The 66685-nt window shown below is 41.6% G+C and overlaps 1 protein-coding gene across 3 annotated transcripts; it reads left to right on the top strand.

Annotated features, from left to right (window-relative positions):
* The first annotated feature begins 5999 nt into the window (after nucleotides 1–5999).
* SS18 (SS18 subunit of BAF chromatin remodeling complex) lies at nucleotides 6000–29254 on the top strand. Of its 3 annotated transcripts, XM_079982749.1 has the most exons (11): nucleotides 6000–6203; nucleotides 8802–8878; nucleotides 10191–10275; nucleotides 15528–15681; nucleotides 17006–17227; nucleotides 18139–18306; nucleotides 19129–19233; nucleotides 21476–21568; nucleotides 22275–22391; nucleotides 26404–26537; nucleotides 27624–29254. In XM_079982749.1, the coding sequence occupies exons 1-11, from the start codon at nucleotides 6135–6137 to the stop codon at nucleotides 27648–27650; spliced, it is 1251 nt and encodes a 416-aa protein (XP_079838875.1). In that variant the 5' UTR covers nucleotides 6000–6134; the 3' UTR covers nucleotides 27651–29254. The 3 variants fall into 3 exon arrangements, with proteins under 3 accessions (XP_079838875.1, XP_079838873.1, XP_079838874.1); XM_079982747.1 differs by lacking the exon at nucleotides 21476–21568 and having other exon boundaries at nucleotides 6014–6203; XM_079982748.1 differs by lacking the exons at nucleotides 19129–19233; nucleotides 21476–21568 and having other exon boundaries at nucleotides 6014–6203.
* The last annotated feature ends 37431 nt before the right edge of the window (nucleotides 29255–66685 follow it).

Below are 66685 nucleotides of genomic sequence, written 5' to 3'. Positions count from 1 at the left end.
AAGTTTCCCTCTCATGAAAGCAAGCAAGTGTAGCGTAGCAGTCTGGGAAGTGGATTCACGTACCTTTTCAACCATAAAACTCAATGACCTGGTTTGAACACCATGGTAAGCCACAGTGTCTTACTGACACCACCACCTCCATCTCACTAACCTGGGGGGCCTGTGAGTCTGTGGTTTGCCTCGGGTGCCAAAATGTGTTGGGCTGGCTGTGGACACCACATACACCACCACAAGCCCTTTGGAGAAAAGAAGGCATACAAATGTGATTAAGAACGTAGAGCCTGCTGGATCAAGCGATGTCACAGCATCCCACCCTGACAGCCAGATGCCTGCAGAAAACCTGCAAGCAGCATTCAAGCACAAGAGCACTCTACCCTTGATTGATACATAGAATTGATTGATACATGAATTGTAGAAAAGAAGAGAAAAGAAAGAAAACCTAGGTAGATTTTAAGACTTAGGGGAAGTTAGGCACAACACTGCTGTATTTTTTATTTTATTTATGTATGCATTCTTATGAGTAGGAGACTCCCTTTCAAAAAATAAAGTCAGGCCTTTGGAAGATTTTGTCACTAGGACTGTGCCACTTGTTCCCATTAGTGCTGACTGGTGAACGTGGCATGTATTTTTTATTCTAAAATATTTATATTTGCAAACTAACATGTCACAGAACAGAATCAAAATTTAGCATTGCCGTGACTGTCTCTTGTTTCATTATTATCTCTCTGGAAGAGATCTCAGACACTGATGCCCTTGCAAATGTGCTGTGTTGCTTGGTAAGTTCATTTTTATATCGAGACACAGGGGCTCATATTTCAAGTGTTGCTCTCTGAATATTCCACCCAATAACAAATGCAAATCATAAATGTCAGCGCTGGAAAAGCTGGGCAAGACAAAAGAAACCAATAAATGGAATAAACTCAGGGCATATTTCCCTGTTCAGAAAATCCCTCCAATGCAGTAAAACAGCATCATAAGGAAAGTACATCATCTCACCCTACAAAGTTGCTCTGGTGAGCCAAGCTATGGCACCTCATTATCTGTTAAGCCAGTGACTATGGGCACAACCCAGAGAAAGTCAGGAATGCTAAATCGTAAGGAGATCAAGTAGTCTTGAGCAAAGACTAATTGCCAAAGGCTGCAACCCTAAGGTTATTTGGAAGTAAGCTGTACTGAAACTGGCGGAACTGCATAAACATGGTAGGACTTATTTTCAACAGGGTGATAAGTTTATCTGACTTTGTATTGCACTCAGTTTGAAAAAGAGATCTTAGTTTAAAAATAAAAAATAAAATCATGCATAGCCACCCAAACCCCCACCCAGGGAACACCACAGCCAGCAAGCTAGTGTAGCTGAGGGATCCAAGGATCAGCCCCCCCCCCCGATCTGAAGTCGCTGGTTCCGTTGCCCTACAGCATCCTGTTCTGGGCCATTCTGCTTCCTGCTGCTGGCAGGAACCTTCCCTTGAGCACAATGTTTCTCAGACACTGTGCCTTGGGTCACTTTCAGGAGGTTCTCAGTGCCACAACCTATCCAGGGCTTCCTCAGTTGCCTGTTCCATCCCCCAGCTGTGACTTGGGGCTGGATCAATGGGCTCCAGCAACTCCTTACATGCTAAGTAAATGTTGCTAGGAGAAATGTGGGGTGGGCTAGGTTTCCCTCTCCTATGGGGAAAGGGCCAGAGAGAGGAGGTTAGAAATTCACATATAAGGTGGCTGTTATCTTCATCACCACCATCATCAGCATCTGGGAATAGAAAGGAAGGAGATAAGAGGCAAGCTGCTACAGAAGAAAGAAGTGAATGTAAAACAGCCAGGAAGAAGGGATGAAAGAAACTTGCAGGTGTTGCGGGATGGGGAGGAAGAGGTATACTGTGTGTGTAAAAAGAATAGGACAAGAAAATGCAGGAGATGGATAAAAATATGCTGAGACGCAAGTGCATGTGGGAAGGTAAAATATAAAAGCAAAGGCCTTCTCCACTTACAGCCTTTAGATCATAGAATCATAGTATTAGAAGGTACCCTAGCCCAACGCCCTGCAGTGTAGGAATACGCCACCATCCCGTACAGGGATCAAACGTGCAACCTTGGTGTTATCAGCACTACTCTCGGTATATTCTGCCGACAACGGCAGAGTATCTCCTGAGTAAATGCATGTACTTAGCTTGAGGGAAGATGTGCTATGGAACTGCTCACCACAAGGTAAATGCTGTGGGAAAGAATTGAGTAATTTTCAAAGATGGATCACTTATCAGAAAATGCCAGTGATTTCCAGCTGATTGTGTCAAACTCTCTGCTGCTATTTGCCACCATTTTGTGACAGGTGGGCCTCGGTAATTTTCAGTCTTCACTAGGTTTGAGAAGACCTTTACTAGTGATACTCCTCCCTAGCAGCAGAGAGAATAGGACACAGCATCCTTACCCCCTCAGCTATCAACATGGTGAGTGGTGTTGGTGGTTCTTATTCAAAAGGAAGCCCCTTTGAAATAAATAGGACACACAACCTCAAAAGTTTTGGTGTCTTCAGTCACACTTACTTCCAAATATGTGTGCATAGGATTAGACTCTGATCATAAGAGCTTTAAAGCCCCTTTTCATTTTGTGCAGCAGCAAAAGGAAACTTGATGTGCCATCTGTGTAAAGCAGGAAACATTACAGGAACTTCAGGCATATAACTGACACACACAAGAAAACGATTTGGCCATGGTGTGTTTTATGTTTTTCTGTTTCATGGTTTACATGTTGCTACAGCAAACACCAGTAGAACAATAATGACCCAGGCTGTCATGGTCATTCATCCGCTTGTCACAAAATCAAAAAATGGATTTGGATGTCAATCAAATTATTTGTAATGGGGAGGCTGATTAGTGATGATTTCTATACCACTTTATATATTTAAAATATATCTAAGAACTGTAGCAAACAACTGAAGCAACAACAAACAACTTAAACAAAATATTACAAAAATACAGGGTTACATATAAAAATGTTACAATAATACAAATTTACTAATATTGATGTAGTGTATATATAAGTAACTTTGTATTACTGCAACATTTTTATATGTAACTCTACATTTTTGTCAATCAATTCATTTACCTTCTGACACACCCTCCCTCAGGCTCTGGGTTCTTGCCCAGGGTCCAAACAAACTTTCAGCTCACCCACAAAAGTCTCACAATAAAGAGTTCATGTAAAACAGCAGACATCACCCTAGTCTCTCACTCTAGATTTGCTTTTTATGGGCAGGCCCAAGTTGGATGGTACATCCTTAGGCTGCCCACAGCTGTGTCCCATTCAGCTGCACTCTCCACACCCTGTTCAGGTACAGCAGGTTAGTTGAGCGGTCCAGGGGGTCCAGAGGATGGAGAAAGGGCCTCCCTCCACTGACAGCTCTTTCCTCACCTTTTGTCCTCTCCTCCTCCAGATGCTGGCTGAGCAAGTGGTAGCTCAATTGCTTTAGATACACCTGTCAGGTTGTGTGTCTGTACAGCTTTCCTCAGCAATTTCTGTTTCCCTGGGGATGCCATGTGTCCTCTTTTTCCAGGACGCGTCCTCTTTTTCAGGGGTAAAATTTGGGACAAATTGCATTTAGAGCCAGTGTGGTGTAGTGGTTAAGAGCGGTAGACTCGTAATCTGGTGCACTGGGTTTGTGTCTCTGCTCCTCCACATGCAGCTGCTGGGTGACCTTGGGCTAGTCACACTTCTTTGAAGTCTCTCAGCCCCACTCACCTCACAGAGTGTTTGTTGTGGGGGAGGAAGGGAAAGGAGAAGGTTACCCGCTTTGAGACTCCTTCGGGTAGTGATAAAGCGGGATATCAAATCCAAACTACTACTACTACTACTACTCTTCTTCTTCTTCTTCTTCTTCTTCTTCTTCTTCTTCTTCTTCTTCTTCTTTAGTTGCTTTGAATGACCATCATAGCATCCTCCTTTTTGCTCTGCAAATTAAGGCAAACTGTAGTCTCTGGATGCCCATCCACCTTTCTGCAACCTATAATACCACTGGTCACAAAGACTTGGTGACTCAGCTGCAGAAACTAACAGACATTCAGATGATCAGAATCAAATTGTTCTTCTGGGTTCCTAACCGGGACATCACAGAATGTAACAATGATAACTGCACCTTCTTTGCTGGGTGCTACATGGTTCAATTTCAGAATGTTTACCATTCAACATCTATATATGAGGCTGTTGGCAACATTCTGCAAACTGGAGGCACAGTATTGGTAATGTCTTTACAGTCTTTCTAGTCTTGAAGTTAGACTGCTGCAATGCACTCTTTGCATGGCCAGCTGTAACACTATTAATAAGTACAGTAAAAACAGGAATATACTTGCAGAACTGATAACTGACTACTCAATGTGAATTTATTGCCTTAAATTAAAGCAAGTGAAACTGTTTGAAGGCTGTAGCTTAAACAGGATAATTGTTCTGTCTCCTGCTTTTTACCCTGACATTTGCCAAAACTCATGACTTAATTATTTTTTTCTGTTCTATAAAATTTGTTTTTGTTGTCCGATGCATGTGGAGACGCAAGATTTCCCCCTCCCCATTCCTTTTTTGATTCTAAAATGAATATAATGAAGTACCAATGGAAAGTAATCAGGTAGAAGCAGAGGAAAACCTCCCAAAATAAGGGCTGGAAGCAAGTTGTTTGCTGTGTGAGGCACCTTACCACAAGTAGCAGTTTTCAACTTACCAACTTATAAATCAGTTCCTGTAGCTGGGAAATTTTTACTTGTGGCACCAGAACATAATGGGACATGGACCTGGGCATTTCCCGTTGTTGCCCTTAAACTTTGGAATATCCGTCCTTCTGTCATATGTGAAGCATCATCCACTATTTGCTTTGGACATCTTATAAAGACTAAACAAGAAATCATTGTAAGCTGCTGAAAGAACAGGTGGAATTTAAGTAATTTTTTTTGTGTGTGTGTATATTATTGTGGTGGAGCTATTTCTTTTAACAGCACCCTGGCTGGTAGAAATATACTGAAGTTTCCCCTATAATTGTGATTCCAAGGCAGAAAAGGCTTCAACTCCTAATCTTCTACCTGGCACAGGAGCCCCGCCAGAAAATATCTGGCAACCCTAGGCGCACAACAAGAAGTTCAGCTTCAGTTGCTGACTTGGCAGGCTGTGCCAAAAAAAAAAAAAAAAAAAGTTTTTGGGGGGAGGGTTGGCAACCCTGACTCGCACCAACGTATTTGAATAATTATTAATAATAATATTATTTGTACCCTGCCCATCTGGGTGGCTTCCAACAAAATATAAAAAATTATAAAACCTCAAAAACATTAATTCAATTTCTTAAAATGTAAAACAACATTGTAAAATGTAAAATGATTGTAAAACAACAATAACAACCTCAAGGCGGTTTACAAAAATAAAATTCACAACTATACTTTAAAAAAAATACAAAAATATGGCATGTGTGTTTTAAATTAATCCCGCGCCCTTTAAAGCCAAGAAGCAAACAGTGCATTGAAGGAGACAGCAAAGATCCCACTTGAAACGGGACTGAGGGTTTCGCTTAGACGTGCTTTGCCGCACGAGCTGGAAGCTCGCTTTGCTTCTCGCGACTTGAAAGGGAAACGCCAGGCTCAGAAAAGTGCGGGCTGGACCAATGATGCGAGGAACTCGGGGGGAGGGGGCGGGAATAGATCAACATAGAACTTCTCTCCCGACCGCCCCCTCCTCTGGGGCTGTAACATTTGTCATCGCTCGAAGGAGGTCGGGTAGGAACGTACCATTGTCGCAGCGAAGGGGTGCGCTCGCTAACAGTCCTCACGGGCGCATTTTCCGGACGGCAACGGGGACCGTTCCGTTTGGAAACGGAGCTACGGGGAGCTGAGTCGAAAGCAGCGCCGCGCCGCCGGGGCACGGTGGCGCCCGATGTCGCCGTTGGCCAGGACGTTGCTCCGTCTCCTCCCCTGTTTTGAGAGTGGCGATGGCTCGGCCCAACGGGTAACCGCTTCCTCCTCCACAGCTCGCTGCTGTTCTTCCCAGGGCTTTGCCGCCGCTGTCGCCGCTGTGGCCTCAGAGGCGGGAGGGGGCAGGAAGGAGGAGGAGGAGGAGCGGGGAGCCGCCTGCGGTGCGCGCCGAGGCCCGTCTTCGCGCGGGGGCCCAAGATGTCGGTGGCGTTCGCAGCCCCCAGGCAGCGGGGGAAGGGCGAGATCACGCCGGCTGCCATCCAGAAGGTGGGCTGAGGGGCCTAGGCCGGGCCAGGCTGCCGAAGCCGGGGCTGGGGCTCATTACAGGGGGGGGGGGGAGGTGAGGGAGGTCGGCGCCCCGGCTCGCGCCTGGGGCAGCTCGGGACGTTGGGAGCCCCCAAAAGTAGTCCTTAGCCGTTTTAATGTGGCGCGTTTCCTTTCTCTTTCCTGTCCCATGGAGGGGTTGCAGTTGTGGCAGCCCTGCGAGGTAGGCCGCTATTGTGACTTCCCCTATGAAGGGGTTGACGGGAGGGGTGGAGGTGGCTTGAATATCCAACACAGAGCTGCACCGACTTTCCACTTTAAATCGTAGTAGTAATAGTAGTAATAATAATAATAAATTATATCGCGCTCATCTGGCTGGGTTTCCCCAGCCACTCTGGGCAGCTTCCAGCAAAATATTAAAATACAATCATTCATCAAATATTAAAAGTTTCCCTAAGCAGGACTGCCTTCAGATGTCTTCTAAAAGTCAGTAGTAGTAGTAGTATTGTGACTTGCATTCGTCGAGATAGGCAGTGCGGTTTTAGTAGTAGGTTTAAAAGTGTGGGATTAGGACCTGGGAGACCAGGGTTCAAATGCCCACTCTGCCTTGATGGCCTCTGGGTGGCCTTGGGCCAGTCACTGCTTCTCAGCTCAGCCGAACTCAATAGGGTTATTTGAGGGTGGGTGCGGGTTAAATGAGGAAGGGGAGAGCCATGGCATGCCACTTGAAGGCCCTGAAGGTGGGGTATAAATGAAATAAATAATAATAAACTGTTGGAAATCGGGAAAGCTCAAGCAGCGGCCCCACACAACATAATCATGGAGTGGAAGGGAAGCGTAGAGCTAAATGGATTATAGGGGAGGGGAAGGAGGAGTGCATTAGCTGGAATTGCTCAAGAAATTGCAGAAAATCTTGTTACATGCATGTGAAAATGTCAGAGATGTCCCACTAATTATAAGTGATTCTCTCTCCTACCTCTCCTCCCCACCCAGAAGGCCCACAGCATCCAGCATGTCGCTAACTCATGATCTACTGAGGTTGGAGGGGGAGCACAAATCATTATTTACTGAGTAATATAAGAGCAGGCATTCAGGATTAACGCAGTGGTGAAGGCAGAGTATAAGAGAAATCATAGCTCTTACCTACTGTTTCAGTATGAAATTGGGAAGCAGTTGAAATTAAAAGAACTTGCATCTGGAGGTGTATGTTTCAGCTGAAGTACTTTTACAGTAAGTTAAGTAGTTTAGAAGAGTGAAGATTTTAAAGAGTTGCTGTAAGTTAAATTGTTATGCTTCAGAGAAAATGATGGAAAAGGAGGGTGGGCTGGTAATGGAGAGCTTAGTAATAGGGTATGGGACTGTTAAGATGCTAAAGATATATTTGTGATGCAAAAGTACTGTTGAAAACTTGAGAAACCTGATGGTGGAAACACTTGCAGAACTGGAAAGATCACTGTGGAAAGCATATAGATGTTATGGTTTCTGGTGTTGCTTAATTCATGGCCGTGGTAGTTAACTAAGAATTTGATGGTCTGCATTCTTTTGCAGACATTGAGGCTACAGTTTTAACACCGATTCATTGAAGTCCCAGAACTGTTTCTAAATGGCTGAACTAGTAGTTACATTTCTTTTTGGGCATGGTGGATTTTTCAAACCATACAGTTTCATCTTAAGTCACCTCCTCCCCATCTGCAATATGGAACTAATAAGACTGATCTATCAGTGGTGGTCTCACAATTACAATAAGATAATATATGTGAAGTACTTTCATTTGCTCAAACTGGTGCTTGAGTATTGATTCTGTTTAAGTAAGCTACACAATTTTAAGTTCTATATTATCTCTGGTAGCTAACTTCATAAGTGCAGAATCAAGAATTTGATGCTTTTAACTAACTGAAGTAATAGAAGTAGTTATGGTAGAATTTTTTTGTCTTTACAGTGACTGCATAAGACAAGAAAAATGAAGTGTCATAGCTCCAATTTACATTTCTTGAAAGCAGAAAATCCTATTTTTTCCCTTCTAAAAATTATGAGTAAATAATTATTGTGGGGATGTGGAGGGAAAGGAATAATCAATGTATGACTAGGAAACTAAAGTGTTCCAGCAGTTTTACTGCTTCAAAATACCTACCGTAATTGCCCGCACTTATTCAAATGAAGCTTCTTTGATTTTAGGTTGTCTGACTTTTCTAATTCTGTCATTCTTAATACCACTATTCAAGTTTAAGTATGCTTAAGATTGTGGTAGAACTTGAAGTTCTTGATAACTAAATGGAAACTGGGAAAATCAGTTACATAGTTGCTGTACTCTCCCCCTTATTGAGGAAAAAGTACAACAGATAAATAGCAGTGGTAATGAAGCTGAACTCGGGATTCCACAAGAGGGACCAAGAAAGTTTATGATCTGGGTTGAAAAGACAGATTGTGACAAAATCTAGCTCCAATTGAGATCAGTAATCCTGTTGCTATGATAGGCAGCGACTCTGAAAGGAGGAAAAGGTCTTTTGCTAAACTTTCAAAAAGAAAAGAGATTCGGAAGAATAGAGTTCAGTGGGTGCTTGAATGGATTGACCTTATTGAGAATCTGTTTTATTATTACAGATGTTGGATGAAAACAACCATCTCATTCAGTGTATAATGGACTACCAGAACAAAGGCAAAACTTCAGAGTGCTCTCAGTAAGTTAATTACCTGAATGTAATTCATGTTCACTCTTGCCATGTTCACTTTAACCATGCTCTAAAGTAATGTGCTGTGCATACAAAACAGGTTTTTCAGGTGCACTAAACACATTATGCAAACAAGTGCATAATCTCTAACTTCTGCTTATATAGCATTATTGTATAATATTGGTTGGTACAAGTAACATTTTTTTCTGTTCAGTTAGCTTGTTAGTATATTTCAGACATGTTCAACCGGTCAATTGTGATCAACCAGTAGATTGCGGGAGTGATCCTGGTCAATCGCGGGAGTGTAGTCGCCCCCTGGTGCTGGGTAACGCCACCACCACAGCAGGAAATGCCAGGCTGGACGGGAAGCGCAAGGGATGTTGCCCTGCCTGGCCGTGGCAGCGGCAGCTACAAGACCCAGCGGGGGGGGGGGGGGGCGACATTCCTTGTCTGCTTGCCTGCCCCCCCACCCCCGGCCTGGCTGCTGTGGCAGCTCCGGCACTGGGTCCCTTTGACATTGAGGGGAAAGGTGGGAGGGTGAAGGAGGGAGGGCAAGTGTGATCGGGATCCACATCAGCTGTGTGGCTCCCTTTGATGGAGGGAGGAGGGGGAAGGAGGGATCGGGATCCACATCAACTGTGCAGCTCCCTTTGACAGGGAGAGGGGAGAGAGAAAGGGCTGGCTGGGGTGGGGAAGAAGCCGACTGGCTTCTCAGAGAGAGAACTTTTGCCTCCCCTTTCTCCCCCACCATTTAAACCCCCCTCCCATGTCCAGTTAGCCACCTCCTTCCACACACGCACCCCACGCACACTCCTCACCCCTCCAGTGACAATGGGTAGATCACTGCCAGTTTTTTATACTGGGAGTGGATCGCAGTCTCTTGAAAGTTGGATGTGCCTGGTATATCTGTTTTGTGACATGCACATACATGTGTGTGGGCCATCATGGTGTAAAATTTTGAATAGGCAACTTAAGACAACGGTGTGGTCCCTACAACCAGCATTACCCAAAAGACCTCATTCAACTATCAACCATCTACACAAGAATGTACTTGGGATATGTGGGAATAAGGCTTTTAAGAGCTTTAAGATGTCAGAAGCAGCACCTAGAGGTGGTGCCTAAAACTAATTAATAGCCACTGTGTGGAGACCAAAATTTGAGTATTCTACACCAATTCCTGTTTCTGAGTTGTTTTTAAGGGTAGCCCAGTACAAAGTCTTCATAAGAGGCTGCCATTAGAATAGCTACATGGCAGTTTTTGACAGCAGTGACATGAGAATCTTTAACCTTAAACTGTAAACATACTCTGCTTTTTTTATAGTTATCAGCAATTGTTGCATACAAACTTGGTCTACCTAGCCACAATAGCAGACTCCAATCAAAATATGCAATCTATACTGCCACCAGTAAGTACCTTCTAAAGACAATTGTGTGTGCTCTTTCTAATGTAAAAATGTACCTAAAGAAAAGTTTAATCACAAATATCTGTACTAATTTTTCTGCATGGCATCTTCTACCTTGTAACAAACATCTCTGCCCCATATATCTCTATTTGCAGTATATTACTAAAATAGAACCTTGTGAATAACACTTGCTTGATTTCATTAAAAAGGCTGTAATTCTTAATACAGGATGAGTCATAATTAATACCAGCCCAATTCAAAGTGCTGATTTTGACTTATAAAATCTTAAATGGCTCAGGACCAGAGTACCTCTCCCCATATAAATGTCCCAGATTCTAAGTTCATTGGGGGCCCTTTTTTGTTTGCTTCCTCCATGTGCGATCTGAAGGGTGGCAACATGAGAACGGGCCTTCTCTGTAGTGGCTCCCCATTTGTAGAATGCTGTCCCCAGAGAGATTTGATTAGCACCTTCACTATATGTTTTTAGGTGACAGGCAAAAACGTTCCTTTGGCTGATTATTATTCCACAGCCTTTTAAATGTGTATGTGGGAAGGGGGATTCTTGTTTTGCTGTTTCGTTTTACTTATTTTTATCCTGTATTTATTCTGTGAACTGCCCTGAGATCTTATGATAAAGAATAGTATATAAATCTAATAAATAAAATAAATAATTAGATTGTACCTTGACTATTTTAGCACAGATTACCAAGTCTTTTTATGGATATGGTACAGTGATACATTTTGTTTTTAAAATACTAACTCCATGCAACTAATTCTTCCAGTTGCTGAAGGGCGTAAGGACATAAGAAGAGTCTGCTGGATCAGGCCAAAGGTCTAATCCTCTTTTGAAGCTATCCTAGTTTGGTGGCCATCACTGACTCTTGTGGTAGTGAATTCCGTAGCTTAACGTTGTGGAGAAGTACTTTCTTTTGTCCTGTATCTTCCCTGAGTTCTAGTGTTACAAGAAAGAGAGAGAGAACTTTTCTCTATACACTTTCTCTATACTATACTTAATTTTATACAGCTCTATCTTCTCTAAACTAAATAGGTGCAAAGGTTATAATCTTTCCTCAGACGAGTTGCTCCATCAGCTTGATTATTTTGGTTTCCCTTTTCTGATGCAGTTTGGGATCTCATGTTAGGGTTTTCCATGGGGAAAGTAAAGCTAAATTCAAAGGTGTCCTTTTTTTGCTTGCGTAAGAGGTTGCATAACTACTTGCACAAGTGGAAGCATGATAATTGCTATAGAATCTACTTAGCATAGCATTGCATGAGCTGTAATACAACTTCTCCAAGCACTTGCAGCTATTTTCCTTCCACCCACAGTTATTTGGAGCCAACCCATTTAATGCAACTTACCCTAATATTTGATTGGTTGAAAATGCCACTTAACACACTAGGGTTGTGCCCTATGGTGGTTTCATAGTACCTCATCACAAACCTTTGGAAATTCAGCCTTACCAAGAGTTGTTAACCAAAAACACACCACTGTTTTCTGTTACCTCCATGCTAGTTTTTGTTGCTGATGTCCCCAACACACCCTTTTCTTTACAGCACAGTGCAGCACCATCAACATCGTCTCCCCCTTTTTCAAAAAATATTTTCTATGGTGGCAGCAGCACCACTGCAGGAAACTTCTCTGGCACCTTGGTTCTTAGAGAAGACCAAAAGCCATTAACGAGGTCCAGCCTTTCTGCGCAAGAATGCCTGTGGTGGTACTGCAGTTTGCCAGAGTGGCTTAGAAGGATTATAAAACAGAAAAAGTAAGCTTTAGAATTGTTAAAGTCTATCTAGCTGCTGTGGTCAACCAAACACCTAACCACCTTGCCCAAATGCCTGGTTCTGTGAAGGAGCCCCTTTTCCATTCTCAAGAAACTCCCAGGCCAGATAGGGAAGTAGAGATGGTGGTTAGCCAGCTGCCATGGATGAGAACCAAACTTGACTTCCACACAACGTGATGCCTCCACACACCACCAGCTGGAGCCATTGAGTTCGTAGGTAGCAGGCTGGGCTGGTGAGGGGCACATTTTTAGCCAGTGCCTGATTTGGGCAACTGTTGGTGCCAGACCTGTTGTAATTGGAAGGTGGCTGAAATGGTGCCCTCTAGATGCTGTTGGAGTGCCACTCGCATCAGACTAGAGCATTGGTCATGCTGGCTTGGGCAGTTGATGGGAATTGTAGCCCAAAGCTTCTGAAGAGTACCAGGTTGGCTACTTTTGTTATTCGTAATAAATTTGAACTTTATCCAAATACAGCTTGGAAGACTAATTAGGTTGGCTTCTATTCTCCACCTATAAACTGAGTGGGAGAGGAACTTGGACTGCCCCTTCCTCCCACCCTCTTAAATATGCTGCTCTGGCAGGGAAGAAAGGATGCTATTGTGGCTGCATGCCAGCTGCAAGGTGTTCTAGGAATTCTAGTTTTGCCAGTGTTGAGAAAGTTGCACTACACAGTGCTTCTTGTATCTGGTATGCAGCCATAGCAAAATACTAGATGTCTCCACCTCCCTTTGCTGTTGCCACAATTCTTTTTGTGCGGTGGGTGGGGAGAGATGGATAGATGAGTGGGAAGGGAAGGGGTTGTTGGGCGATCCAAGTGCATGTGAGGAGAACAGTTTTTTAAGACAAATTCCAAGCCTGGCATGGGGAATTTGCCCATCTCTGCTTGCAACTACCTGAAATCTTTCTTGTACCTAGAGTTAAAAAATATGCTTATTGCAAAAGAATTAGAAGTTAGGCAATAAATAGACAATGGATGAAAGAGTGGAAGAAATGTACAGGCTAGGGCTTCTAAAAAATAGCTGAACACCTAAAGAAGAAAAATGAAAACAGATTCCTTTATACTTAGCTGTTTTTCTTTCTCGACTTCTTGAAGCAAACAAATTATTTATTCATGTCCTCTGGGAAAACCTTACTAATATTTTTCAAACTTAAACATTCTGCTAATGTCTGAAAGAATAGTTGTCTTGACACTTTTATGCAGATGTTTTTCTTAATATAACATCTTTAACATCCATGAAAGTCATAGCCTGCTTATTTAGTGTTTTTAGATGCCTTAGCTTTTTGAAAATTGGATCCAAACATGTTTTTCCTTAAGCATGAATAACTGTATTTATTGCATGGTTATACACATGTAAACCAAGTATGATTTTTAAAATGTTTAAAAAAATCTTTATCCTATACTAGAGTTCTCTATTTAAAAGAATTGACATGTATTGAATTGATGCAAGTTTCAGAATCTTGTTTCTCTTGTTCCTGTATTTATCTACACACATTTAGTTCCAGTGTCTTAGTTAAAAGTGAAACTCATAGTTTCTTTCCTGTTATGTCTGCTGCTGGTAATTCAGTAACCCACTCCCTGACTTTCATGATCTGATAGTGGGTACCAAGGAAACTTAAACTCTTTAGGTAAAGAAGTACACTTAATAATCTTGTTTGTGAAAGATGTGTAAGTTTGAAACCTCAGTCCTGAACTTAGCTGTTCCACAAGAATGGGTATATAGTTTCTTCAGGCCTAATATGCATTTTAGAAATGAAACTTAGGAACATAGGAATCTGCCTTTTACTGAGTCAGAGCATTGATCTATTTAGCTCAGCACTGTCTGCTTTGACTGGCAGCAATTCATCAGGGTTTCAGGCAGGGGACCTTTCAGGATTTTCCCAGGATGGAGTTAACACAGACAATGACTTTTTTCCAGAACTCTGCCACTATAGGGCATGAATAGATTACATGTTTCACTGCCACCCCTGGTGTGCCACATTGACAACATACGTCTTTGGGTGCACAATGCTTCAGGTAGATGTGGTGAAAAAAGATAAGTTTTGGTGGATTAGGTATAATAGAAGATCCAAGAAACAAAATTTAATAGGGGCCAAAACAGTTTGCTATTGTCTCAAGTGTATAGGGCAGTCCAGCTGTCTTTGCATCCCTCGCATTGGCCATCCACATCACATTTCCCATTACCCAGTAGGTTTTTTTAAAAGGTAAGAGTGTGTGGGTTTTGAATAGTTTACCGAGGGTATGTGGTCCTCCAACAACCCCTGGGTTCAGAGGCACTTAAAGCTGCTGGGCCAAAACCAGAAACTAAAAAGTATTAAAATTGCAACTACTGCCGTTCTGCTGCAAAGGGCAGGGCAGAAAGTCTTCCTCTCTAGGCTTACCTTTTTTTTTTTAGCATGGTGACTCCCACCACCACTTATCACTTCCACTGCACCATCATGCCCCCGGTATATACAGGGTTTACACCAGATGGTAAGTTTCCCCTGGGAATAGTGTCTCATGATTACTTCACAGGTCTGTTTACACAGCTGTATGATAAGAGCCTTCCCTGTTCGTGGGAGATTCTCATGGGAAGTATGATGGGTAGTCTGTCCTTTGAAGTTCCCTTCTTTGACTTTCCTAGAGGAGACTGCCATGCATTTATATACCTTTCTTTTGCTTTCCCTCTAAACTTTTGCATTAAGCCTTTTGCTGATGTAATAGGGGAGTTGATTTTTGAAGATTTTCTCTGTAATTCTGCATACCACTTCACACACCTCTTCAACCCTCCGGAGCAGATTTCCAGGTGGTTGGAAGTAGAGGGGGGAATCAGCAAAAATTGCCTGCTTCCTCTTCTTTGAGTGCAAGAGAATGCTCTTCCCTGAGCAGAATTTTTTTGCTCTATCCTAGTGTCCCTGCGGGAATTTATGGGATGACTCGCTTAATCATAGAATCATAGAATTGTAGAGTTGGAAGGGATGTCAAAAGTCATCAAGTCCAACCCCCTGCAGTGCCCAACTTGGGACTCAAACCCACAACCTTACAATTAAGAGTCTCATGCTCCCCACAGGCACCCTGAAGTCAGCTAGTTCAAACCCCTGCCACACAGAAATCTCAACTAAAGCATCCATGACAGATGGCCATTCAAACTGCGTAGAAACCTCAAGTGAAGGAGAGTCCAGCACCTTCCTAGGGAGTCTGTTTTCATACTCAACATTAAAGTAAAATCCTGAATTTATTTTGTAGCAGTTACAGATAAAAAGGTTGACATTCTAAATAAACAGCCTATAAACAGCCTGAATTGTGAGGAGAAAGTCTGTGCTGGAATAGTCATACTGGAAGATAGTGCTGTGCTGCAAAGTCTTACCAGGTATTGAGGGAAGTTGAATATATCAGGAGAAGCAAGGCACATGCTGAAGAACTTGGTTAATGTACCACATGCATATGATGGGTATTTATTGTACTAACTTCTTCTGTTTCATTAAATTGTCTTTCAGCCACCCACACAGAATATGCCAATGGGTCCAGGAGGAATGAGTCAGAGCGGCCCTCCCCCACCTCCACGTTCTCACAATATGGGTTCAGATGGTATGGTAGGTGGGGGCCCTCCTGCACCACACATGCAGAACCAGATGAACGGCCAGATGCCTGGTAAGTTTTTTCTCCAAGAAGACATTAACACCAGGGTTGCTCAGCAACTGAAACAACATGTGGGCTCAAGGGATAGAAGATTGTTGATGACAAAACTGCTTTGAATGCCCCCTGAGTACAAGCTCTCTAAGTTTGTTAGCTACAGAGCTATGTGACCTGTATTCTGTGTTTATCAGGCTGCCCTTGGGCTTTGATGTAGCTGACACACAGCATTCCTCTGAACAGAACTGGCTAAATTTAGTCTGTCTGAAACCATACAGTTACAGCTGTGTTTAGAAGGCTTTCTGAAGAAAGGTACTGGCCTGTGGTTGAGTAAATTCTCACTGAAAGATTATCTCATGCTATCACATCTAAGTTAGTGTGATATGTAAGAGTTGAAGCTGATGGAAAAGTCACTTAGACAGAAAATCTAATTTCTACTAATCTCTATAGTACAATGGCGGGGTGAGGGCTATATATCAACCAAGTTGTGTACAATACCTCAACATGATTTTTTCCATTCTAAACTTGAAGTCGAAGTTTTTATTACAGAATAAAAGTGTGTGACATGTCAGTGCTTGCAGGATAAAAGCAAAACAGTGTTCCATGTTTTTATCAGTTTTATTAGGCTGTATTTTTCTGGGGAAAGATTGGCAATGGCACACAAAATGTCATTGAAGAAGGAATGCCCACCATTGGTTATTTTTTCATCAAAGAGACCCTACTGTTTGAATACCATAACAACACAAGAAAAGCCATGCTGGATCAGACCAAAGGCCCATCTAGTTAAGCATCTTGTTCTCACAGTGGCCAACCAGATTACTGTGTGAAGCTTGCAAGCAGGATGTGCAAACAACAGCATTCCCTCCACTTGCAGCTGGTATACGGAGGCATATTGCCTCGAAGGATGGAGGAGAATGCAGCCATTGATGGTCCTATAAACCATGAATTTGTCTAATGCTCTTTTAAAGCCATCCAAGTTGGTGGCTATCGCTACATCTTGTGTCAACAAATTCCATTGTTTAACCATACCACTGTTTTAACCATTTTGGGTATTAATTAAAATGTTCCAAATCTGTATAAACGTGACTTTGGGTCATCAATGGAGTGCTACATTCAGCATGTACAAAGCTATAGTCAATGTAGGAAATGCTAACAGTGATGCAAAATGTTATATCTTTTGGAAGGGCAGTATGACTGAATATGCAGGAAATTTCAGTCTTCTAAGTGTGTTGTGTTTAAGTGACAAACCTTATTGAGCAGCCTAGATGATTTCTAAATGAGCATCATAGCTCTGTGATTGTGTGTTTCAAGACATTAATATAAAAATTATTTTTCTTCAAAGGACCTAATCACATGCCTATGCAGGGGCCTGGACCGAACCAGCTCAACATGACAAACAGTTCCATGAACATGCCTTCAAATAGTCATGGGTCCATGGGAGGTTATAATCATTCAGTGCCATCCTCTCAAAGCATGCCTGGACAGAATCAGATGACAATGAGCCAAGGACAGCCTATGGCAAACTATGGTCCTAGACCAAATATAACCATGCAACCAAATCAAGGTAAATGAATAAATTTCTACTCTTTATTATTATTATTATTTTATTGTTTCTATTTAATTAACTTGTATACAACCCTTCATCCAAAGATCTCAGGGTGGTTCACAGCATAAAATTCCTCATTTTCATCAAATAAGATAAAATGATTTCAAGGTGTTTATTGGGAACTGAGTTATGCTATTGAAAAGTAGAGTTGGTTTCTGATCTTTACTTGTTGAAAATGTCTGAAAAAATTGTTTTTTTAAATCAGTTAAGAGTTCAGAAAAGCAAAGTGAGCCAGACTGAGCAGCTGTGAATCCAGGCAGTTTGGATTTTCCACAGTTTGCTACACAGTGAAAACAAGAACACAGGTTTTTGTGAACAACTGTTTAAATCATAGCAGGTTTTAGTCTGTAGGTAGGAAGAAGTAGAGTTGGCACACCACTGTGATTATAATAAAGAGAAAAGGTACCTAAAATTATATGTTGACAGGTTTTCCAAGTCTTTCACACAGAGGACCTGAAGCAGGGTTTTAGCAAATTGTTAAAGCAAACACAAGGTTGTGTTGCAGGAAATCTTAGATTATAGTCTTCAAGATCCTGTACTATGCTATGTCAGCTGAAGCCAATGAAACTTTTCTAGCATATTCAACACTTTACAGTATAAGGTTTGGCCATCCTTCTTTTTGAGCAGGTTCTACCTATCCCTATATGTTTTTGTCTATTAGCTACTATATTTTGCATATTAGCCTTAAACTGCTTTTTGTTTATCTTGTAGAAAAAGATTTGCAAGACATTTTGTGTTTCTGGTGCCCCAAAATTGTTATTTGTCAAAGCTGATAATTAGAAAAGTTAATGTTTCGTTTTGTTTGTCTTGAATGTAGGTTATAGTTAGAATGAATGCATAAAATGTTGCTATGGCTTTTCTCACTGTAGGCCCAATGATGCACCAGCAGCCGCCTTCTCAACAGTATAACATGCCCCAGGGAGGTGGGCAACATTATCAGGGACAGCAGCCACCGATGGCAATGATGGGTCAAGTTAACCAAGGAAACCATATGATAGGACAGAGGCAGATTCCTCCATACAGACCACCACAGCAAGGTAAGATTCAAAGTTGCCAATTTTACCACTTGATTAATTAACACATAAGAAAAACTTTCAGCTGATTTTCTTACCTACATCCTGTTCTCTCTATATTCTTGATATACATTCTGTATTTAAACTTTTCAGAGAAGGCCACAAAAGTTAAAGTACACAATTTTACGTGTGCACCTGCCTGCTCTGTTTATCATTTCAGGCATAAAAGAGTTAGCTTTTGCAAAGCTTTTCTGCCTCAGAACATGAAGGCAAATCCCCAAACAAGTGGCTATTTCCAAACCTGTACTACTATGTTTTCCCCAAAATAGCACTTGAAGCCAAAAGGTCACTATTTTGGAATAACATGTTGAAACATATATTTTTCTAATTTTCTTTTTTGAATCAAAAGTTATATAAAAAAGATAAAACTTCGCTAAAATCTATGTTCAGTATATGGAATACTGTACAATCTGTACTAATGTAGAGTGGAATTGACAAGTTGCACACTAGACAAGATGAGATGGTTTTCAACAACTATCTACTTTTTATTTTCTTTTTTTAAGAGCAACAAGTATGTATATATATATACATATATAGATATTGTCTTTCTGTTTTTAGAAATTTATATTCGCATCATCTTGGGTATATAACTCAGTCAAGTTACTGTGTATATATATAAAACATACCTGTTTAGTCATAAAGCATTAAGTATGCTTTCTGAAACACAGTGACACGGGTGGGGGAAGTCTTAGATGAGGACTGTTTCTCATATTAAACTGAGAAATTAGTGAGCGTGCTAACAGAGAAAATAAGTTATTTACATATTGACTGGTTGTGGTTTTTCAGGCCCACCACAGCAGTACTCAGGCCAGGAAGACTATTATGGGGACCAATACAGTCATGGTGGACAAGGTCCTCCAGAAGGCATGAACCAGCAATATTACCCTGATGGTAATTTCTCATAATATTAATTTTCCCATTTTACATACCTGCCCATTACCAGTTATATATAAAGCTATTTGATGAACAATTTTTAGCAACTGATCACTAGAACACTTCTTATATTTACTAAAGCTTGTAAGTTCAGTAATCTGAAACCCTACGGATAACTTTATTTTACAGCTCACTCAAAGTATAAACTTTGTAACTTCAGTTCTAGTACCCTGATACAGATTTTATCAGAATTCCCTCTTTTGGCTCAAGATATATTAAATTCTTCACTGTTTGTAGGACACTTGATGCAGTCATGTATTATGTCTGCTTTTCAATATCATTTTGCTTATAAAAAGAAATTTTAAAGCTCAATACTTAAGAGCTGTTAACAAAACAACCAATATGCTTTCAAAGTCTTTTCTCTCTGTGTTTTAAAGAGCAAGCTGTGGTTGCAATTACTTTGACCCAGTTCGTGGCTGCATTCTATGCTTGTATTGCAGAATTCTAGATAACTCCATTTTTCCTTTTAACATTTTTCTGATTTTGGAAATCACGTAATTTTGGGAAGTACAAATTCTGGCTCTTAGCATTGTAAAATTTTCTCTTAAGTTAGAAATTCTTATCGTATATTATACGGAAATGCAAGGATGTTCCTCAGGAAATGAAATTTTTAAATTCAATTTTAATGTATGGTAGTAAAGATAAATTAAAAATATATTGATGGATTCATTGCTGCTGTAAGAGCTAACATGACACTTTGTACATTAATTTGTGGCACACAATATAATACCTTTTTCAGAGCAACTATTGTTTGCAAATTAATTGTGTGGTGTGTTTTTTTTAACGTGTTCAGATAGAATTTGTTGGTATTTTACCACATTTTTATCATTCATCACCATCATATTCATGGTTTACTTAATCCACATGTCAGGAAATCAGATTTCCACACCCCTAATTATGGTTCAAGTTAGAGCCAGTTTTATAACATGTAAAAGTATGGTAAGGCAGAGTCACACAAAAGCACTCTTTCAAATTCTATCAATCACTGCTACAACTTCCCCCTTGGAAGTCATACTGTGTCTTATCTGGCTGCTAGATGTTATGCACAAGACCAAACCAAAAGTGTAAGCCGCCAAGAGAACGTGAACTATAGAGTGGCTTATAAATGGTATAAAATACATAAAATTATGTTTTCAGCTGTGGCATAGGTAACTTTTGTGAACATTTTCTAAAGTCCATTTGCAGCTAGATGAATTAGAGCCACTATGTTCTGCTCTGTTCTTTTCTGTTTGGCAAATGCAAGAGTTGTCTTGTATAACATGATCTGCAAATCATGTCTTTAATTATGAAAAGGCATTTTTAACTGACAAAAAGTAGCAGGATATGGAATATGCAGTTGATTAAAATTTGGGAAGCCTATGATCAGGAATGATTTTATATACAGATAGTAGCCACAAAAGTTGAAAGCATTTTGAAAAATGTAGTACTACTTTTTAACTAAAAGAAGCATATTATTACTGACCATGGTCAATATTACTTAATGAAGTAGATTTCTAATTACAAGCAGGAGAAATATGTGAGAACTTAAAGCAAGCATCAGGTAGGATGTTTCTTTTACCAACTGGGTCCTAATGGCAGGTGTCCATAGCATTTACTCATTGCGCTTATACGATAAAGGAGAATTTGGAAGGAAAGCTGTCCTTTCTCTTGTCCCCCCCCCCCCCCCCAAAGGATTGCTGTGGATAATACTTACATTGGGGCAGGGGAAGATAAATATTATTTTTTAGATATGCCATACCAAAAAAAAGCAGTGAAGTTTTTTGGAAGATCATTGTAGTGTATGCTGCTTTTAGCAGCATATGCTTTTGAATTGGAAATCAGTAGAACAGGTGTATGATAATTGGTTTCTTTGTTCATTCTAATTAAATTCAGGTTATTTACATGTGAAAGGACTAAATGCTTTTATTTTTATAAAAAAAGACCAAAGTACTCCCCACCCCCCCACAACAAAGATGATCAGAAGCTTAAGACTATCCCTCACTGTGATGTTGCTAGAACTACTTCATTAGCTGACTTTTTCCTATCACGTGTTAATTCCGTATAAAAGGAAATCCTATTTGTAAATCCTTCTAAATCAATTTGAAGGTTCTTTTTAATGTATTTCCAGCTGACACTGATTTTTCAGTAAGATGAAAACTTCTTAGGATTTTCATTCAGAGGCCATTAACGTTTCTTCCTGTCTCTTGTCGAATTGATGTAGGTCATAGTGATTACGGTTATCAGCAACCGTCGTATCCTGAACAAGGCTACGATAGGCCTTATGAGGATTCCTCCCAACATTACTACGAAGGAGGTATCTATATACCTTCACACACACATGCGCACATACATTCCTTTTCCTCTTCCCTTCCACAAAGGAACGAAATCTTGCACAACATAACCTATTTCCTGCCCATGCAAAGCTCTTGTAGACTACTAGTCGCTGGCTGTTGAGAACTGCAGGGAACTTGAAGCATTCAAAATAGTTTCTTGCAACATCTAAACCTTAATTTGTCATTTCTAACAGCAGTAAAATGACTAAAACATCGTTAGCATCTATTCAAATCGTACCTTTTTATTTAAACATAAATCCATTGGTCCAGTTGTATATTTTGTGTGTATGTGTACATACAAATATAGTGCCATTAGGAAACAGCTTGCTGATTTGTGTAGTTAGTTTGTGCTCTGTAGCTGTCTTTAATTTTGTCCTTTTTTTATTTATTTAGCATAGTCATGGCATTATCAAGTCATGACATCACGTTCCAGTAAACTTAATGCTCATTTGGCAGAGATGCTGAAAAATGCTGCAGTTTAGCCTTGCAAAATCTGGCTTTAACTGCAGTTTGTTTGGCCTAATTCCTTCTGTTTTGGTTTGTTTGTTTTCTTGGTTTTGTTCAGTTTTTGAGATCAAGACTGGATTTTCATTTTGTTTTTGTGGTGTTCACTGTGCATATTAAAACAAGTGGGGAAAGAACTAGAAAAAGTGCCTTTAACTGTCCTTGCTTCACCTCATGTTTCAGGAAACGCGCAATATGCTCAGCAGCAAGAAGCCTACCAAGCACCGCCTCAGCAGCAAGGCTATCAACAGCAGCAGTATCCAGGTCAGCAAGGTTACCCTGGGCAGCAGCAAGGTTATGGTGAGTAAATATATAGTCAGGGGTATATAACCTATGGCACTATATAGTTGAACTTCAACTCCCATGAGCCTTGGCCATCATAGCCAATGGTCAGAGAGGATAGGAGGTGAAATCCAGCCATTTTTGGAAGGCTACAGTTTCCCCATTACTGGGCTTTCTGCTTTTAGTTTACCCATTTAACCTTTTGTAGCTGTCTGTGGAACCAAAATGTCAATTTACCAGCAGCAATAAAGCATTTATGCACCAACAGTCACAGAAGGTTCAAATCCACAGGCAGTTTATAAAGCAGGATTATACACACACTCCCCATGTGGCTATGGAGAGAGTATGGGGAGTTTTCACTTCTGTTATTAAACTAACCAGTAAACCATATGCCTTGAAAAATTTGTTTTCAGATAACACTTCTACACTCTGTTAAAAGTAACATTTGAAAGCAGCAGTTTCAAAATCATTTTTTACATCCTTTGGCTCAGTTCCCTTGCTACACAGTAATTGGGAAGGACGTAGGTAGAATATGCCTAATACACACATTTGAATTGCCATTATTTGAAAGTTAGTCTTGTTTATTTCTGTATAACTTCCAAGTGAAATAAACTCAAGATCACAGCCTTCACGGTGTTAATTTAAAACAATATTTTTGGTCTCCTATAAGTTCTGAAATTGAAACAGACTGTGATAGAGTGCATTTGTGTGTTTTATCTTTTGCTTTTATTCAAATTGAGCAACTCTCAAAATCAGTGTTGCTGATGTGCCATTTTTTCAAATTTCAGCATCTCTTAATATTTTCTACAGCTTTAACCTGTTTCGTACATAAATAGAAAGATCAATGCCTAACCTTGCTCTGGACCATTTTGCAGTATGAAGTAAACATAATATAGATATTTTCATCCTCATTGAATAACTGCCTAAGATGCAGACTGCAATCTGTGCATGCAAACTGAAGGTCACTGAAGTGAAGCTTCTGTGAACAAATTTCTGCCTGGTTAAGGAATTCATTGGGTTGTATCCAATGCAATATTCGTACAAGGATGCTTATATAAAGGGAATTCTGAAAAAAAAAAACCTTCCCACTGCAGCCCCTTTCACCCTTGAAAAACTTTTCAAGACCCAGTGTGGTGTAGTGGTTAAGAGCGGTAGTCTCGTAATCTGGGGAACCGGGTTCACGTCTCCACTTCTCCACATGCAGCTGCTGGGTGACCTTGGGCTAGTCACACTTCTTTGAAGTCTCTCAGCCCCACTCACCTCACAAAGTGTATGTTGTGGGGGAGGAAGGGAAAGGAGAATGTTAGCCGCTTTGAGACTCCTTAAAGGGAGTAAAAGGCGGGATATCAAATCCAAACTCTTCTTCTTCTTCTTCTTCCCAAGACAAAGGCATCAGATGCCATTGGGGGCACTGGCATAGAATTGGGCAGAGGTAACTTGCACTCTCCCAAGAGTGGCTGGTTTGGTGTGGTGGAGCTGCCCTCCTAACACAGCTGTCACTTCCTTCTTACCTGAACAATGCTAGGGCAGGGTGGGACCATTGGACTGACACTGCCAGTGTGCCTGCACAGCCCTGCCCCTGCAGCATCTAGGTAAGTGGCAGCAATACCCACCCTGCTGTTGTCTCCTGCTCTTTCCGATATCCAGCCTCCCACTGCAGCCCTCTTGCTCCATTTACCAGGCCTCAGGAAATGCTTTTCAGGGGGCTGCAGTAGAAAGGAGAGAGTGGGGAATTTAATGTGTGTAAGCATCCTTTTGTTCTTACAGCATTGAATGGACCCAACTGGTAACAGTCAGTGTTGCCTATTAAACAAACATGAGGCTGCCTCCATTATACCGGATCTAAAAGTAAGGGTGGTGTTGTTAGTAAATTTTTATACCATCCTACATCCAAAGATCACAGGGTGGTTTACAGTATAAAGTTGTAGGTCAAGGATGATGGGAGTTATAGTCCAGAAACATCTGGAAAAACAGATTCCCATCATTCCTGAATACCAGCTGGAGCAGATGCTGCTGCGGAAGACCAGTACCTTCTTAAACTCAACTTTAGATAGCCTTTGTAGTGTGACTGCTATATAATAACATTGGTCAGTATCCAGACTACTGCAATAGTAGTACTTTGTGCCCAAGAAGGCTTTTAGCAGGTGTTCCTTGAACACCAACCAGTCTTTCCTTCCACATTGCTGGCACCATGTCTAGTTTTGAAACATATGAGACTTCCAAGCGTAGTTTGTGATATGGCATGAGAGTTTGCTGTTCAGAGGAAAGTTGTCAGACACCATGCTGAGCATCCATTTAGGTGTCTTAAGGTACACCATTGAAGTGATATCCTCTATAAGGCAAATAGGACAAAGTGGGTAAATGCTGTCATCTTTGGAAAGCCTTCCCTCTACAGCCCTTGTTGTTGCATTGGCAAGCAGTGTTCAGTAGTGTACTTACGTTCATTGTGAGACTTGAATTTTAACTTAATTCCTAGCTGCTGGATTCCATCCTAAACAGCATTCTCTTTTAAACAAGCCAATAACATAGTTGTATTTGAAATGTTAATATTACTGTATTTGAGAGAGACTAGATAAATCAGTGCTCTGACCCAGTATGGAGGCCAAGTACTGTGGATGTAAACCATACGTTTGCAGCTTTTGTTGAACAGACTTCTTTAAGCAGTATGTATTTTTTTTTTTCTGGGTAGAGCAAAGAGGATATTGGAAGGTATCGGTGTCTTTCACCAGTGCAAAATGACAAATGTATCAGCTTGTAGATACATACTCACTATATGATATGTAACAAATATGCTTCCTAGTGTTGGATCAAGTTAAGTTAATAACTGCGTAAATAGACTTGGCTATATACTAGAGTTCCCCTACTGATTTTTAGATATTCATAGCTCTTTTAGTTTAATTGGATCCTGCAGAGTCTTTATAGGAGGCATCAAAGAATTTGGACACTAGATCCCAACAGCTTTGTTCTAATGTTTTTCCCCAATTGTAGAACAAAGAGATTCCGCCACCAAAAGCTATTGAAAAGGCGGATAGATTGGAAAGTGACAAGTAAGGCTTTGAAAAGAGTTTCTTCACTTGTCTTTGGTGGGCATCTATCTGGTAGGCTCATACCCACACTCTTACTGCCTGCCAGAAAGCAAAAACAACAGGGTGTATTTATTAGGGGGGGGGGTAAAGGGTTGTATTCTTTGTACTTTTTTCCAGAGTTTAAACAGAGGGACATGGTAATTATAATTTGGCCTTGTTAAGTCACTGCTATGAGCTCAGCTTAACAAAATTGTCATGTTTGTAAAAGAAGAAAGATAACCATATAAAATGACTTGTATCTTTCAAATCTGGATAGCAGAAATTATTCTTGCAAACCTGGAGTTATAATATTATGCAAGGAAGAGTCACGAACTTTATATGATTCATGAGGAAAGGTTGCACCTTTTAGGCTTTCCTTGTTTAGAGAAAAGGTAAATAAGAAGGGACATGATAGAGGTGTAAAATTATGTGCGGTGTGGATAAAGTGGATAGAGAAAAGTTTGTCTTCCTTTCACATAATAGTAGAATTCAAGAGTATCCAATGAAGCTGATTGTTGGAAGATTCAGGACAGACAAAAGTATTTCACGTTGTATTTAGTTAAACTACAGAATTATCTCACTTAAAAGGTAGTGATGACCACTAACTTGAATAGCTTGTAAAGACGATTATACAAGTTTATGGAGGTCAAGGCTAGCAATGGCTACTAACCACAATGACTTTTTTTTTACCTCCACTGATGGAGGCAGTAAGCCTCTGAATGCCCATTTTTGGGAATCCCATGCAGGGAAAGTGCTGTTGCACCCAGTCCTGCCTACTGGTTTCCCCATGGCATCTAGTTGGAAATGTGAGAATGGGATGCTGGATTAGAGGGCCCATTAGTGTGATCAACAGCCTGTTCTGACTTTTTGAAAGAAATGGTTTGATGATCATGATTTGTTTCTGACTTTGTAGTTTTAATGTTTAAGTTGATCCTTGTTTAATTTTGCTCTATAAAACATTTCAGGTCCTTCTCAAAATGCTCCAGGACCTCAGTATTCCGGTTATCCCCAAGGGCAAGGGCAGCAGTACGGAGGATATCGGCCTACGCAGCCTGGGCCCCCACAACCACCACAACAGAGGCCTTATGGATATGACCAGGTGCCGTTTTTGTATTCCCATTTTAATATTTTAGCTTTCAATTTGTCATTTCAGGTACAAATTATTATTACACATTTCAGTTTTCAGCCTTTGCAGGCTTATAGTTTGTCCTCTTTAGCCCTCTTTGAAAGAACAAAGTTAGTGTGTATTCTCTAACAAATGCTCAGCTGTGCAGTGTACCATGTAACCCTCTGTCCTGCAGTGTATGCAGGTTGGTTTAATGCAACACCATAAAAACTTCCCTTCTAGCTTTGTCAGTCTTCTGACTTTTATAATATTTCCAGGCTACAGAGAATCAAGAGGTGCAACTCTGCTGTTTTATTTATTTAAAAATCATTTCTAGTCAGCTTTTACAAAACACTCAAAGTGGCCTGAGTAAAATTAAGAATACAATTTCACTAAAACAATAAATTTAATTTAGCTACTGGGCTTTGGTGCTGTTCTTAGATATAGGTTGTATCCAACTTGCATTTTACTCAGTGTATACGCATTGAAATTAATCAATTAATCAAGTTAGTCATGTTCATTAATTTCAACTTAAATTACTCAGAATAAACCCATTGAAATTAATGGCCACTAAGTTATGCCCATTAATTTCACTAGGTCTGCTCTGAGTGAAACTTAGTTGAATGCATCCCACAGGGTCTACTAATAGAAAAACTTTATTGTCACTGTACCACTTGTTTACAGCAAGATTAATTATTTATATTTTTATATATTTATATATTGTATTATTATTTTAATTGTAAGCCACTGTAGGAACACTGTAGTTTTGAAGGTGCAGGGTGTAAATATGGTGAACAAATTCAATCTGCTGGTTTTGTTGGAATGTCAGAACAATAAGTTAAAGTCTGAAGGTCTTTATTGCCAGTTCCAGTTTCTAAGAAAATCAATAGTGTCAAGTTTACAATTGAAATTTTGAAACAAATCCCATTTGCAATTACTTTAGCTTTAGAAGAAGTGAAAGTTCAGGGGTATGTGCAAGTCTTATGACTTTGGGACATATTCCAGGTGTGTTGTCTTGTTCTAGGAAAATAAGGAAACCAACAGTATATTTACATTCATTCTCTCCCTCTCTCTTCTTAGGGGCAGTATGGAAACTACCAACAATGAAAGAAAAACAAAAATCAGGAAATAACCAGTAAATTTTAGCAGCTGTATTGCCTCTTCAGTATTGTGGACATCTCCTTTTGAAGAGAATATTCTAGTCTATCTAGTTTGGGAAACAAGAGAAACAGAAGAAAAAACAACCCTGCATTGTTGATAAATGGCTGCTTTTCAGTATATTGCCTGTCTGGACTAGTTTATAAACAAAAGTGATAGTCTTTCTAAAATAATTTTGCATCTGTACTCTAGATGGCAATATTGGACAGAGAATACTCAATTTTGCAAGGAGCTTAGAACTGTACATCAAACAAACTGTTACAAGCTGAAATGTGTGAACAGCATTGTATGTTTATGAAGGTTAAGGGAATTTGATATTTTTCCACAGATTCTTTTGTAAGGGGAAGGGGAAAATTTTTACAGCAGCAATATTTTATATATTATGTTTTTCATATGGAATATGCAAGGCAGTACACTACGCACTGGGCAAGGTCAGAAACCCATATAGATTGGCACATGATGCATTCTTTATTGTGTTAGTCTCATTGTTGTATGAAAGAGAGATGCTCAACATACAATCTTGACAGACTGGTATGCAGAATTAATACCCCATCTATTTAATGACAGGATGATCATGGACAATAACACAGTCTAGTATAAAGAATTAATTTTTAAATATTTTGTGCAAAGCTCTTTTGTAAAAATGGTTTCTAGCAGTGGCAATTTTCTGTAATATTATTATTTTGGTAACAGGAAAATGTTCAGATTGGATTTGTAAGTGTCTTGTAATGGTTTCACATAAATCAAGCTGTGATCTTTTTCTGATTGCAGTAACAAGGAATTTTAAAGTGTTCATTTAACCTGGCTTGAATATACAAAGTATTTAAAAACAAATTATAGATAGGTCGACATGTATTTTATTTCATAAGTGTATTTAACTTTTAGTAGGATCATTTCTATGTAACAAAAATAGTATAGGCGCTTTTGTAAAACTCTTGTCTAAACTTTATCATATGAGAGTTAAGAAAGAAGGCATTTGTTGTTTTATGTCCATTTTCATACTGGTTAATATGAGACCAAGACCAAGTTCTAGTGAGGTTTTTTAAAATGCCAAACTCCATTGTGAACTGCATTAATTTTTAGTGTTGCGTGTGAGTTAGCCATCACTTGGATTAACAGCAGAGCCATAGAGAACACAAAACTGTTTGAGATCAACCTGCAATTGTGTTCTCAGGTGCATCACCATAGAGTGTGTTGCACAGAAATACATGCATTTAGGCTGTCTTGGTAAATATTTTTAAAAATATAACTAAAATTGGCCCAGGAGTTAGATATGTTTATTATGTGTTGCTATATTTTTACATGATAAGCTGTACCTGAATGCATAAGACATAAAAAGATGCATTCCTCCATAATTTTAAATTCAGAACAAATTTCTTTTTTATATTGGTTGCAAATTAAAATCAAGTTTTGAACTGAAAATGTGAGGAACATAGGTATGAACTAAATGCTTCTAGGTTCTGTGCCAATTTCCCACCACTCTGTACTTCATTGCTATTTAAAACTCTCCTCCATCAACTCTTAACAGAAGAATAAATTATTTGTGATTTTAATTTTTTCATTTGCTCCTTTAAATTAGATCTGTTTCACTCTGATATTTCATTTGCAAGCATGCTGCAGTTTTTTATTTTGTAGTTGTTGGTGCAGCATAACCAAATAGTATTTGTATTCTAGAACTTTATCAAAATTCTCTTCCCATAGCCAAGTTAATTAGAATTAACTGTTCAGTAATCAGTATGTTGTTGTGCGTAGGCTGTTTGTTACAAAATTCTCTCTGAAAATGATGGTCCATGAGACTATAATCAAGATGACTGAATTAGATAAATGAGTTGAGAGAAAAAAAACATGCTGAACCCAACCTGCTATAGATATGTTATCTCATTTAAAATAAGCTCAACTGACATTAAGAAATAATTTGTCTTTCCAGCCGATCTTCTGTTGTCTTACTCTCATTTTTAATGGAAACTAAAATTGCAGTTTTAATAAGCAGAATTTCCTCCAGGGTTTCTCTCCAAGGGAATAATGCATTTTCAAGGTTTAATTGTTTTATAACGGTCCTATTTTGTAAAAGTTTTTAATTGGTGGTGACAAACATTACCTTATTCCTATGATATTGTGTTAAAACAACAACTTAGGAGATGGCTTCCCTTTGATTATTGGCATTTTGTTTAATGTATTTTGAAATCTAAACAAAGTAAAATACCAAGAGAGAAGAATACTGCAAAATGACAAGTGTGATAAACGGTTGATGCAAGTGGCTATTCTTTAGCAAATGAAAATCCAACCCAAAATTTTCTGGCAGGATTGGCAGAAAAATATAAATTACATAATTATGGGCAGAGGAAATCAATAGTAGCATATAATTGGGGGGGGGGTTTCAACAGAAGTATATTATTTACACCTGAATTTTTAGGGATATGTATTATATATATACAGCAACTAGGACTGATGCAACTTGGGAGTCCAAGAATATCTGGAGGGCACCAGGTTGACTAACTTAGTTTTATACAATCATGTATACACACATGCACACACAGAATGAAGTTGATGTAACATGATATCCTATGTTAAGAGTAGGATTTCACCATTCTGTTGTAGTGAAGTGAATTCTAGTGTGCTATACTGGTGATTTTTATATTTATCAATATAGATTGTCAAAATGCCTTTGACAAAGTCCCTTGCCAAAAAAAATATAAAATTGGAATAAAAGCAATGAAGGAAGATTAGGATTTTGCATAAAACAGAGGAATTAATGGGGGAAAAGATATTTGAAATGTACTACTAGTCTATACTAGTCTATATAATTACTGGTTTCTAGTGTCATTTGTTGAAATTTTATCCACAGCTTGGGTTGTAGGTCTATAGTAAGTTATTTCCAGCCTTCCCTGTTGGAACGTTCTTTTCCCTGGAAAAAGATAGCCATGTTGTCACCAAACCTTTGATGATTTCCTGAACACATAAACTTAACAGTGCTCACAGTGGAGCAAGGATAGGGAAGAAAACTTCACTGAAACAGTTGTAATTAAGTAACGGGATGCAAAGATAATTAGGAACTTGATACAGGTAAAATCATAAGAGGGACTGGATACAGTAATCATATCTGACCTGATTGGTGGCTTTCATCACTGGGAAGAGATGCTAGAAGATTGTGCTGGTTATGAATGCTTGGCTGTGATCTACAGTATAGCCAACAGGGCTATTAGTGTCCGCTTCTGATCATGAAGCCATATTGGTTTCCTAGATTCTCTAGGAACTTAAAAGAAACTTGCCCCAAAGGCTGCAAATGCCCTTCTTGCACCTCTTTTTTTCTGTAGTCAAGGTGCCTGCTCACTAGCAAGTGCTACAAAAGCCAATATACTCATCAGTCTAGCTCAGAATTGGGGAACTTGTAGCCCTGCAGTTGTTGCAGCTCCCATCAGCCCTTGCTGAAATAGCCTGTAACTTCCATCACCTCTGACCATTGGCTAGCAACATCTAAAGGGCAACAAGTTCCCTCTCCTGCTGCATCTCGTCGTCCTTAAGTCCAGCAGCTGTGCATGATTGTCTTTGAAGGGGCATGACTCCTTGTTTGAGCACTTTGTGTGTCTGTAATTGTCCTGTAGAGGTATCCCACTTGATAAGATTCTGGACTTTTATACAGCTAACTTTTCTATCAATTTTTGTGCTAGCCACTCTGCTTTGGGGAGCTCAGGTACTAAGGTCCAGAGCATTAGTATGAATTCTTTGCATGGTGTCTTGCACTTGTTCTCAGACCTGGCAAGCACAGTTGATGCACTTCTCCCTCTTCGCTGCATGACAACGGGTAGTTTCAGTGCCAGTGCTGTTCATAGCTAAAATCTGCCCCATTGCACCGCACTTTTTGGGGTGCCCATATTGTCCTAAGGCTCTCGCCTAGGTGCCTCCTTCCATGCGAGATATTCTACAAATCCAAATGAAAGATTCCTTTTGCACAAGTACTAAGGCAAACGAGTGCTTCCTACCTACCTTTTCCTTGGTACTCTTGCTTCATAGTATGTTTAGATAATGGGCTTCCACTTTCAGGTTCAGGTCTCCCACTGCTATTGAGCAGCCAGACTCATTCCACTTGGAACTCGTAAGGAGTTCATCTCTCCAGGGCCCAGAAACAAAACCCTACAGGAAATAGGCACATTAAAAAGGTCTTCTGGAGATATCTAGTAATAATGAGGTCAGCTTGAGACTGATCATGAGATACTGCATACTTTTCCCAAAAAAGGACCTACTATGGTATGGGCGGGACGCAGGTGGCGCTGTGGGTTAAAGCCTCAGCGCCTAGGACTTGCCGATCGAAAGGTCGGCGGTTCGAATCCCTGCGGCGGGGTGCGCTCCCGCTGCTCGGTCCCAGCGCCTGCCAACCTAGCAGTTCGAAAGCACCTCCGGGTGCAAGTAGATAAATAGGGACCGCTTACCAGCGGGAAGGTAAACGGCGTTTCCGTGTGCGGCTCTGGCTCTGGCTCTGGCCAGAGCAGCGATGTCACGCTGGCCACGTGACCCGGAAGTGTCTCCGGACAGCGCTGGCCCCTGGCCTCTTAAGTGAGATGGGCGCACAACCCCAGAGTCTGTCAAGACTGGCCCGTACGGGCAGGGGTACCTTTACCTTTACCTTTATGGTATGGGCAGGAGAGCAGTCTTTCCTGTTCAAAGCAAAATTTCTCTCTGGGTAAACATGCTTTGGAGTTGTGTTGCTAGTAACCTCCACATATAAATTAATGTACATGGAGGGGTGGCTTGTTTTTTTATATATCTCCATTCCTCCAGCATCTGCAACAGCTGTTGTCTCTAAGAATTCCAAGAGCTAGGAGCTGTTGTTACCATCTGCCCAGTGAAGCCTACAAGACGCAAGGAACATCCTATTCCATAAAGAGGACAGAAGAGAAACTCTACCAAAACAGAGCAAAATGTTTTCCCAGTTTTACTCTGCAAACCTTTGAAAACTCTTCCAAATAAATAAAATGGTCAGGCAGGTAGAGTGCTTTCTCAATGTTAAACAAAACAAATTTCTAATGCTATACAAATTGTGGAAGTCATTTCCCCTCCCCCTTTCACTGGTAGATTTCCAATGATTAAGTCATTGAATGGGTGTAAGAACCACTGTGTGATCAAAGTGTCTATCACTACAAACCTGTGGTTTTGGAGCTATTCCTGATTGACTTTTCACATACGCTGTCTTCTAGTTTAGTGATATGATGATGATGGTGATGATAATAGGATTACAGCTCTGCAGATCAAAATCACTGAGATGAACTCGAAATAGATGCTTCCCATTGTAACGGTTTCCAGTGCTGGTCTGCCTCAGCAAAAGCAGCAGATGTGTGGTACCTTTAAAGACCAACAAAATTATTATGGCATGACCTTTCATGGAGTACAATCTAGTTCATCAGATGCATGAAGTCTTAGCTTCAGCTGCAGCCATATACCAGTAGTTGTGTGTATAATGAATGAAATGAAACACAGCACAGACAACTGCTATTCAAAGTGGTCATTCACAGTTCTTAGCCTAGTTCAGTAACTGCCGTTGCGCCACTGATTAGAAAAAAAATTCTTGAAGCACATGAAGCAAAGTTACAGTGTAGGAGAAAGAAACCCAAAATGCTGTGGTGCCTTCAAGACTTGTTGATATATTTTGACATAAGATTTTACAGGTAACAGCTTACTCTTTCATGAAGTAGCAGTCAGAAAATAATAGATTGACTGATTTAATGGACTGGATTCTGAGAAAGTGTTTTCAGTGACCCAAGCTGACCATACTTGCTCTGGATCCAACCAGAGGCATGGGACCCACACTGGAATCTCATGTGCTTCACCAATGAACATAAAACCCATAAAAGAGAGGTGGCTACTTAGCCAATCTCACCTATTTGTCCAGTCTCAAGCTGTATGGGGAACCAGTCCCAAATCTGACACAGACTTTAACTGGAGAGTTTGCCCTCAGCAGAAACATGGGTAAGCTCTAAGACCCATATATTAACCTGATGCTGTGCTTTGTGGGGCTTCTTGGGTTGGAGAAAAATGTTCTACAAAACAGTTATAATGCACAGATTTCGTGTTTCTTAATGGGATTTCTGAGGCCCATAAGTAAAGAAAAATGTCCAATTTTTGAACCCCTAGGAATATAGTTCCCCAAGAAAACATTTCAGCTGCTACATAGCAAAGCACTGAAGAGCGAGATTAAATTCAAAAGAAGATCATGGCTCTCTATCTTTAAAAAGAAGGGAAAATCCTGATTTGCATTACTCTTTATTTCTGTATTTCCCTTTTCACCACCTCCACAGCAGGTATGCCTGTTTTAATCCATACAAGTTAGTACTTAGTCTTCACTCCCACATAAACACAATCATTTTGCAAACATGTTCTAATATTAATTACCCCCTTGGCACTAAAAGTCAGGATTTCCTGATGTAGCCCACTAATGTAAAATGCATTAGTGCAAATGCTGTCTCCAAGAGTTTAGATTTAGATTCTCTTAAATAAACAGTGATTACTTCCCCCTCCTCGCTCTCTCTAAAGGGGGGGGGGAGATCTATACTGTTATCTGCTCCAAAAGTCTAGTTTCTCAAACAAAACTTCTGCCAACCATCACCTTTGATCTTTTTAAAAAATAAGTTTTAAAAACAATTCAATATCTAGAGAGAAAATTGTATTTGGCTTCTCTTAAAGAAGGTGGTGCTCAAGTTCTGAAGTCTTTCAAAGGTCATCTGGTTGGCCACTGTGAGAACAGGATGCTAGACTAAATACGGACCTTTGATCTGATCCTGCAGTGCTGTTCTTATGTTCATCTTAGATAAAATGGACTGTAGGAAGAAAAGGCTTCAAGTTGAGACTATAGGGGCTGGAATGAGACACATCTGCCCACTCCAAGTCGCCATATGAATGTGTCCTCACTGTCATGGGATTAAACTTCCAAATTTAATTTTACAGTCAAGTGGGGTGCGTCAGAGCATTTTTGTAATGTTCAACAACTTAATACAATTTTTTAAATAATATAACTTTTTTTTATGAATATTTATTGAGATTTTTTAGATACAAAATGCAAAAATAGTAAACAATATAGCATGGATCATAACACATTTTTCAGAACTTCTTTGGACTCCCTCACGTCTCCCACTCCCACTTACATCATTGTAAATTTTTTTCCAGCAATTTATCATCTTATTTATATTCTTGAATCTTATTCCGTTAACTTAATCTAATCTCCGAAAATTTTATGTTTCCCTCAATCTCACTTATCATCAAATTCAGATCTAATTTAATGGTAGGCAATTATTTATGATCTAGCATCCTTCTTAGCATTCAACCAAGTTACAATACTTTTGTAAATAAATCTTGAATTCCTTCCAGTCTTCTTCAACCCTCTCTTCTCCCAGGTCTCGAATTCTGCCAGTCATCTCGGCCAGTTGCATATAGTCTAAATAATATAACTTTTAAACAGTATACATAGAAAGATGCATACAAGTAATTTACTCGTCAAGATCAAATGACAATCTAACAGGCTGAGATTCTGCAATGTATTATGATTATTAATTTTATTACTTGCGAATTTCTAAAGCCCTGGTTTACAGGCCTACTCAACTCTTTATGATCAATGCTCTGTGACTGTATAGATCCATCTGTAATCATGCAAAAGACTGCAGCCATACAGAAAGCTTCCAGAGACTTCCAAGGTATTTTGACACCCAGTGATAGCACAAATATCGCAGTTTAATACAGATTTCCAATATTCTTTTGCCCTTTGACAAGCTCACCAGCAACATAGATTACTTGCTCCCATAAAACTACACTTCTAGGCTGTAATGATTTATTTTTAATGGGTTTTTTAAAATGCAGACATGATATTTAAGGAAAGTGTTTAAATGAGTTCCCTTTTCCTCCTTCTCATTTGGGCAGCAGAAACAGTGTGCAGGGCCAGAGTTGGGTGCAGCCAGAAACAGCATCTGTGTGCACAGGTGAATAACTTTCTTAAAGTGTGAGTGTGTGTGTGTATTCCTTTCCCATTTGAGTTGTTTTTTTGTGTTATTTTTAGTCCGATCATACGCGGGAGAGGGAGCCGATGGTGCCAAAGCTCAGATTAGAAATGGAAAGCAAAGCCGGAACTGCTCTGAAAATCAGTAGGTGCTCAGATACTACTGTGCCGAGTGTCATAGAAATGCCTATTAAAGCACCATCTTCATGCTCGGAAGAGCAGAACGAAGCAGTTAAAACCTTGGGCTCTGCCAATTTCCCCCATAGTTTTTGTATGAAAATAATATTTAAGCTGAGTTCTACAGTTCCAGATACTGCTTCTTTCTCGGAGCGAGGTGGGTGCGGGCAATGTTTTGCTCGTGAGGCAAGCGGTGCGCACACCGAGATGCGCCTGCAATGGCAGCACTTTCAGGCAGGAGGGCCACAAGAATAGAGAGATCTTTCCTACCAAGCCTTCAAAATAAGAATAGAAGGCTGCCTGAACTCTCGATGGAGAGCTTAAAGGGAGAGTGAGTGGAAGAATGATTGGCAGCAGGAATCGTGGGTGGCATCGGAGTGAATGATAGCTGGAAAGCATTGAGGAGGAGGAGGACAGTTAGGAAACAGCTGGACATTGAGAGGAGACTGTCTTCAGGGTTAGTGAGCAGGATCTGAGAGAGAGGAAGGATTGATTAAAAGGCCAGTGTTCTAGATAGCTGTTGAAGAGGAGTGCTAGTTGTCAAGCTAAGGCGTTTCAGAACCATTATTTCTTATTTTATCAAATTACTATATCTTTTAGGTGCTATGTTCTATTATAAATACAGTGGTACCTCAGGTTACAAACTTAATTCATTCTGGAGGTCTGTTCTTAACCTGAGGTACCACTTTAGCTAATGGGGCCTGCCGCTGCTGCCATGCCGCCGCCACACGATTCCTGTTCTCATCCTGAGGTAAAGTTCTTAACCTAAGGTACTGTTTCTGGGTTAGCGGAGTCTGTAACCTGAAGCGCCTGTAACCTGAGGTACCACTGTATGTTCAATGCTTTTAAATGTCTGAAGGTGCTCTGGTCTGGAGGATTCTGGGAGAGCATATTGCACCCCCTGAGCTGGCTTTCTTTTACATAGACCAATCTATACCTGAGTCCTGCTGCTCTCTGTAACTCAGTATGTGGTGGTAGCAGGTCAATTGGGTCAGTTTTAAGGTAGTTCTGTATTTCATAGGGCACCTAAATGGCTGACCAAGTGGCCTCCAGTGACCAGGACCCTGTAGAGGACGTCTGGAATATCACAGAAGGTGAAACAATGGCTCTTTCAATATTAGCAAGTAAAGGCACGAAATAGATGATCGCTGGAGAAAGGTCCATCTGGAAGAGATGCTTCAATGGAACACAAGGGGCAGCCAATCTGCTCTAACAGAACTGTGGCTGGGTGTATGTTTGCACAGGGGATAAGCGGCACGGCTGGTTCAAAGGGATCTGACAGCCTTGAAATGACCACAACACTGCAAATGGCTTCTGCCACCCACAGCAGATAGCAACAGCTGGATGATTATAGTAGTTGGCATCTATATTCCGTGTTCAGATACATTCACTTTTATTCAGCTATGCATTCGAAAGAGAGTGGGAGAGAAGAATTATAAGTGGTTACGGGCTCATATTTTAAGTACTGCACCATTTGTCTACTAGGACTAGAAAAAGCTGAATAAATAGGGCAGATTGAGCTCCAGAAGGTTGTGGTGCGACTAAGCTTGGCTCAGCCCTGAGACATTTTGGTTGCATGATCCTCACAGCAATATCTTGTTCCTCATGTTGTCTATATGAAATGGCTTGGAGAAATCATTAGTGGATTGTGGGTGAAGTGTAATTGGTTTGTGAGAGACTCCCAGCTCTAGGTTCTTTTTTGTAAACTGATTATGGCGAGGCAGTGAAAATCCTGAACAGTGAAAGTCATAGCTTGGTGGTAGAGCTTTTGTACTGCATGCAGAAGGTCTCTGATTCGATCCCTGGCATCTCCAGGTCAGACTGGGAAGTCCCCTGCCAGAAACTCTGGAGAGCAACTGTCTATCCTTGACTAGCTGTGGTCTGACTCAGTATAAGGTACCTTCCTATGTTCCTATACCTGGAGTTATTTATGGACAGAATGAAGGCTAATAAATTCAGTCTGGACATGGTACAGTTGATGGACTGAGTTGAGGAAGACTGAGTTGATCCTATCAACATCTCATCTTAAGCCCATGCTTCTCAAACATTTTGAAGTGGAGCCCACCTGAAAATTTACTCAACCTTCCAGTACCCACTTACAAAATTACTTTCACTTTTCAAAACAAGAAAAGTGGAGTGCAGCTGGGTTTGGAGTTTCAATCAAGTGCCCTCAGACCACACTCTAGCTACCTATCTGACTGCTATGAAGAATCACTTTTTGTGGTACAGGACTAAAAGTGAAAAGTCTGGAAACTCATCAAAGGATAAATTTGGTATAGTATGTTAAGATTAAATAAGTATTTTTCTTGCCCTCTTGTAGAAAAAAGGGTATGAAATGGTTCTTATTTCTTATTACACTAAGGTATCCTCCATAGGCAACAGATAGCCAAGTAATAAGAAACCTTCCACTAAGGATTTAAAGCAAAATATGTTTATTCTCCCTCAACATAGACCATGCAGTAATAGTATATATTGGCCCAGTTTGCAACAATTCAATCTGCCAGCTCTTAAGACACTTTCCCCCCCTTATAGAAAAAAATGGTATTCCCATTACCAGATTATCACCCACCATCTGCTGTATAGATTCTACAGCATTCTCTGAATGTATGCTTTGTGAGGATCAAAAGGCTCAACATTAAAACAGTAAATAGCAATAAAATAATAGTACTTGGTAGTAACCCCCCCCAAAAAAACCTGGCAGTGCCAACCCCTCTGTCTTTGAACTATAAACTACTTCACCATTTTACCCTTTGATGACTGACTACTATAGAAACTCGAGAGCCAGCCAAGTGCAGCAGGATCACATTTTTAATGGGGGCAAAAAAGAAAAGCACACCTTGCTATGTATTGTTGAGCACTGGGTCAATACTAGGTTCACTTCCATTTGGGTGTATTTTTTCCAGATCACAGGACTATTAATTTAATAAACCAGATGTGACAGTCACATGGAACCTATGCGTAGTCCACATGCTCATTTACAGACGTCTGTATATGGGAAGGATGACATGGCCAAGCTCTGCCTGTGGTTCTTATAAGGGCACCAGAAGATCCCTGATGAATTAAACCAAAGACCAACTAGCCCAGCATCCTGTTCTTGTAGTGGCCAACCAGATGACTATCGGAAGCCCACAAGCCAGACGTAAGTGCAAGGGTGGTCTTTGTACTTGTGATTCCCAGCAACCAGTCATAGAGGCATATTGTCTCCAACTGTGGAAGAAAGACATAGCCTCCTTGTCTAGTAGCCATCGATAGCCCCATCCTCCATGGGATCTGCATTCTTTTATCAACTTGTTGATATTGCAATGGCTGTTTTACATATGTGAGTCACACTTTATCGTAGCACGCCTTCATTTGTATGGTGCCTATAATGTCCCAGGGGATTCGGGTGGCGCTGTGGGTTAAACCACAGAGCCAAGGACTTGCCAATCAGAAGGTCGGCGGTTCGAATCCCCGCGACGGGGTGAGCGCCCATTGCTTGGTCCCTGCTTCTGCCAACCTAGCAGTTCAAAAGCACGTCAGAGTGCAAGTAGATAAATAGGTAAACGGGCAGGTAAACGGCATTTCCATGTGTTGCTCTGGTTCGCCAGAAGTGGCTTAGTCATGCTGGCCACATGACCCAGAAGTTGTACGCCGGCTCCCTCGGCCAATAAAGCGAGATGAGCGTCGCAACCCCAGAGTCAGTCACGACTGGACCTAATGGTCAGGGGTACCTATGCCTTTATAATGTTCCAGGCTGTATAATATAAAATAAAATATTCGGAAGACTCTTTATCATGTTATATTTGATTGAAATGTAGCTTGATAGGCTGAGGTTACACATTTACAATCAAAACAGACATATTTATTTTATTTGCTTACCTAAAAAATTTCTATCTTCGGTCCAGCAGGACTCCCAGAACAGCTTGCAGAGAAAATGTAAAACAAGGAAAAAACCAAAAATCAATAAAACAATATAATACATTCCTCAATGCAGCAAGAAGCATTCTAGCATTAAAACATAACTTTACACTAATAGTCCTGAAAGGGTAAAACACTCCACACTGCATGCTGAAAAGAAATTGGACTTGGCAGCCAGTAAGTAGGACCGGACCGGACCGGACCGGACCGGACCGGACATAACATTAGGCACAAGGTGGGCGGCAATGCCTCAGGTGGCAGATGCTGGAGAGGCGGGGGTGAGTGGTGGCAATGCATTGGGAAGACAAGGATATGTGTGCCATGTGACTTGTCATTTGTCCCCTAAGCTAGTCTACTGCCCTCAGGTTGAGTGGAGGTGTAGCAGACTCACCCCGCTAACTGCCCCCAATTAAATATAGTGGACCCACCACACAGTACACCAATTAAACAAATTTCTACAATTTACCACAAGTTATCTTGTGGGGGTTTTGTGTGAGGGAAACTTCAAATCAGGAAGTCTCAGACAAGGTCAAACAAGAAAAGTTTTATTTACAAAAACAAAACAAAACCAGGGAAAACTTATTCACAATTAGGTTCACATTTGGACAAATCTCTTGGTGGATAGATTGAGGGGTACAGACCATTGAGGGACTGAAGTAGCTCAAAGGTCTAGAGCAGTTCTTCAAGCATATCCCATCCAATTCCAGCTGGCTAACAAGAGTGAGGGAAGCTGCCAGCCATCCCCACAGCCATCCCTGGGTGGACTTGAACCACCAACCTTTTGGCTAACATCCAGATGCACTGACACATTGCATCACCTGTTGCTGCAGTAGTTCAAATGATAGTGTTGCCAGAGTGTGAATATTTGTGACTAAGCTCTCTTTTTCCAAGTGGGGCTGCAGCTGGTACACCAGCATTAGTTTTGTGCAACTGAAGCCATTTGGGCACCTGTGAAGTCAAGGCTGGATCTAACAGAACATCCCTGTTGTGAATCTGATCCTTCAGCGGAAGTGCAATGCCATCCAAAACAGACTGAACATCACCTCCCATTGAAGATATTGAAGTCATCAAGCAATGGACTTGCTCATGTGAATTCACCTTCACTCTGTAAGCCGTTTGGCAGAGTCTAGAATGGCAGTTCACCCCAATGGGCGATTCTATGCTACAATCTCACTGGGGAGAAGAACTACCTTCGAAGAAGAAGCACTGTGCCCTGCAACTGTGTTAGGGAAACTCCACCCTCTTCAGGCCCAGCATGGATGCCAATTTGGCTTGCAAGGTCATTCTGCACAAACCACACCCACCTGGCCTACACCTGATATCATACATGACATCAGGTGCAGGGCAGGTATAGCTAGGAAGGAACATTTGGCAGCCTAAAGTGAACTTGCAAGTGGGGCTCCCTGCCAGTGTCATTCAGGTGACTGGCACTGACAGAGAGCCCTGCTGGGATCAACTACACCAGGGGCTTTCTTTCTTCATTTGTAGGAAACTGTTTGGATCCTAACCACACGTGTCTGCAGGGCTGGGGTGGAACTCCATTTAGATAATGTGGTTAGAGAATTTCATTTAGAGCAGGTTTGGTGAACTTTTGGCCTTCCGGATGTTGCTAAATTACAACGCTCATCATCCCTGGCCATTGGCTACTCCTTTGTAGAGGAAAATATATTTTGTTTGAAGGACAAATTCAAAGTGGACCTGTAAATGGATTTCATAGAGGCTCCCTATAATTATTTTTATGTTACAGTAACCAGGTGGTATGCAAAAGTATGTCTTCAAAGGAGGTTGCTGTATCCACTCCTGTGTCAATGAACTTCAGGGTCAATTACAGGTGTCTTTAAGAGGGCAGGTAACTGACAGGTAGGTCCACCTGTCAAAGTTGGCTTGTGGTGGTTGGGAGACCTCTGGCCTGGAGTTTTGCTATGATGGCTGCTCATTTTGACTGCCAGATCCCCTGGTGTTCCTCCTGCTAAACTATTTATATTAGCAGTGTTTGTCTACCTTGCTATGTTAAAATTCTGACGATTTAAAAAATGCATGGCTGTTTCTTACTATGCCAAAAGTTGAGTTCAAAAGGTGTATATTCACTTTCTGCAAGAGAAGTTGTTTGACTCCATGTTTCTTATTCTCCAGGTCTATGCAAAAGAGTTTTGAGCCAAATAATTATTACTTTTTTTTTTACTGGGGATGCTCTGCAAGTGTCGCTTGTGATTTTATCCAGGCTGATCAATATGCCATTTGCTTTTAACTACTGCTTTCTTCCGGAGAACAAGATGCTGGAAGAGGCAGGTGAGTAAGGTCAAAAAGAATTTAGATAAACAGAGGAAGAAAACTACATAAAAACACAGCAACCAACAGTCCTTCACCAAATGTAAATCCTCCCCCACCTCAAGTTCCAGGCTACAGCAGGCCTTTGTGTAATAATTCTGTTTACATTTTTGTCTCTCAAAGAGAACTTGTGTGCAGTTCTGTTTGGGTTTAGCTGCAGAATCTCATGCAACAGAAGACTTACTGTATGCAAAAGAGGTGATCCTATTGGGGCATTTTCTCACAGCCAGAAATAATAATAATAATAATAATAATAATAATAATAATAATAATAATAATAATAATAATTGTATCCTACCCTCCCCAGCCGAGGCCGGGCACAGAGCAGCTAACATCATAAAAACAACACAATATGCATAAAAACAGACATCAATTAATTAAAATGCATCTTAAAATTAATTCAGACAAGTTAAAATCTGGGCAGGTGGCAATTATCAGGTTGGAATTGAGAGTGATTAATACTTGCCAGGACCAACTGTTTCCACTGATCATACAAGGACCTGTGAGCAGGTTGGGGGCCTCCTTCGGGCTTTTATACAAAGGAAAGTAAGTCAAACTGCCCAAAGGCCTGGCGGAACAGCTCCGTCTTGCAGGCCCTGCAGAAAAATGTCAAATAAGAACTTTACCTTAAAGAAAATTTCAGTGAAGCCACAATGAGCAACTCAGTTATTAGATGCATGAGAGCAGTTCCCAACACCAGCTCTAAATGAAGAAATTCTCTTAATTTCTCCCTTACATTCTTTCAGAGAAATGGGGGGAGGTTGGTGCTAACTCCCCTATCATGCATGCCTCAGCACATTGTTGTTTTATATTTATTATTGATTTCCCAACATAAGCCAACTCCTAGCTGATTCAAGAAGTACATATTCCATTCTGTCTGTCTATTCAATTTCCTTTTTGTTACCATATCTAACTATGTAATAAAATTGTAAGAAAGTCATCACGTTGCAGTACACGTGGCTGCCAATAAGCAGCCATGTGAACTGCAGTGTGACATCAAAACAGCAGGTGGGGATGGCCAAGGCAGGAGGGTGAAGAGGCAGCCCAGACAAGCCACAGAGGAATGGGCAGGGCAGTTCCACAGCAACTGCCCTGCCCCTGCTACCTTAACACAGTACAGATACAAAATCTACAACAGATCTATGGAAAGGTCTCAACTGAATTCTGTGTATTTTCTGGGCAATATATACATTCTGAAGTCAGTAGGCACAGCCTCCAAAACACATGCCTTTTTTCTATCTCTATTCTGGAAGTATGCAAATGAACTGCACCCCATGAACTGCTTTTGGCCCACTGTGTAATCTTACATGGCTCACAGCAAGCCCTCCCATTCATCAGCTGAGCAGCAGGAGAAAGAGGTGGGGCTCAAGATTAATATTTTTCTGCTGTCCTGCCTTCTTCTCCCCACCCTCAGCTGCTTCCCAGGCATCTGAGCACCACAGGGGGCATTGTAGGGAGAAGGAAACCTTAAACCATCCCTCTCTTTCCACAACCCTGCTGTGATTTCTACTCACCCCCTTTCAAATTTGGAGAAATGGCTTGTGTGCGGTGGCCATTTGGTTCCAGCTCTATGAGATAAGGACCAACAGGGCTCTATTTCTCTTGGAAGAGGTGCATCTCAGATTGTTATTACATCAGTGAGATGAGGTTTTAGTCCAGCTGGTAAAATTGTATGTCCCAGGGAGGAAAAATAGTTGTTTTCACCAATTGGCATATAACCCAGATAAGCATCAGACCTGCTGCACACTGATGCAGTTTAGTAGAGCCTACAGATTATTTTCACACACTTCCGGAGTGTTTTCAAACACAGTAATATCATCCAAATAACACACTGGACTCCATGCTGGTTCTTAAGAATTAGCTACATCATTCTTTGAAAGGCACTGGGTGCTGATACAAGTCCACATGGAACATCTTTAAAATGAAATAGTTCATCAAGTGTAATAAATGCTATGAGGCTTCTGTTGCACTCATGCAATATAACCTGGTGGTGAGCATACTACAAATCAAGCACAGAGAACATGTTTGCTTCATAGAATATTATAAATATGTCTGTGGATGGCTGTCAGGTTTATTGAGTTCACTGAAACCCACACAAAGTTCCATATCCTCCTCTTCATATAATGACCACCAACACCATTATAGAGGAAACCCATTCAGCCAAATCAATCTATTCAGGAATGTTTGTATCTAGTAGTTTCTTAAATTCTTCTGATATAACACCCTCATCTAAAAATGTTATATGCCATAACATCTGTCTTACAGATGCCACATCATAGTTGCTCGACCAAGTTTCTACTCAAAACGATCCTCCATTTCAGTAAGGCTGATGTTTGTACTGCAGTGGCATTTGGCTCAAAAAAAGGTGCAGTGTCTGTTAAATGCAACAGACACCTTGATGAGCTGAGATTGAGAAAAGCACCATGTTATCTGGTGAGCTTATGCCATCAGATAGTATTTTAAGATGGTACAATGCTCTTTGTTACTACTATTTTAACATCTGCCCCTTTGGAAACTAATGTACGGTGGGGAACTTTGCAAGCACATCACATGCACTAAAAGTCACATTTACAGCCACATACACAAATTTAGTTGTAAGCTGTTATTTCCAAATAGCATGACATGTAGCTTTGCTTCAGTCAGTGACACGTTTCTAAAATACGGCAAGTAGATAGAGTTGTTCAGAAACATTTTTTTCCAATAGGCTGTAACTTTTTCCTGAAGCTTGGCAAAACACATGAACAGCGCACACAATTTGATGCTCCTGCTATATTCGTGGAGCTAATTTTCTCGCAACTTAAAGCAGTAGCATCTGGCACCACAACTGCATGCACTCGCTAGCTGGACTGGCTGCTACTGCATAGCTTAGCCCAATGTTTGCCGTTTGTTTCTGGGCCCAATTCAAGACACACTACTGCTTAAAGCCCCAGACAACTTGGTTCCCCAATATCTGAAAGACCACTTCCTTCCCTTTTATTAATTATGAGAATATCCAGCCTTATTACAGTGATTGCACTGAACTGTCATTACAAGATACCTTATGTAGCTAGCAATATGCAGCATAGGTCCACAACAAAAGCATGTTTTTGTTTTTCTAGATAGACATGCAATCTTTCTTTCTTGGGGGCTCCCTTTGTAAGTATTTGCCTGGGTTGCCATTGAAACTTCTGCAGAGATTCCAGTACTCGCACTGTACCCCCTATATCCAACCTTACTGCTCCCCACTTTCTTTCTTTTTGCTTCTTCTCTAGCCACCCCAGTTTGGCTTTGGCTTTTTCCAGTTTGCTTCTAAAGGCGAGCCTTATGTGAGGCATTGTGTTTTCTCAATACACTGATCTCTAATCATCTCATCTGCCGTATTTCCAAATTCACATGTAACAATTAGTTCCCTCAGAGCAGCAATAGACTGTAATGATGATTCCCTTGGTTTCTGTTCACGCTGGCAAAATTTGTAGCAATTAGCTACCACTTTCACTTTGGGCACCAAAAGAAATATCCTTTAATGTAGTGAGTGCCGACTCATATTAGCATCCCCAAGAACAGAGGAGAATATACATTGCCCCCTTCTGCTCCAAAGAAGCAGCTAATCTGTACAAGATTTTACTTCATCTCTCTTCTCCCTCCCCTCCTTAATTCATTCAATTTATTACATTCATATCTCACCTTTTCTTCCAATGAGCTCAAGGTATCAAACATGATTCTAACCATGTTAGCCTTACAACGTCCTCATGAGTTAGGCTAGACTGAAAAACAGGCAAGTCACTAAGTTCCCTCAGTCAGCTTCATGACTGAGGGAGGATTTGAATCTGGGCCTTCTTGGTCAAATTTATTGGGAGGGGGGAGCCGGACTACAATTCCCATCAACCCTAGCATGCAGGGACAATGCTGAGCGATGATGGGTGTTGTAGTCCAGCAAGACTGGGAGGTCCATAGGTTAGCAACCCCTGCTCTAAGCTCAAGACCAGGTGGTTCTTAAGCATCCAAATCCAGACATTGAAAGCAGTCAGAGACTCACCTGAGCCTTGAAAGAAGGCTATGAATGGGTTCAGAGGCAGAACAACCACTTTTGCCATCACAATGTTGTGACAAGAGGCTGAGGCCCAGTCTATGTTTCAACAAGGCTAATTTATGGCTCCTTAGCTCTGTAACTCTGCCTAGAATCAAGTAAGCTCTTTATCCCCTCTGCTTTCTCCTTCCTCTGTTTTCATACTATGCCTTCTGGTAAGCCGAGCAGCCAGCCCTGTTTTTAAGACCATCCGCTCCACCTGTGTAGGAACATAAGAAGCTGCCTTATACTGACTCAGACCGTTAGTCAATCTAGCTCAGGTGCAGAAAGATCGCTTCAGGTGTGGAAAGATCAATTTAAAGGCCAAAGCCCTGTCATGTTAAATGTGTGGCAGAATTTCATGTATCTGGACTGATTTAAAACATATATATCGCTGGAGAGCCCAATGAGGATTGGAACTGTGGCACATGGTAAGGGTTTTAAGCTCTTTCCTTATTCTATAGTTCTAAATAAAACTGCTGTGAGGATGCACTGGCTGAGGTGTGCACTTGCTCTGTCCCCTTGGCCTGATATCTAGGGGTAGGTGCAGCTGCAGAGAGGCAGATCAAGGTTTAACACACAACTGAGAGCAAGTTTCCCTCGAAGGAGTTGAATAGGGGAATGCTGTTGGTACCTTAGTGCCATGAACCAACCTTGAAGAGGAACTGATCACAGGCAAGTGAGACACTTACTGATAAGCAGAGTGAAGTTAATCCCATAAACAGAGGACATAACTGTGAGGGTTCTGTAACTAAAAAGGGGCAGGCATATACAATACAGCAAATATAAGTGCCCTGTAGTGAGAAGAGTCCTGTACAGTACTTTCTCCAGGAAGAATAAAGGGTACACCAGAATCCCTGGGAGGGGACTATCAGTAAGCCTAACCAAAAGTCTTAAACCAAAGGGAAGGAGGCAGTAAGCACTCTCACAGTTGCCTCCCTGAATCTGCTATTTACCATGGGAAGAAAGCCATTTTGGTTGTTGTTGTTGTTATTATTTATTAAATTTGTATACCTCCCTATACTCCCTCCCCGCCTCTCTGCCTCCACACCCAGCCTTTGTCACACACATCCCATCCAGTGGCTGCTTTAAGAAAACAGCAACCCAGATACACTGAATGCTATCACAAATCTATTGTAACTAGTCAATTGGAAACTTCAGGACAATGCAACAAGTGTTTCAGTAGCATTTTGGATCAGGACAAAGGTGGCTCAGGTAAAACAAACGTTCATTAGTATAACGTTAAATTAGTAAGGGCTGTGATGGGACTTACAGCAAGCCCCAATACTGCAAGATATTTGCTGGGCAGACTTGATTCTATGACATTTCAGTTGGCAGGTGAGTGACGGGCAGAGTGACAAACAGTCAAAAATTATCACACCACACCACCAGCAAAAACGGTGAAGCGGATGCAGGCGGCTAAGAGCATGGTGGATGGCCATCAAGAAGGGATGCTGAACTGTTGATGGAAATCAGAGGGGAGCATATACAAAGGTCTGTGTGAAGTTAAATGCAGGTTACTCATGAATCCAGGAAGCTGCAAAGAGAATATCTGTGCAGGCAGAATGTTTGTTCCATGTAACTGAAATGGCTTCACTGCAAAGGGCAAGGCAGTGTTAGGTCTGCAAAACTCTTGCAGGGGGACCTGGATGAATCCAGCTTCTGGAGATAATAAGAAACAAACCAAAACGTGGGCTGAAAAGAGCTCTGTATTTTGGTGCAAAATCCTGGCATCAGGATCATTGGGACCAGAGTTCAATAACAGGGCACACAATTTTCACCCACAACTCAAAAGGCCATCCCTTGCTAGCACATCCCTTGCTAGCACATCCAGTTGAAAGGGCCTCACCAAACGACTTTCAGAATGTCTTTGCTGAGTCCATCTGCCAAACCAGAAGAACTAGGAGGCACAGCACAGGAACCAAAACCTCTCTAACCCAGCGTTTATTTAGCTAAATCCTGCACACAACATTATGTTTGCTTATCTTAATTTTTACTTGAACAAGTAAATCTGAATACTGTTTACTACTGTGTCAAATGGCTGCCTGGCAGACGTGAAAACGTGCTTACTGAAAACGACAAGGAGAGAACAGAGGGACGGAACACATGGCGGAAGTGGGGAGATGAAAAACGACCCATTTTAAGGCAAATAGGTGTGAACCCTAGTCAGCTCCTTATATACTGACCTCTGAAGGAGAGGGCCTCCATTATCAGGAGGTATGTTTCACATAGTGTTGGAACAGGGCCTTTAGTGTGGTGGCACCTTCCATGTGGGACTCATTCCCAATACATACCTGCCATGTGCTCTCCTTATCAACACGCCTCCTAACACAATGCAGATCCCAGTTGGTACCTGCATTGGATTGAAATTGCTTTTATATCTGCATTTATTTTAATTGTTTTAAATTGCTTTTTATGCAGGCAGTTTCTTTTGGATTTATTTTTGCTGTATTTAGAAATTGCTTTGAGATGCTTCATAGGCAATGGATGGATGGATGGACTGATGGACCACACTGAGCCCCAACCATTTAGATGGGAGCAACATTGAAAGGGAGGGAAAATGTGGGTGCTTCCTCTCCTGAGCAATTCCATTTTGGGTAATAATAATAATAATAATAATAATAATAATAATAATAATAATTTATGTATACCCCTCACAGCTGGCTGGGTTTCTCTAGCCACTCTGGGCAGCTTACAACAGAATATTAAAAACACAATAAAACATCACACATTAAAAACTTCCCTAAATAGGGTTGCCTTCAGATGTCTTCTAAAAGTCAGATAGTTGTTTATTTCATTGACATCTGATGGGCGCCACTACTGAGAAGGCCCTCTGCCTTGCAGTGGTGAATGAAGCCATTCAGGCGCCTGGGGCAGCATGCCCAGGGGCGGGCGAGCCGCCCATAGGGGAGGGACGCTCTGTGGGGCCTCTGGAGTCTGCCTGCCTCCTCCCACTCAGCCGCCCTACAGCTGGGGGGGGGGAGGCAGCGGGCAGACTGTTTGGGCAACGTGGAGTCTGAACACGCCCAAGTCACCGCATCTCTCCCAGGAGAAACACATGGCTCAGGTGTACTGCAGGCCCTGTGGTGAGTACCGCCTGGCATTTTGTCACCCCCCTCAGTGGTGACACCCGAGCTGGCCCGCACCCATCACACACCCCCTTCCTCTGCCCCTGCTCCCTCGTTCCCTGTAACTTACTTCTTGCAGTGAGGGAACTGCCAGAAGGCCCTCGGAGCTGGACCTCAGTGTCTGGGCTGAAGGATGGGGGTTGGAGATGCTCCTTCTGGTATACAGGGGCGAGGCTCTTTAGGGCCTTAAAGGTCAGCACCAATACTTTGAATTGTGCTCGGATTGGCATTTTCACGTCAACAGGTTATGTGGATGCTGCAAAGAAAGAGAAGGGACATGCGTAAGGAACACCCATCATACAACAAGCACTTGCTGTCTGTGAGTGCCCCCAGAGCATGTCGTATTGTGGCCGGGGGAGTCATGTTCCATCTCAGTGCAAGGTAGATCCTTATATACTCCCACTTCAGTTATGGATGGAGTAGCAAAAGCAACCTGAACAGCCTTTTGCGCTTTGTAAATTTCAGCACAATTCATCCGTATTCCTGTTGCAGGGCATCATTTAGCGTTAGCAATTTTTGGATCCATCAGTTGCCACCTTTGTGAATGTTGCATACTTGAGCCCTGCTGTAGAAACTGACTGATGTCAATGCTCACAATAAAAGCGGCATGCTTACTGCCGGGAGTTCATATTGTGTCCTTTCCACATCTGTCACTGCAAATAGTCTAACTGTGTATCTTTTAAAGAGACAAATACAGCCGTGTGGCATTACTTTAGTACCATTCTTATTCTAAAGGGAGAGGGTAGAGGTGTCTTTTCTTTATTCTGGGCTGATTTAGAGGAGTGCAGCCACATTCCAAGATATTTTCTGCTCCCGTTAAAACTCACAGAGTTACATTAAAATAGTGGTTCAGAAAATAAACTTTTAAAAAACGCTCCCTACCCTCATGAGGTTGGCCTTGGCTAAGTGAAAGGGTGTTGTTTCTACATTCTTTCTCTGCTGTAGCTCTTGGGCCAAACTAGCTATGACTTCAGTTTTTTAAAGAAAAAAATCAATAGCAGGCATGGGAAGGCCCAATTGTCTTCAGGACGTCTGTATGCAGAGCTAACCTTTTCTTCCCCATTGCAGTCTGCATGTGTGACTTTTATCAGGATTGCAGTGAGGTAGGAAAGAGTTAAGCCTCCTTACGCTCTTCACTATCAAATAAAATCAGCCCTGCTACAATTGCTACCTTTAGCCCCCCAGTTGCCTCCCTGATCACAGAGAGCCAGAGAACATGTTCTTCATTGGCCTTTTCTATCCATCTATCTAAACCATTAAGAACATCTAAAAACATTTAAGGACAGCCACAAACCCTCACAGCTAATAATTTCAAGGTTGTCTGGAACAGTCTCTTTCAGCCATCAAATGTCTGGGTCAACAGGAATATATTAAAAATTGTTCCTGAATGTTGTTAATGAGAGAGACGGACACACCTCACCAGGGATAGCATCACACAAATGGGGAACCACCACCAAGAAGGTCCTGTATTTGATCAGGGTCACCCTGGCAGCCCCCTATGGTGGCATCAACTTTTTCCTGCCTTTATGGCATCCATAGCTTTGCTGAACAGCTCACACAAATGCTCACACAAAGACTTCCTGCTGGCTCAAAGGAATCAGCTGCCTAGGGAGCAGGCCGGTACCTCTTGTGCCTTTCCATTTTCCCACTCAGCCTCCAGTCTTCCTGTACTACCTCTGTTCCCCTACTTCTGGGCTTTAGCAAGGTGGAGGCCCCCTCTTAACCCCCCTTTCCCCAATCTGCACACAATCTGCCTATATTATAACTTTATTTCAAAATAAAATTCCACAGTGTTGTTGTTTTTTTTAAAAAAAATTAAACTTGAAAGAAAACTTTTTTTCATATGCTGAATAAAGATATCAACTCAGTGTCTTGGTTTCCTTGGCACAGAGCGATAGTTTAGTTCTTAATTCCCTCTCAAGTGACTTAATGGTACTGTATTGCTTAATTATAGCAGTTGCTAACTCCATCCGCTAAGATGTAACACTGGGACCCAAACATCTGCAAGATTGAGGCAGAAGAGGGATGCTGCATAATAAGATCCCAATCTCTGTATTATTTTCTTTTTACTCATGTGTCAACTAGAGCTAGCAGGTTGATGAAGCAATGCAGCAAGGATATATATATATATATATATATATATATATATATATATATATGATATTGTCAAGGGTTAAAAGTATTATATGATGCAAGTGCCCATTTTTGCCTTTCAGACTATGAGGTTCTGGCCTCCGCGAGAGAACACGTCAGGCCAAATCCTTCCCACAATCACTGCCATTGTGGTTAAAGAACAACAGCTTCCAGTTGGCCAATGTATGCTGCTTAAGTTAAGACCTGAATAATATTGTGGATTGAAAAAATACTTTTTAGGCCTGAAGTCCCAAAGCTGCTGGAAATCATGTTTTCAGGTGGTTTTCTGTTGCATGAAAAGACAACCATATAAGACTGATGGTGCTGGTCTCATTTATTCATTACATTTGAATGTGGCCCAGCCATTAAGTTATTGTGTGAGATGGCCTACCTCAGAAGGGAGATTGGAAGGGATTATAAAATGGCAGAAATTGTCAGGGACCAGGAGTCAGATTCCTCTTCATCAGGTGGTGGAAGCAAAGACTCCAGACCTGAAGGGAAGGAAATGCAGGAATAGCCCCAGACGCACCAGATGAACTTCTGGGGCTAGTGCGTCACCCCACTTCTTGGCCCAGGGATATGGTATCATCATCCTTTGACTCCAAGGTCATCAGAAGACTGGAGCTTCAACAACTCATGTGCCCTCCCCCAAAGTACATACAGAAGCCAATTGGACTGGTAGAGGAATCTTACTTCAATATTGGTATATGGCCAGTATCTTCACTGCACCTGAGGGCATCTGGCTAGTGTAGCAGGTACAGGGCAGGCCACATGGTATTCACAGCTCTGTCCACTTTCCACAGCTCAGCATCTGCTGCCTGAGGCAGATGCCTTGCTCTGAATCATCATCGAACCAGCCCTGTCCCAGCTCCATCATGATAGAGAAGACTGGGCCCCTTTACGTAGAGCAGCCTGTTGCAGCAGAGGTGGTGCTAACAATCAGGCTGCTCCTGCTATTACTATTCCTTGTTCCTTTGCAGGAGTAACTTCAGAGCTCTGTACTTCCCAGAGCACCTGTTGCATCCAGCCTGAACCCCACCGTGTCCGACACCCTGGTAGAGCCTTTCTACACCACAAAGCAGGTCAGAAGTAGTCAATTAATTTCTGTATTGCTATATTTTTGGCATTGGGGTGGGCAGGGTCACTATTTATGCTTTGTGTTGAGGAATGTCGGCACTGCTGTAAACCATCTGTTTGCAACGTCTCCTGATTCAGTCAGGGCATTGGAGATTGATTTCAACAAACCATTGAGGATCAGGAAAAATAATGTGTATACTTAAATGTGTATACTCAAAGGACCTGTTGATGGCATTTTACCATTGTACTGTTGAGAGTGTATTAACTTATGGTCTGTGTGTGTGGTTTGGGAGCTGCACGGTCAGGGGAAAAACAATGCTGTCCAGGGTTGTAAAAACTGTGAAGAGAATAATTGGGTGCACTCTTCCCACCTTGGATCAAATCTACACTTCCAGGTGTCATGAGAAAGCTGCAGAGATAGTGCAGGATAGTGCGCACCCCGGAAATTATCTCTTTCAGCTTCTGCCTTCTGGAAGAAGGTACAGGGTTATAAAGACTAGAACTAGCTGCCTGAGAAACAGTTTCTATCCAAATGTGATTTTGGTTTTAAACACAGTGTAAGGTAGTCTCTATGGGAGTATATAGTATTTAATTATGGGGTATCGGAGTTTTTAGGGGGCTAACCAGGCTGGGATAGCTGGGATAGCAGGCTTGTTGGTTTTTGAATGTCTGATGTAGATTTTTTTCAATTTCGTCGTTCTGGAAGGGACAATGACAATAAAGATTATTGTATCGTATCATATCGTAAATCCAAAGACACTGGTTTGATTCCATAGAAATGTGAATAAAACTCTGTTTTGCTCTGGGCTTTTCTTCTTCCCATGGCTTCCCACAGGGGCTGCCTCCTCCTCCAAACTTCAGTCACTTACACTTGACTAAAAGATTGTGGGAACCTCCAGAGCAGTATGAAATGTGGTGTAGGGTCTACACAGGGATGCGGGGGGGGGGCAGAGAGATGGATTCAGTGGGAATCACAGGGCCACCTTGTGCTTTCCCCTCCTGCTCAAGGGTCTTTGGATGAAAGTCTTTGACTTCAAAACACCACTTGTTGCAGGATATTGTATTCAATCAGCCTGTTAATTAGTAACAAGCAAAACAGTGTCCTAAGACTGTCAGACTTAAGGGCAACAATTTGGCATCCAACAGCATTAGGTCTCTATAAATGTTAGTAAACAACTACAAATAAAGTTTTATTTATCCTTATACATAGGGGTTTTTTTAATGATTCGGAGAAAACTTGTTGCAATTTAAAGTAGTGTTGCTATAGAAACTGTTTCCTGGGCATTGGTGAGTTCAGCCAGTTGATAATCTTTTTTTGTTGGCTATCAAAAGCAGGAGTCATAAGTTTGTATGTGTGTTCATCTGGAGCAAATGGGGGGGGAGTAACAATGTGAAAATAACTTCAGACTCTCAAATGTGGGTGTTTTCAAAATATATGAAATATTGCTCTCTAGCTGCAAAAGGAACAAATTGACAGTTCCAAATTTAGAAAGACTTTTGGGGAGTATAGTGCATTGACTAGGTGAATGAACTGTGCAGTCCCCAAGTAAGATCTCATGTCGGCAATGAACTCACTCAGTGGCTTTAGGCAACTTTCTATTTTTGTATCCTTAGCCCCACATATACAGTCTGGGAGTTATACTGATGTAACTTTCAGGTTTTTGGACTCACAAGAGTGTTAATGGGCACGTGAGTTGCACAGATCTGATTTTTCTGTGTTGTGCACATTCATGCACACTTGAGCAGTTTCAGCTGAATTCTGTCTCAATGTTTCCCCTCCACACCAGTGGACAACAGTGTGAATAAATCCACTCTGTGTGCTGTTGCCCCCTCCCCTCAATTGGTAGCTTGTCATCTTCTATGAGTTTCAGAAAACTGTGGCTAGAGGTCTTTGTTTACATTTTTAAAATTTATTTTGGCGATCCAAGTTTTTTGATGTTCCAGATTTACACAGAACAGTAGGTTAACCCCCCCCCCCAAATCCCACAAATGTGTGTCTCTCACCAAGCCTACTGGCAGCCCACTGAGAAGTGCCTCACCAATGAAGACAGATGGCACCCCTGTCACTACACAAATAAAAATAGCACACACACCTTCCCACAAAATCCATTACAGGATGTCCACATTTGGATAATATACAATTTTATGTTGGATTCCCCAACCCCTGACTGCATTGTTTGCAGATTGGGATTGAGAAAATCTGGATTAAATGGGGATGGGGGGGGGAATGCAGGTTGAATGAGGAAAATGTCATGTGGAGGATGCATGTGGATATGGGCTGCACCAAATCCATCTTAAACTGCCATGTGTACACAGCCTACTGAAAGGGAAGGGCTGTAGCTCATTGGTAAAGCATGTTCTTTGCACGCAAAAGGTCATCCCTGGCATCTCTGAATAGGATGGGTAAAATCTGAAACCCTGGAGAGCTGCTGCCAGTCAATATGGATAGTACTAAGTTAGATGAATGGATGTGTCTGAAGGAAGCTTCCTGTGTTCCTAACTGATTTGAAGTGCTTTGAACCCTTGAAAGCATGATAAAAATGTTAAAGCAGGAGTAGTGCCTAAATTTTTAAAATAAGGCAAACTGAGGCTCAAGTTTTCTGGGAAACATATTCCCTTCTCAGGGCCATATTTAAGGGTAGACAAATGCCCCAGAGTTGGGGGGCCCATGTCATGGGCAGTGGTGCTGTGGTCTAAACCAATGAGCCTCTTGGGCTTGCCGATCAGAAAGTTGTCAGTTTGAGTACCTGCAATGGGGTGAGCTCCCGTTGCTCTGTCCTTGCTCCTGCCAACCAAGCAGTTCGAAAGCACATCAGTGCAAGTAGATGAATAGGTACCACTGTGGCAAGAAGGTAAACTGTGTTTCCATGCGCTCTGGTTTCCTTCACAGTGTTCCATTGTGCCAGAAGCGGTTTAGTCATGCTGGCCACATGACCCAGAAAGCTGTCTGTGGACAAACGCTTGCTCCCTCAGCCTGAAGCAAGATGAGCGCCGCAACTGCATAGTCACCTTTGACTGGACTTCACCATCCAGGGGTCATTTACCTTTACTTAACTATCCACCCAGCTGGTGAAGCAAATAGTAAAAGCAGTTCATCTTTACTTGAAAGATAGAAATGCAGATTTGCATAGTCAGCATTACATTAAACTACTTCTATAATTATTAATTATAAAAGGTTAAGACCTTCCTATTCAGACAGTCCTTTGGAAACTAGTTGCAGCTGATGTTGACCAGTGGGCTGCTATCAGGGCAATTGGTATGTTAATGCCAGTTCTAACTGTTTTATTGTATTTTAATCAATTTGTTTTCAGTACCTGGTATTTTATAACAATGCTTTTAAGATGTTTTGAATCCCAACTTGGGAGAAAGGCAAGATGTAAATATGTTAAATAAATAATAATAAATACAGTGGTACCTCGGGTTACAGACGCTTCAGGTTACAGACTCTGCTAACCCAGAAATAGTACCTTGGGTTAAGAACTTTGCTTCAGGATGAGAACAGAAATTGTGCAGTGGCAATGGGAGGCCCCATTAGCTAAAGTGGTACCTCAGGTTAAGAACAGTTTCAGGTTATGATCGGACCTCCAGAATGAATTAAGTTCTTAACCTGAGGTACCACTGTAATAAAATAAATGGTTGTTGCTGTTGTTATTTCTTAGAAACGTGCAGCTGTGCCCATTAAACAGTGTGTATGTGTAAGAGAGAAAGTTTGTGATTGTGAGTGCAATATTTATCCATGAGTGCAGATGTGTCATTTTACGTAACAGAATAAATGACACATGCAAATTGTGCATCAACATTGGGAAACAAGGTATTAATAAGGTATTTTTTAAAAGTTACATGAATGGAGGAGAGATGCTGAAGATGCTCTTTGCCTGAGGTACCATTTGGTCTAGTCATCCCTGACCCCAGCCCGAAACTTGTGGATGTCTACTCTGGTTAGAGGAGGCCTGCTCTTCTAAAACATGCAAGGAGCCTTCATGAGTACAGAAGTCTTTCTTCTTCAGAAGTTCACCATCCATGAGGTGGAGGGTGATGGGAATGGTGCCAGGGAGTGAAGCCAGCTAGCTCCTCCCCACTGCCCATTCTCCTGTGTTTCCATTGCACCTGAAGAGGGATTTATTTATTTTTTTAAACTATTTCCCATGTTCCTAGGCCAAGCCCTTGCCCTGTTCTGGAACTGAGCCCGACATGCAATTGTGATGGTTGGATGAACACTGTGCTTTGCGCATGGCTTAATGGCCTTGCTGTTGTTGTTTTAACAATATGAGCTGAAAATCTACAAATTACTTACTCAAGAGTAGTCTTCTGAGACTGTTCATGGAGCTCTCTGGAGCCAAGTGGTTTTTAAAAATGCAGCCAAGGGAGTCTCTCCCCCCCCCCCTTTCCTTTTTGTTGCTGTTGTTACAGTTTAGCAAATAATCCCTAATATGCTGATAGTGGAAACAAAAGCCACTGGAGACTCTCACCCAACTTGGCTTCCCTTCCATTAACTTTCAGCAAGAAGTGTGCAATACGTTAAAACCTGTTGACGTATAAATTTCTCCCAGGAAGAGCTTGTCTATGCTTAGTTTTCCTCGGGTCCTAAGTGGATGGACAGCTTTGCCAACTACATAAGCCTTAGAGTGTAAGTGCAGCTGGACTCAGGAGAGATCAGCGGATACATATTAAACATGAAGCCAAAGAACCCTCTTATTTCCCAGATGAGGGTCAATTCACACTTAAGGCCAAACAAGGCTCTGCACTTAAACACACAGCAGCCTGCTAGGGAGCTTATTTTCTTTTAACTAATTATGGGGGGCGGGGGTTGCTTTCTGCTGTAGAATAAGCAGATAGGTGGGGAAGCTTGTCTCTTTTCTCTTCCCCTAGTGGCAGCCAATAGAGAAGGGGGAGGGAACTTTGACAGAGCAGGTCACTCAAGAAACTGGGGCAAAACACAACTATGGGGCAAAGTTCACTACTACTACTACTACTACTAATAATAATAATAATAATTTTATTATTGATATGCCAGCCACTCTGGGCGGCTCCCAACAAAATATTAAAAACCCAATAAAACACCAACCATTAAAAACTTCCCTGAACAGAGATGTCTTCTAAAAGTCAAATAATTGTTTATCTGTTTGAGATCTGATGGGAGGACATTCCACAGGGTGGGCACCACTACCGAGAAGGTTTCTGTAGCTTCACTTCTTGCAGTGAGGGAACCACCAAAAGGCCCTCAGAGCTGGACCTTAGTGTGCAGGCTGAAAGATGGGAGTGGAGACACTCCTTCAGGTACAGGGCTGAGGCTGTTTAGGGCTTTAAAGCTGAACACAACACTTTGAATTGTGCTATATAATGTGGAATTGTGGGGGGCTTAGATTTTAGAGCAAAGCCATTTTACAGATTTTACACTTAAACATAAGAAGTTGAGACACAAACTTCTGGTCGCTCACTAGCTCACTCTCCCTCATGTACATACATACAATAAACATGTAGATATTTTCTCCCTATTCCCTTTTTCCTCCTTGCCTCCCATTGGAACTGGCCTGACTGCTACTGCTGGCTGTTCCCTTGGGCTATGCAACACTGTCTGCCTGTGCAACAACACTGCCTCTAGTCTGGCTAGGATTCCAGCCTGAGTCTGAATCCAACCTGCTAAGATAACAAAACTCCAACATGCAAACCGTTTATTCCAAAAAATGTACAGTGGAGATCTACAAATAATTGCAGGGCAGTACTCGTATAAATTTCAATTAGAGGTGCTCATGTTACTGCTTAAAGCCCAAATATCTGAAAGACCACTTCCTTGGGTGTTAAGATCAACAGAGGGGATCCTCTTTGTAGTTCTACAACCCTCAGAAGTTCAATGGATGCTAGCCTGGGAGAGGGAATTTTCTGTGGCAGTACCCAAGTTGTGAAATTCCCTTCCCACAAAGGTGTCTCTGGTGGAGGGTGGGCAAAAAAATCAAATAAATAATACCTACAATACTAATATTACTATTTCAACGTGAATTTTTGCATTGTAGATTGGGCATTTAGTATTTTGGGAGAACCAGTAAAAGTATCTGGTTCTGTAAGTGCTGGAAGGAAGCAGTGGGAATCTAGCGTTGGAAGTGAAGGAAAAGGCCCTTTGTTTGCTAGGCTCTTGTCAGGAGCTTGAGTCGTGGTGAAGAGTAAATGAGAAATCAAAGCACTAAAGCATTTCCCATCTCTTAAATTGCTCCAATATCCCTGTGCTATTTATGATAATTGCCTTTTTAAAAAAGGAAAGTTTTCCACAATGTCTTTTAAAGAAGTAAAACAACTCTAATTTCTAGCATTAAAACTCACAGCTCCCCCAAACTGAACAGCGAAACATTTCATGATTAATGCACATGTCAAAGATGCTAGTAAATAAATAAATAAAAGGGGCACACCTATATTCTCTCAAATGCACAGAAGGCTTGCTTGTTGTTAGCAGTTCAGTAAAAATGCATGTTATGTTGGGAGCACACAGAGTGTTTCTTCTCCTCCAGTCACCCGTGTTGCCACCTTTGCTCGCTGTTCCAAAGATTCTGCTATCTTTGAGGCTGCCCCAAGAAATCTCTGTCAAATTTTCAAAGACCAACAAGTGCTAGCTGTGAGTGCAATCGGACAGAAACTGACAGCGCAAGAAGCATGGGCTGAAGAGACAATCTGCCTGTTGGAAGGAGATGGACTTTGTTGGTGGAGGCAGGGAGACAAAAATGGGACAGGCACAAATCAGAACAACACTGGTGTAGCTGGGGAACTCTTCAACTAGGGACTTTTCACACAGACATCCATAATATTTGAACAGTTGCAATACGTTCTGTGTAATATGAAATCCCCTTTATGTCTGACATTCGTTCAGATGAGGCAGGGAAACAAACGTGTTAGGATTTTTGCAGAGAGAAGTGAACAATGCAGAGGTTTCTAAAATGATCTTAAGAGAGAAATATTTAGATTGTTTAGAATGCTGTTGCATTCTTCGAATATGGGTATGGCGCTCTCCAAACAGCTAGCACAGTAGTTTGATATGCTTCTGTCAAAATAGGAATGCTGGTAGCTCTTATTGTGTCAGCTTGGGTTGGGAGAAGTAGGGGCATGCAAAATGGCAACAGGATGTCTGTTGGAAAACATACAAAGAGGCCTGCTGGGTGAGGTTAAAGGTTCATATGGTCCAGTAGCATCAATAGTGACCAGTCAGATGTTTCCAGAAGCCCACAAGTAGGGTATGTATGCAAAAGGCCACCCTCAAGATTTGACTCTCAGCAACTTCTGTTCAGAATTACATGTGTCTAGTTAGGAGTGCTAACTAGACACAGGAGTGTTGAGTACTCGCTGGAAGGACAGATCGTGAAGCTGAGGCTCCAATACTTTGGCCACCTCATGAGAAGATAAGACTCCCTGGAAAAGACCCTGATGTTGGGAAAGATGGAGGGCACAAGGAGAAGGGGACGACAGAGGACGAGATGGTTGGACGGTGTTCTCGAAGCTACCAGCATGAGTTTGACCAAACTGCAGGAGGAAGTGGAAGACAGTAGTGTCTGGCGTGCTCTGGTCCATGGGGTCACGAAGAGTCAGACACAACTAAAAGACTAAACAGTTAAGAAAAGCTGTTAATGGTATGGTCAATATGATAATGGAACCAGCTCCAGGGAGAGGAAGGGGCTGCTGTCAGTGGCTGGAGAGCTAGGCAAAGGCAAGAGAGCCATCAGCTGAGGATGTTTAGCTCTGGTTTGGGAGGAAGCTAGATGGCAGCTCTATCATTCTATTAATATGGAGCTTGTACTCAGTTATCATTGCTAATAGCCATGTAATCTCCATGAAATTGTCTATTTCAGGTTGGAGAATATATTTCAGTCTGAGCTATGCATTCCTTTCTGGGTAACTTTCCAGGGAGCATGGCCTGGGGTGTGGTGGCTGGGGAATGGGTGTGGCCTCAGAAGAGTCCATGGGCCAGATCAAGATGCCTGGGTAGGGGCTGAATTTGGCCCCTGGACCTGAGATTCCCAGTCCTTGGTCTAGTTGATGCTCCTTACTTTGGCAGTTATCAACAGTGAATTCCATAATTATTATGTGAAGAGCTATTATGGTGCCAATCCATTTTATTGGGTGACCCCAAGTATTTAGTGTTATGAGCAAGAATGGGGAAAAAAATCTTTCTTTCTCTCTCCACTTTTCCATTTCCATTCATTATTTGAGAAATATTGATTATCTCCCATGTTAGTTTTCTTTGGAATGAACATTTGAACACTCTTTCACCAGTAGGAATTTTTTATTATTATTTAAGAAAACTAATGATTAGGAGCTAATGTCTTTATCTGGAGCCAATACAACAAAAACTCTTTATCCCAAATTCTGAAATATGTAGAACCCACAATACCACAAGTAGCTTTTATTGTCAGGATATTAAGATCTGCTGATAGCACAAAGGGGATGGAGAACTTGTGGTCTTCCAGATGTTGTTGGACTCCAGTGCCAAGCAGCCCTTGCCAGCCAATGGCTGGATATTATGGGCATTGAAGTAAAGCAGCATTTGTGGGGCCACAGATTTCTCATCCCTTTTCTGGACGAGAAGTAGAATTACTTTCCTGTGCTGCCATGCCTTGGTCACAACTCTGCCCCATTTCAGACACAGAGTGATTCACCGGCCTACTGGTGGATTTCTGCTGACACATCTGTCTCATGGTGGCAGCATATTTTGTGGCCTGCTATGCTGCAAAGCCTCTGACGGGTGGATCTTCAGTACAGGATTGTGCCCGCAATTATCCACAACAATGCAAAAAAAAGGGATAAGCATTTAAAATCCCTAACGTTGCTTTTCTGTAGAAAACCATTATTGTAGATTGTCAGTTTGTCCTGTTTGTTTACTCTTTCCTTTCCTAAACGTCAATTTTTTCTTTCACAAGCTTTTTATTTTCATTTTCCGCAAGGCTTGATATATTCTTGGAAGCTCCTTCTACCACTTCTTAGACCTTAGCTTCTTAACTGAAGCCATTTATTGATAAACAGCATCTCATAGTGAAGTGGTACATCAATAAATTAAAGATTAGTTCAACGTGTCAGGTTTCCCAATGCATTGGGCAGGGTCGGGGGAGGGAATGCTTCTTTAGATAAGTCTGGAGGCGGTGAAATAGCTTCACACAGAAAGAAAACTCTGAAAAGACACACACACAAAGACATACACACACACACACACTAAAATGATTCCTCCCGGTCTATACTTTTGAAAGTCATGTTTTAAGAACAATGGCTACAATCCTGTATATTTTCTATAGTAGGCTGGGACCTGAGGAAAATAATTGCTGCATGTATTGGGCGTTTTCATTTGAGAGCTTAATTTGCACGGAGGTTGAAGAGATATTGCAAATGGGTTGTTGACAACAGCCTTTTCTTTTCTTTTTTACTTACTGGATTTTCCTTGGGAAGGGTTATCTAGATCAAACGGAAAAGAAATTTGGCCTGTTCATTTTGATGCCAGTGACATGTAAATGTTGCAAGCAAAAACACACACACACACACACACACACACACACTGCATGCATGAGAAGCGCCCACTCCACAACAAACACCCACCTTGAAGAACCTCTCTCCCCCAAAGAATCCTGGGAACGGTAGTTTGCAAAGGATGCTGGGAATTATAGCTCTGTGAGATGTAAACCATAGTTCCCGGGATTATTTGGGGGAAGTCATGTGCTTTAAATGCATGATAGACATGCAGCCCCAATAGCAAATGGGGTTTCGTGCATATTTCCTAGCTCTGACTTGGAAACTATTCTTTTTATTACTGAACTCGAAATAGCATACATTGACAGGCTCCTTTTTCACACAGAGCTTTCTCAGTATCCATGACATTCATCCTCAAAAGTAGAAAACAAACTTTACAGTGTTTTAAAGCACTATATAGCACTATAAAGTTTTAAAGCATTATATACACCCACTAATGGCTGTGTGACAGGTACATACCGTATTCAATAGGGCTAAATGGTCAACTTTGGCAGCCCTGGCCATCTTGCACCTTTTCCCTTCCTTCCCTGTTAGGAAGCTTAGATTAGGCTCCTCTTCCTCCCCCCAAAGTGACTGATGCCCATATTTTGGGCACACATGCCTGCAGGCATTAGACCATTGCTACTCACGGATTCCTCTAAATATCTGGGTTCCAATCAATAGCCAACAAACACAGAATCGGTTTCATCCATTAGGAAGGTGGCTGTCCTTCCTTGTTTGTTTTGAAATTTTGCAGGCTGTGTGCTTAAGTAAGTGTCACTTTCCCAAACATCTGTCCACTTTCATTGATTTCAGCAATTTTTTGAAGGCTTACAATGAGATCCTGCAATCATCTAAATATCTCATTCAGTATCATTTGGTTGCTTCAGCAAACTGCTGTAAATATTAAAAGTACTGTTGTGAGGGGTTTTTTTGGGGGGAGGGGTGCCAGACCCATCTAATCCCGGGATCCAGCAAGTGTTAAAATCTAATGAAACCTTCTAATTCCAGGAAACAGGTAAACTAGCTTCCTGGTGAGGTGATGGGAGATTAAAGCATAGCTGTCAAGTGTCCCTTATTTGAAGGGACAGTCCCTTATTCCAGGGCCATGTCCCGCTGCTGTCCCTTATTGATGGATGTCCCTTAAATGTCCCTTAAATGATGTCCCTTAAATTTCAAAGGAAGCAGCTCCTCTCCCTCCCTCCCTGCTGGCCAGGGAGGAGGGAGGCTCCAACTGTGTTGCTTGGCTGTGTTGCTCACCCAATAAGAAGTCTAAGAATGACTGGCGGGTGGAGCTTGCATGCCTTGTGTGTGGCTAGTTAATGCAAGCTGAGAGGTTTTTTGAATGCTGGACGCCGTTTTGTTGCACGTGCTGCTGCAAACTTTGCAGTGCAAAGCCAGGCCGTGGAGCCATCTTAAGTTGAGGCTGCATAGGCCTCGTGGTGCATGTGATTCAGATTCTATTCAGTTGAACCTCTGGTTACAAAGTTGGTTGGACAGTGTTCTCAAAGCTACCAGCATGAGTTTGACCAGACTGCAGGAGAACAGGAAGACTGGAGGGCCTGGAACAGGTGAGGCTGCAGGTCCCTTATTTTTGCTGCTGGTCCCTTATTTTCAAGGCTGCTGGTCCCTTATTTTCAAATCTGTAAGTTGAAAGCTATGGATTAAGGGACTTGGTGCAAGACAGCAAATGGGTGGTGCACCCTCCCTCAACAGAAAATAAGAAGAGCTGAGAACAGAGTTTGGCAGTGATGTGAGCCAGAAGAAACAGTAAGCTGGAGAGAGTCAGGGCCATGTTTGATTTCTGTTTGAATCCAAGTCTGCAGCTATGGGAGAAACAAGACCCTTTAGGGGTGTTACTGCTGTGAACCCCTCCATCGTAGGCTCAAGTTATTTGAGATGAACCTACCCAGACTTCAGTTTACTTGGAAAGAAGGTCAGCCCCTAAGTTGTGGAACTCCCTCCCCACAGAGGCATGTCTGACACCTGCACTGTGCAGTTTTTGGTGGATGCTGAAGACACTTTGACACCAAAGATGGGTGCTTTTTGGACCACTACTTTTGTCACTGCAATTTGCTTTCAACTGTTTTAATTAATGTTGTATTTTAAAATTCTGTAACGTGCCCTAGAACTTTACAGTGAAGGTGATGACGGCAATAAATTAAAAGGATGAGAGTACGTATCCCACTTACAATGAAGATGTGACTTTCCTTTTGAATATTTGCTGATACGTAGTTGGTTCTGCGGACTCCTAATTGACATCTTCATTTATTTGTTTTTAATAGACACTGTTTGACTTTCAATTACCATGCAATTAACAATTCTAGAAATGCTTTTAATTGCATGGCCAATAATTTCCCCACGTGCTTTCAATTTACCAACATAGCGTGTCCTCTGCTGAATCTGGATTAGACTCCAGTATTCTCCCTCCCCTGCCCCCGCAACAATGTGATGGTCTTTCAAAAGGTGCAGGTAGAAAGGCAAAAAGCCTGTAACACGGTACGGAAGCATTCCCAACCGCACCACTCCATCAACTCTCTCATAGCTTTTACAATGTGGTGAATAGCTTGTGATGAGCCATTGCTCCCTTCGCTTTTCTTTAATGGCAACTTTCATGTCCTTTACTAAATTACTTCTAATTATTTGAAATGAAGCACTAATGTGCTTGGCAGCAGCCAAGGAGACATGCTCTTTCCTCTAATTTACAGCCGGATTCTAGACTCCTAACTCATGTTAAATAGTGTCTTAATCTTTACATGGATTCATTGGGATGGGTTTGGTATATCTTGGCTGCAGGTCAGAAACCTGCCAATGATGGATCCTAAAGGCAGGTCCACACAATCCAGTTCTGCCACTGTGAATTCTAGCGTACCTTGCTATGTCTACACCTAATAGCGCTCACAGCTAAGCAGTTTACTTCTCTGTGAACAGGAGGGTGATAGCAAAGAACACATTCCTTTCCTAAATACAAATGGGGGGGACGTATTCTCTCCCAAATGACCTGTTCATACTAGTGTACAGAATCAGTGCATTGAGGAAGGGTTGGGATGGTGCAGACCACAGGGCTGGCTGAAGGTTTCTGAGGGCCCTCAGCTGAGATCAGGCAAGAACTCTCTCTGACTTTCGCTAATAATCTCACTTACTTACCGTAATTTAGATTTCTCTGGAAGTATGAGATTTTGGAATTGCAGCTTCAGGCTGCAATCCTCTTCACAGATTATCTGGGAATAATCTGAGTAGACATTCATTGGGTTGTGCTGGAAGTGAGCTAACTTTGCTAATAGCAGTTGCTCTAGCAGCAACTCCTGATCTTTAGAACCAGGGCTGAATCGTTGTCAGTCTTGTAGTGGGAGCAGAGAGTAGAAATAACAAAATTTTATTTTTAAAAATGCATTCATCACAAAATTGCTTTTTGTCATCTGGTTACCTTGCATGATTGTTTCATTGCTTCATCTGGTGTAATGGCCCTTGTTAGACAGAAGGGTGCTGTTCTTGAAGAGAATTTCAAAAAGTCCATAAAGGGTCTGTCTGCTGGAAGAATTACAAAACAGAAGCATCTGCCACAGATGGAGCAGGCTGCCAGCTGAGTAAAACAGCAGGGGGACCCGCTGTTGGCCAGATTTGACTATATCAGTGCAGGTGTCACTGCAGTTAATAAGAATTACTATTTTGGCTTGTTTTTAGCAATTTTGGAGGCATGGGGATAATATAGAGGGAACCTTTAAAAGTCATAAATATAAAGGAAAGGAGGGAACCTTTGTAAGCCCTAAAGTGAAAAGTAGGTCTCTCTCTCTCTCTCTCTCTCTCTCTCTCTCTCTCTCTCTCTCTCTCTCACACACACACACACACACACACACACACACACAAAAAAAAAAAAAAAAAAAACCACACACCACTCATTCTTTTCTCATATGCTTATTCTTTGGTATTTCAAAAAACGCTGCAGTGGAACAATGGACTGGACCTGTAATACATTTTGATTCATATTTCTTTTCTCATCCAGTATTGAGGAAATCCTAAGCAAATATAAATAAAGACAAGCCTTGTTTGAGGGTGAGGAAGGAGCTTTAAATTTGCTGGGTTTTGGTGGCTAGGTAAAGGTAAAGGGACCTCTGATCATTTGGTGCAGTCGTGACCGACTCTGGGGTTGCTGCGCTCATCTCGCTTTATTGGCTGAGGGAGCAGGCGTACAGCTTCCAGGTCATGTGGCCAGCATGACTAAGCCACTTCTGACGAACCAAAGCAGCGCACGGAAACACTGTTTACCTTCCCGCCAGAGCGGTACCTATTTATCTACTTGCACTTTGACATGCTTTCAAAGTGCTAGGTGGGCAGAAGCTGGGACTAAGCAACGGGAGCTCACCCCATCGTGGGGATTTGAACCGCTGACCTTCTGATCAGCAAGTCCTAGGCTCTGTGGTTTAACCCACAGCGCCACCTGCATCCCATGGCTTTTGGTGGCTAAGCAGACCTTATTATCTACAGTAAGGTCCAGAGTATGTCGAGGAGCCCTAAGAATATATTGTGAGTTAATGCAAATCTGTGTGTCCAGTCCAGATATAAGATCCACCCTGAAGTATACAGTGCTGATCTAAGACATTTCCTAAGAAATCTCAAATAATATGGCATTTTGGGGGCATTATTCATCTGGGCTGCATCAGCATTTTGTAGCTTAAGAACTAGAGTTTGAGTTCATCTCCTTCCTCCCAATCCCTTGTTTTTGAGAAACTCATGCTGGGTTTTATTA

This window comes from Podarcis cretensis, assembly GCF_951804945.1.
Source record: "Podarcis cretensis genome assembly, chromosome: 7".
Lineage (NCBI taxonomy): Eukaryota > Metazoa > Chordata > Lepidosauria > Squamata > Lacertidae > Podarcis > Podarcis cretensis.
This window is presented reverse-complemented; position numbering and strand designations above follow the sequence as displayed.

What these genes read in the sequence shown, in the direction of transcription:
- SS18 (XM_079982749.1), top strand. Translation starts at nt 6,135, where the DNA reads ATGTCGGTGGCGTTCGCAGCCCCCAGGCAGCGGGGGAAGGGCGAGATC. An exon ending in TGGGCAGCAGCAAGGTTATG is followed by an intron (nt 22,392 to 26,403) that starts GTGAGTAAATAT and finishes AAAACATTTCAG; the next exon opens with GTCCTTCTCAAAATGCTCCA. An exon ending in GGCCTTATGGATATGACCAG is followed by an intron (nt 26,538 to 27,623) that starts GTGCCGTTTTTG and finishes CTCTCTTCTTAG; the next exon opens with GGGCAGTATGGAAACTACCA.